This window comes from Typopeltis vanoorti, chromosome 24, assembly GCF_054136105.1.
Source record: "Typopeltis vanoorti isolate ZY-2024b chromosome 24, IOZ_Tvanoo_1.0, whole genome shotgun sequence".
NCBI classification, from domain to species: Eukaryota; Metazoa; Arthropoda; class Arachnida; order Uropygi; family Thelyphonidae; genus Typopeltis; species Typopeltis vanoorti.
Window position 1 is genome coordinate 62504461 of NC_143572.1, and position 72089 is coordinate 62576549.

General features: G+C 36.6%; 1 protein-coding gene, 1 long non-coding RNA gene and 2 pseudogenes across 3 annotated transcripts; 2 read left to right on the top strand and 2 right to left on the bottom strand.

The window, feature by feature from the left end:
- Positions 1 to 19399: 19399 nt before the first annotated feature.
- LOC150093287 (uncharacterized) lies at positions 19400 to 47360 on the bottom strand. Its single transcript, XR_016550453.1, has 4 exons — positions 47247 to 47360; positions 41895 to 42070; positions 41688 to 41805; positions 19400 to 19711 (listed from the first exon to the last, which is right to left on the bottom strand). It is a non-coding gene; the product is annotated as an uncharacterized LOC150093287 (long non-coding RNA).
- LOC150093288 (acetylcholinesterase-like) lies at positions 23000 to 32274 on the top strand. The gene is made up of 4 exons (XM_090413834.1): positions 23000 to 23059; positions 27736 to 29219; positions 31852 to 32021; positions 32127 to 32274. Exons 2-4 carry the CDS (start codon positions 27769 to 27771, stop codon positions 32132 to 32134), a joined length of 1629 nt encoding a protein of 542 aa, XP_090269960.1. The 5' UTR covers positions 23000 to 23059; positions 27736 to 27768; the 3' UTR covers positions 32135 to 32274.
- LOC150093289 (acetylcholinesterase pseudogene) lies at positions 42803 to 44479 on the bottom strand (annotated as a pseudogene).
- Positions 47361 to 67133: 19773 nt separating the features above from the next.
- On the top strand, positions 67134 to 68612 carry LOC150093290 (acetylcholinesterase pseudogene; annotated as a pseudogene). Its single transcript, XR_016550456.1, has 2 exons — positions 67134 to 68062; positions 68212 to 68612. The product of XR_016550456.1 is annotated as an acetylcholinesterase pseudogene (transcript).
- The last annotated feature ends 3477 nt before the right edge of the window (positions 68613 to 72089 follow it).

A 72089-nucleotide genomic window follows, 5' to 3' on the forward strand; every position in this document is an offset into this window, starting at 1 on the left:
AACGGACATATTCAAATATAGAAGACCAAAAGCTATATTAGCATCCCATAGCGATGCATAATCTCCATGCCCATTCAGGGCGAGCAAACTGCTCATAAATTTTACCCTCACTGTAACCACAACAGACAATGGGGAATATGAAAGCATCTTGCTTCACCCCTAAAGATATAAATGTCAATTGCCAAGTATATTGTATTGAAAATTGTATTGAAAACTGGAAGAGGAAGGAAATGGTGAAGAGTAGATGTGTTTGCTATGTGGTTAATGGTTTAGTGAATCAAGTCGGATGAGAGATTTTTTCAGATAGGTCTGGTCATTGCGAGTGTGATCGCGGAATAGCTACCGTTGGAACATGTAAAGACCGTTTCTCATGAGAATTCGCCACAAAGTCTATATTTCGAAATCGCGCTGCTCATTGTCATTCGAGTGTGTTTTGAGTGTTGATTGCGGTCTCGCATTTGTCCTTTAGTGTGATGTATTTTGTGTTTATACGCTATACAGAAGTCACTGAGATCCAGCTCAGGTAAGCATATATTTGAATATTTTAAACATGACCAGTTTAAGTCCCGATGACTTTATCCAATCGTTGGATAAGAAGCTAGCGCTCGACCTCCTCAAAAAACTGTTGAAGAAATTTGAGGTAGAGTGGCCAGGGTTTCTAAACCTATATTCAGCGACAGACGACTCCACAGAAGGGCACCACTCAACACCAGGGGAAGAAGGGAAGAGGAACCTGATAACTCTGCTCCTACTCCAAAACATGATACAGAAACTCATGCTCGAAAAAAAACGTAAAACAGCGGAGACTCGGATAAACGAGGGGATGGAAGAAGATACCCCCAACACTGACCTCCCCACACTCAACAACGAAAACGTTCCTTCAATTGTTCTACTGGAAAATGAACGTTGGACGGCCCTTTGGCCTATTATGCAAAACCACCAAATTGCCTATTCTTGGGCAAAAAACCTTGACGATGGAGTTAAAATCCAGCCTGCCACAGTAAGCGACTACAGACTCCTCACAAAACCATGGATGAGTCAAATATTAAATATCATACTTACTCACTGAAGTCGGAGAAAAACCGAAAAGTTGTACTCAGGGGAGTAACAGAAAACATCTGCACAGATGAAATTACTGAAGACCTCTGCCTCCACGATCTCCCACCTGTCAAAGTTAGCAGAATGCTACGGGATGACAAGAGTCCAATGCCCCTAGTACTCGTTGAGATACCCAAAACACACACGAACATATACAACAGAATAACGATCTGTGGTCTGAAAATCACAACAGAACTACGAAGGAAAAGAGCCTCGTCGGCCAGTGCTACAGATATCAGAAGTACGGACACGCACAGAAACTCTGCAGTGCCTCAAATGTGGGCCAAACCAGCCCACAGCAACCTGCTCAAAACCCAGGACTTCACCAGCCAAATGCGCTAACTACGGGGGCCCCCACCCGGCAAACTACAGAGGCTGCAGTCACTACCCTAAGAATAAAACAGACAACAAAAGGAAATAGATCTCTCAACCCTGCCTACAGGCACCAGAGTTGACGGCTCCCCAGTTGCCTGATACCCAACAAAAGACAACAAAATACCAGCTCTCAAAAATGGAAAATACCAACAGTCTGCAAAGCCACCGTCGAAGCAGGACATACGCCGAAGTAGCCCGCTCATCCAAAGATATCCAGCAGGACCAAATTCTTCCAAACATGACAACAGTCATTACAGCCTCATTGACAAAATTGCTTCAAGACTTCAGTAAGTCAAACCCTTCACCACTCTCCATCAAAAGATTTCTAAAAGAAACTCAAACCATGTTATCAATGCTTGTTAATGAATAAAACTAGATTACTCCCAGACTCTCTACAGATCGCCGCTTGGAACGCCAATGGCATAAAAAACAAGACACTGGAGCTTCAAGAATTCTCTCACAGATACAACCCTGACATCATCCTAATTAATGAAACTCATCTAAGACCTGCAGACAATCCAAAACTGAGAGGCTACACAGTATATAGAAATGACCGACTGGACTACAGAGGTGGTGGTACAGCCATATTTATCAGGAACTGCATCAGGCACAATGGAATACTCACTCCAACCTAGAACTCACCGGTGTCGAAGTCCACACAAATTCAACTGGAAGACTTAAAATCTACGCTGCCTACAACTCCCCCGCTAAGACCCTGCTATTTTCTGACTTGGATGCTGTACTAGGCACAAATGAATCCATCGTCGCTGGGGACGTAAACTCCAAACATCCCTCCTGGAACAGCAGACCCACAAATAAAAATGGCCGTATCCTCTTCAGCTACACAGGATTACACAACGCTGTCGTAACAGGACCCACTGAACCAACCCACCACAGCCCAACTGGCACAGCTGACATCCTACACAACATCAAATACCAGAACAGCATTCAAGCACTGAACGAATTATCATCAGACCACAACCCAATCCTACTTCTCGTCCGGTTCTCCATATAAAAGCCAAGGAAGAAATAGATACGGCAATAAAGAACTTCACCAATGAAATCAATAAAGCCATAACAGCAGCCACAGTATCCACGATTATCCACAAGCAAAATCGTCTCCCGGAAGAAATCATGGACTTAATAAGGGAAAAAACAGACAAAGAAAAAGATATCACAACACTCGTGCTCCCCAGGACAAAACAGCCCTCGACAGATTAAACAAATCTGTCCGAGAAGCTCTCCAGAACCACAGGAACCAACAATGGGACAACAAGCTCACCTCCATCTCCACAGCAGATCATTCCATATGGAAATTCCTAAACAACCTCAGGAACAAGCGCAAATCCCTCCCCCTTCTGCAAGCAGAATAGCAACTTTCATACACAGATGCTGACAAAGCCGAAGCCATAGCAAGAAACCTAGAGAAACAATGCAGTCCTGCATATGAGAAGCTAAACATCAGCCATATATACAAGATCCATCGTAAAGTCAGGTTCACAGTAAATCATCCCGATGTCAATCCAAGCTGTATAATGCCTACCTCACCTACCGAAATAATCAGCATCATCAACCATCTCAAGATCAAAAAATCCCAGGTCCTGACGGTATCACTAACCAAGTCATCAAGGCATGCAAAGCCATAGCACATCTGGCAAACATCATAAACTCCATCCTCAAATGGCAGCACTTCCCCCAGTCATGGAAAATAGCTGACATCATCCCAATTCACAAACCAGGCAAAGACCCACACCGACCTGAAAATTACCGTCCCATCAGCCTGCTATCCAACTCAGGGAAAATAGCTGAAAAAATCATCCTCATCAGACTCAAAGATCATGTCAACCAACTAAATATCATTCCACAAGAACAATTTGGCTTCCGTCAAAATCACAGCACCACCCAACAGATCCATAGACTGATAGAATACATCACCACAGGATTTAATTGGAATCAACACACTGGAGCCGTCTTCCTAGACATCTCAAAGGCCTTTGATAAGATCTGGCATCAAGGACTCCTCTACAAACTTATCATAGCTAACCTTCCACTAAACATGATACACCTGATCAAATCATACTTCACCAACAGGAGGATGCAAGTCAAAATCGATGAAACAGTCTCAACCCAATGGAAAATCCTCGCTAGAGTTCCTCAAAGATCACTGCTAGCCCCGATCCTGTTCAACATCTATATGGCAGACATCGCTCAAAATCCTCTCACATCCACCATCGCCCTTTATGCAGATGACACGGCTATTCTAGCCAGATCTTGCCAACCACATCTCGTTACCAAAAAAACTACAAGACACCATCCTGAATCTAGAAAAATTGTTTAAAGATTAGCGACTACAATTAAACCCCTAGAGAAGCAAAACGATACTCTTCACAAGAAGACATGCATTCCCCAAAGGAGACATCACCCTGTTCAACTCTAAAATTCCCTGAAAAACAGAAGCAAAATACCTCTCGATAAGCGATTATGCTTCAACAGCCACATCAAGAGCACATGCACCAAAGCTTCAAAAGTTATCGCCCAGCTATACCCCTTGATCAACAGACACAGCAAACTAAGCTCAAGAAACAAAATTCTACTGTACAAGACAATGATCCGTCCCACAGTTAAATACGCCTCCGCTGCCTGGAGCCATACCTCCAAGACAAACATCTTCAAGCTACAAAGACTACAGAACAAGTGCCTGCGAATGATACTGGACGCCCCGTGGTTCATCAGTAACGCCCAGATCCACCGGGACATAAATATCCCCTACATCTCTCCACTACTACGCTCCCTAGCAGAAAAACTCTTTATGAAGACATCTACGCATCCAAACCAACTAATAGAACAAGCCGGAAACTATGACGGTAATGACCACTGGAAACATAAAAGACCGAAAGCCATCCTAACACTCAACGACTAATAACCACTTCTCCCCACTCAGGGCGAGCTGAAATAGCTCACAAATCTCTCCCATCACTGCTCCCGAAACAGACAACAGGGAATATAAAAAGCGTCAAGCTTCACCCTCTGCGCCATATATGTCTTGCGTCCTATTATATGATATATGTTCTGGGTCCTTCGCTCTCAATGATTATTAGAAATTTAGTTTCGATTCATTGAACTCTCAGATCTAAAATGGAATTTTTTCTTTCCAAATCTCTGAACCATGTAGGATTCTTGAACTGCTTTTCCATTTATGAAGATGCAGGTGGCGTTTTCTGCGTGTTGTAGAAAACGTGCTGATTAGTAAAAGTGCTGATTGCTTTCCTCTTGAATCTTGAATATTTTCCACTCTCTCTCTCTCTCTCTCTCTCATTTTTTAATTCTTTTATAGAAGTAAGAAATGTTTGTTTTTGTATTACTAATTTTTATCCTTTTCAAAACTAATATCGCTTTTAGAATCTTTCCTTCTCAACTATCATCTAGCCTATAGCATGCAAATATATGTATACACTCAGCCAATTCCAAAACAAGGTGACAAAAGTCAGCCACTAACTACAGTTCAAATGTTTTTTTTTTTTTTTGCTTCAGTTCTCTCAACATGCATGAAGATGGTCATCAATAAGAGATAAAGTCTTTAACACCTGGAGGCCCACAGCTAATTATTGGCAGCAGTACGTATCTATACTGCCCTCTCAAACTACAGGTGATCTTCTAATCATCATCATCACCCCCACCTTGGACACAAACTGGAAAATCCTTGAGAAATTGTTGTGATTGTTTTGACAATACTAGCGAATTTGATCAGATCTGGGCCATAAGGCCGGCCTGGTTGGCCGAGTGGTTAGCGTATCCACTCTCCAGCCAAATGGTAGCAGGTTCGAATCCCGCCGTGGGTATGGATGTTTGTGATTGTCTGTGAAAATACTAGGGATGGTGGTCGGCGGTAGATGGCGTTGGTGTAAATGATGAAAGTAGTTGCGGGTGGAGAATATGGGTCTAGACGGAGAGTTGTACAGTAGGTGCCCTTCCTGAATGAGTGTTTAGACTCCTTAGAAGTGTTACGTAATAATAATAATAATAATAATAAGCCTATTCAGAGAACCACCAACTTAAGTTCAGCCTTCTACCCTTTGCAATTGGTTTACCAGCTTCCTTTGTGGCCGTGCACTGCTTGTCATGGTAAATGTGTCCTCTCATTAGATTTTTCTATCTGTGCAGAAGAATTCCAAGGTCCTGTAATCTCTAAATTTCTCATACCTGTACATAAATTATCTTTTTCTCCCACTAACTTCAATTCTACTTATATCCTCTCTGATGACTTCACAAGTCATTTCTCTTCTTCATTTGCCAAAATTTGCAGAACTCAATCGTTAGAATCAAGATATTCCATAACCATTTCCCTGAAATCTGAGACCTATGTATTCTTCAGTGGAGTGAAGATAACCTTGTGAACGTTAATACTGCCAAAACTCAGTCCTCCATGATTTATAAGAAGAAAGATCTCATCAAGTTTCCTTGTTTTAAATACCAAGATCTCCAAATACAATCAGAGATGCGAAATCTGATTGTATTTGGAGATTACAATCACAGAAGCTGACTTACACTTCCAACCTTTTCTAGCACAAACACATCTCAGCAATACCTTCTTCATTTCCAAAGAAACTTGCTGTGCGTTTGCTCTTCCACTATCACTAACATTCGATCTCTTCCTGCGTTCGTTTTATAGGTACTCTCATAAAAAATGTTCTTCACAACTGACCACCATGATTCCTCCTCATCATACCAAGACCACACCATTCAAGACTGTAATAACAAAAGGAGCCACCAGATAATATCCATTTACTGCCCAGCAGCAAACTTACCGAACCAACTTCTTCACATCTTTATTCATTCATTTTTCTCTTTCGAATAGACTCCATCACTCTATTCTCCAGAAACATGAAGATATTCAAGAAATATTTCAACACCTTCTGTCTATATTTCTCTGCTTGGAATTGTTTCCTAACTAAGAAGTTTTTCATCTTCTTGTTTAGCTTTATTCCTCCCGTGATGGAATCAGTCATCTTATACATAAATATTTAACGGTAACTTGCCTCTTTTTACTCTTCTTTGTCTCGCTAACACGAATAACATAGATATGACACATCTATAACTCCTGTGTTTGGTTCACCTTATCTTTAATGCTATCTGTGTTCCGTTCTGTTGAAGTGGAGGGTTGTTTCCAATAGAAGAGTTCACTACTTATCCCGGTTTTCTGATGGAAACAGTTGTTGCCTTTGATGTTCGTATATTCACGCTACTCCCCATATAAAATATGTAATTAGTTTATACCATCATGATGTGGGAATAGTATTTACAAATGTAAGAATCTTGTCACCAAAGTCTCCAAAGCGAGCCCATCGTCGTTCGTTCTGTGTCCAAATTTCCATATGGAAACGGTGTACACCCACGGTATTTGGCTGTGAGTTACGCCCCTATCGGTTATTTAAATTCCTTACACATTATGTTCTGCGTCTCCACCTGGTTATTTATAATAGATTCAATCACTGAATGAATATGCGGTCGTTTGTAATTACAGCTGAAGAACTAGGCTGAGAAGTTTGTGTTAGAGATTTCCAAAACATTTAGCATTATAACAATTGAAAATAATTCTATATCCGATAAAGTTTTCAATTGTTCTGAATATAACTTATGGTCCATGATGAGCAAACGAATTTTTATCGATTTAACCTGTTTACTAATGGTATATCTTCTTTGATTGTTTAGTAACCCAAACGAATCCACGAATGGAACCAAAAACGATGTTCCATGGCCACTCTATGGAGAAGATCAGGAATACTTAGAACTAGAAATTAATAGCACTCTGGTAGGTCATGGTCCTCGTATTCCTCAATGCGAATTTTGGCTTGAAACACTCCCACCCATTATGCAAGAAGGTAAGTGATTTAATGTAGTAATCATATAACCACTGATCACTCAGTCAATAGTTCGATTTTGTTTGTATGTTTATTTCTTTTCTATCTTTTAACAGATCAGTAAAAATCTGAAGTCGTCATCGAAAAACTCCTTCTCAAGAGAAAGAATATATCAATTTAGAAGCTTCGTTATGTAATAAACTCCAGCTACTTTGGTTTGTTACAGTAAATTTAATAATAAAATCTATTCAATGTGGTTTATTTTAACTTGAGTTTGTTTCAAAAGTGGTTCACAGAGGGCAGATAATTATACATGCGTAAGAGAGAAGTAGTGCAAATCTGAGATAAAAGCTCATATGTTAAACATACCCAAAAAAGAAATAAATACATAAGAAATAAACGTGAAAATGATCAAAATCATGTAAAAGATGAACGCAATTAGTATTATTAAATTGAAAGTATTGCACATAATGCATTCACACCATATCAAATCCCACATACACTTCTAATTTATAATAAACGGGCAGACCATTAGATGCAGCACCGGGGCTTAGTCCACACAGATGCAGATAAGGCAGAAGCCATATTTAAAAATCTTGAGGATCAGTGCAAACCTTCTTATAACAACATTGATTTCAATCATCTGTACAAAATCCACAGACAGGTTAGGTATGCACTAAACCTCCCGGACACCAGTGCCGATCATATTGCACCCGCATCACCTGTTGAATTATATGATATTATTAAAAAACTTAAGAACAATAAAGCTCCTGGACCAGACAGCATCTCAAACAGGGTGATCAAGCTGCTGCCTCGAAAAGCTATAGTGCATCTGACCAGTATAATAAATGCAATCTTAAGACTTCACTATTTTCCTTCCACCTGGAAAATGGCTGATGTGATTCCTTACATAAGCCAGCAAAGACCCACACTTACCGCAGAATTATCGTCCAATCAGTGTCATCTCCAATCTGGGTAAGGTTGCAGAGAAGGTCATACTCTCACGACTCCAAACCTCAGTAAATAACCTAAACATCCTCCCTAAAGAACAGTTTGGATTTCGACAACACCACAGTACTACCCAGCAACTACAACTGGCGCCAGTGCACAGGAGTGGTATTCCTAGACCTATCTAAAGCATTTGACAAAATCTGACATTTGGACTCCTGCACAAACTTATCTCAGCCGGTATCTCACTAAAAATGGTTCATCTAATCCGTTCATATCTTCAGAATAGATCAATGCAAGTTAAAATAAACGGTACTACATCGTCCCAGCGCCATATCTTTGCTGGAGTGCCGCAGGGATCTCTACTGGCTCCATTGCTGTTTTCTGTATACATGTCAGACATCCCACACAATCCGATGACTTCCATTTTAGCACTGTATGCGGACGATACGGCAATACTAACCAGATCTCTCAAACCCCACTTCGTTACCAGAAAGCTTCCAGAAAATCTTCTAAAGCTGGAGGGTTGGTTCTCCAAGTGGAGATTGGAAGTCAACCCCCTGAAAAGCTCAGCGGTTCTCTTCTCAAAAAGGCCAATGTCTCCTGCAGGAGATGTATTACTATTCAATACTAAAATTCCCTGGCAGAAAGAAACAAATTATCTGGGTGTGATTCTCGACAAAAAGCTATCTTTCAACCAACATATCAAGTCTGCATGTGCAAAAGCATCTAAAGCCATAGCTCAGATCTACCCGCTAATTAATAGAAATAGCAAACTCAGCAACAGAATCAAATTGCAGCTATACCAGATGACGATTGGTCCTATAATCACCTATGCCTCTCCAGCCTGGAGCCACACCTCTAATTCTAACATTATTAAGATACAGCGAGTGCAGAACAAGTGCTTGAGAATGATTTTGAACGCCCCGTGGTATGTTAGAAACAGCCAACTCCACAGAGACACAAATATTCCCTATATTCTCTCTTATCTACATTCCTTAGCTTCCAAATTTTTTCTAAAGAAGTCCACACATCCCAACGATTTGGTTCAACAAGCTGCAGCATACGAGCCAACGGACATATTTAAATATAGAAGACCAAAAACTATATTAGCCTCCTATAGCGATACATAATCTCCATGCCCATTCAGGGCGAGCAAACTGCTCGTAAATTTTACCCTCACTGTAACCACGACAGATAGCGGGGAATATGAAAAGCATTTTGCTTCACCCTTAAAGAATAAATGTCAATTGTCAATTAGATGCAGTGAAAAATCAATCGACCGTGAGATGCGGTGATTGATTCATTCAATCCAATACCCTTGGAGGGTAATGGATGGCAATGCTGTAGCTAATGAAGTTCTAACTGAGGCTCGGCTATTGCTGTTACCCTTCTGCCATGATCAGAGCTTTAATAGCTCAATAACACCTTATCCCTACATTGTTATCTACAGATAACGGGGAAGATGAAAAGCATTCTTGCTTCGCCCCTTTAAGCCAGTCCTTATAAGGACTATAAGGATTAGATGCAGTGGGGAAATAAAGTCCTTTGTAGGACTTCCAGGGTAGTGGATAGTGGATAGCAATGCCATAGCCAATGAGGTTTTAACTGAGTCTCGGCTATTGCCGCTACCCAGCCATGACTAGAGCTTTTAGCTCAATAACACGCCATCCACACAGATTTTCTTCATTCAGATAACGGGATAAAGAGTCAAGGACTCAGTCCATCGCCCAGTTCTTTTAAGAACTTTAAGATTAGATGCAGTATTGGTTAGGAGAGAGGGAATCAATCGACCGTGAGATGCGGTGATTGATTCACTCAATCCAGTACCCTTGGAGGGTAATGGATGGCATGCTTGTTGCCAATGAAGTTCTAATTGAGGCTTGGGCTATTGCTCTTACCCTCCTGCCATGATCAGAGCTTTATTATATAGCTCAATAACACCTTATCCCTACACTGTCCTCTACAGATAACGGGGAAGATGAAAAGCATTCTTGCTTCGCCCCTTTAAGCCAGTTCTTATAACGACTATAATTAGATGCAGTGGTAAATGAAAAAGCCAAAAGTCCTTTTTAGGACTTCCAGGGTAACAAATGGCAATGCGGAACCCAATGAAGTTTTAACTGAGGCTCGGCTATTGCCGTTACCCAGACATGACTAGAGCTTTTAGCTCAATAACACTCCATCCACACAGTTTTTCTTCATTCAGATGACGGGATAAAGAGTCAAGGACTCAGTCCATCTCCCAGTTCTTTTAAGAACTTTAAGAATTAAATGCAGTGGATTAAAATTGGAATCAATCGACCGTGAGATGCGGTGATTGATTCATTTAATCCAATACCCTTGGAGGGTAATGGATGGCAATGCTGTAGCCAATGAAGTTCTAACTGAGGCTTGACTCTTGCTGTTGCCCTCCTGCTTCGATCAGAGCTTTAATAGCTCAATAACCTTATCCCTACACTGTCCTCTGCAGATAACGGGGAACATGAAAAGCATTCTTGCTTCGCCCCTTTAAGCAAGTCCTTATAAGGATGATATTCGGTGATTAATACCCTTGGAGGGTAATGGATGGCAATGCTGTAGCCAAGGAAGTTCTAACTGAGGCTCAGCTATTGCTGTTACCCTTCTGTCATGATCAGAGCTTTAATAGCTCAATAACACATTATTCCTACACAGTCCTCTACAGATAACGGGGAAGATGAAAAGCATTCTTGCTTCGCCCCATTAAGCCAGTCTTTATAAGGTCTAACTTAGAAAAGCAGTGCAGTCCATCTTATGATAATCTGAACTTCAATCATATTTATAAAATCCACCGCCACGTCAGACACGTACTAAAACAGCGTGATACTTGTACCAGCCAACTCACACCTACTTCTCCCGCTGAAATCTATGACATCATACAAAATTTAAAAAATAAAAAAGCTCCTGGACCTGACGACATCCCAAATAAAGTTATTAAATTGCTACCCCGAAAGGCCATTGTACATCTTACAACAATAATAAATGCCATGCTTATATTAAAATACTTTCTCTATGCTTGGAAGTTGGCAAATGTGGTCCCTATTTATAAGCCTGTTAAGGACCCACAGCTGCCACAAAGTTATCGCCCCATCAGTCTTATTATCAATTTGGGTAAAATCGCTGAAAGAGTCCTCTCCAAAATTCAAGTTTCTGTTAACAAGCTAAATATCCTACCTATAGAGCAGTTTGGCTTTCGCAAATTGCACAGCACTACTCAACAGATCCATAGGTTGAATACATTACCACCAGCTTCAACTGGCATCAATACACCAGAGTAGTCTTTCTTGACTTAGAAAAGGCCTTCGATAAATTATGGAACTTTGGACTCCTATACAACATGATTTTAGCCGGCATTCCTCTGGATCTGATCCATCTCATTAAGTCCTTTCTTTCTAGAAGACGCATGCAAGTTAAACTAAATGGAGCGGTTTCTACCAAGCGGTGGATCTTGGCTGGAGTGCCTCAAGGATCCCTTCTGGCGCCGATACTTTTTTCGATTTACATGGCGGACATCCCGCGTAACTCGACGTCATCTATTATTGCTCTCTATGCCGACGATACAGCAATACTGGCCAGATCTCTTAAACCGCATCTTGTTTCAAAGAAACTACAAGATAACCTGCTGAAACTGGAACACTGGTTCTCCAATTGGAAAATGCAAGTAAACCCTCAAAAAAGCAGTGCTCTTCTGTTCACAAAAAAATCAACATCTCCCAAAGAAGACATCTTTCTATTTAACATCAGGATTCATTGGAAAATAAAAGTCAAATATCTAGGCGTTCTGCTAGATATAAAACTAACCTTCAGCCGCATACAAAATCCTTATGTGCAAAGGCATCAAACGTCAAAGAAGAGCTTTACCCTCTTATCAATAGGAACAGCAAACTAGATATTAAAATCAAATTGCTCCTCTATCAGTCGATGATTCTTCCTATTATCACTTATGCGTCCCTCGTCTGGAGCCATACTTCAAAGTCAAATATGCTTAAACTGCAAAGACTGCAAAACAAATGCTTACGCATTTATCTTAAATGCACCATGGTACATATTAGAAATGATCAACTTCATCGAGACACAAATATCCCTTATATCTACTCTTTCCTGCAATCTCTCGCAGTAAAGTACTTCTCAAAATCGTCCTCAAATCCAAATGAACTAGTTCAACAAGCAGTAAATTATGATGAATCGGAATTATGCAAATATTGACGACCTAAGGCCATTCTAGTTCCCTTCCAAGATCTATAATTTGCCCAACTCGGGCTGAGCACGTAGCTCATAAATTTTTCCCTACACAGTAACCTATCAGATAGCAGGGATTAAAAGCTTCACCCTTATAGACAGTAACGTTCTACGTTCTGCATGATTCATAAACTTGGCCAAGACCCACAGCTACCTGAAAGTTATCGCTCCATTAGTCTGATTTCTAATTTAGGCAAAAGTGCAGAAAAAGTTATCCTCTTCAGTATTCAAGCCTCTGTAAATATAAATAAATTAATTATCCTCCCAAAAGAACAATTTGGCTTCCGACAGTTACACAGCACTACTCAACAGATCCATAGGCTGATTGAATTTATTACCACCAGCTATAATTAGCATCAGTACACTGGAGCAGTTTTTCTTGACCAGGGGTTCCTCCAGGACTAAAACTGTTCTCGGTTTACATAGCAGACATCCGGCACAATCCAATGTCGTTCATCATGGTCCTCTACGCAGATGATACAGCAGTTCTAGTCAGATCTCTTCAACCTCATCCTGTCACTAAGAAACGTAAAGAAAACCTCCTAAAATTGGAGCACTGGTTTTCTAATTGGAGAATTAGAGAAATAAATCCTCAAAAGAGTACTGCCATGTTTTTCACAGAAAATTCAATATCTTCTAAAGAAGACATCTCCCTATTTAATACCAAAATTCCCTGGAAATCAGAAGTCAAATATCTCCGTGTACTTCTGGACAGAAGTTTATCCTTTGGTCCTCATATCAAAGCCTCGTGTGCAAAGGTATCCAGAGTCATCGCACAGCTCTACCCTCTAATGAACAGGAACAGCAAAATCAAATTGCTTCTCTATCAGTTGATGATCGGCCCATAATTACTTTTGCCTATCCCGCCTGTAGCCACATTTCCTACACCAATATTCTCAAACTGCAGAGAGTACAAAACCAGCGCTTACGTATGATTCCATGCACTATGGTATATCAGAGATGTTCAACTTCATCGGGACAACAAATATCCCTTATATCTACTCTTTCCTGCAATCTTTAGCAGTGAATTTCAATGCAAAATCGTCCACTCACCCAAGTGAATTAGTTCAGCAAGCAGCAAACTACGATGAAACGCATTTCTCCAAATACAAAAGACCAAAGGCCATCTTAGTACCAAACAACGAACTATAACCTTCACCCACTCGTGCCGAGCAATTAGCTCATAAATTATTCATCTTCACAGTATCCTTATCAGATAGCAGGGATGATAAAAGCATTATGCTTTGCCCTTGTACTCGTAAACAGTAATGTTATGCGTTATCTATGCAGGATGCGTTCATGTATGTCATCATGTCGTTCATTATACTTTTTTATACAGTGTCTACTGTACTATTGTACGTATATCATCATGTTTTTCATTATCTCTTTATTATGATTATTATATAATTGATACACAGTCAAAACAAGTTATCATATAAACAACAATTTGACTGGCGATGCAGAACAATTCAGATTCTATCTAAAAATCTAAGAACAGTCCGTTAGGTAGCTTCGTAAAATATGAACTGTTTCAAGTAATGCTGTTTTTTTGTAGGTCCTATAGGGTCACTTGGATGATGATTTAATTGCTGTAAATAGTTGGATAGCTTTTTTGAAATTGCGCCAAGTGCACCGATAACTATTGGGATGACTTTGGTGTGTTTAAGCCACAGTCGACCAACTTCGATTGCCAGATCTCGATATTTATTAATTTTTTCCAGTTCTTTGTTGTTAATGTCGTTATCACTAGGTACTGCATTATCGATAATCCGAACCTGTCGATGGATAATTGATGTCAGGTCTATTGTGTTCTAAATGCCGATCAGTTTGTATTCTAAAGTCCCAGAGAACTTTTGCTGTTTCGTTTTCCAATACAGTCTCTATTTTATGCTGCCACAAAGGCATATGTTTTGCATACATGCCAATGAACTATTTTGGCCACTTGATCATGGCGGTATTTATAGTTAGTTTGAGCCATTTTGCTGCAGGCACTGATTAGATGTTCGACAGGCTCATCTTTCTGATCGCATAATCTGCATTTGCTGTTATTATTGATGTTCAAAATGTTTGCTTTCATTGCATTAGTTTGTAATGCCTGTTCTTGAGCTGCTAGAATCATCCCATCTGTTTCTTTTAATATATCCATATTGTAGCCATTGCTAAGTTTTGTTTACGTCAATTTTGTCCTCAGTATCTCGAAGAAATTGGCCATGAAAGGGTTTATTTTTCCGGCGCACATATCGGTTATTTTGCTGTTCCTTTTCATAATTGCATTTGTTTCCTATTGCTTTTAGAAGGCCCTCGTGTGAAATGGCTTGAAGCATTTACTCAGTGCTATTGTCGATGTAATTTCTGAAATTGATTTCTTCTTCTGCTTCTTCTTCTTCCACAGTCTATCTCACTTGCAGCAGACCCCGTCCACCTGTTCTTTTTGGTAGGTACAGACGGTCAACATCACATTACTATTATTATGTGTGTAATAATAATAATAACCAGAGATAGGCCAAATTCCATCAGAACTCTGGAAAGAAGAAGGAAAGCAACACTTTAAAATTCCTTACCATACTTTTCAACAAAATCATTAAATCAGGTGAAATACTAGAAGATTGGAGAAAGGAATTATCATACCAATTTATAAGAAAGGTGATAAAAAAAATTGTAAAAACTACAGACCAATCATATTACTTAGCCATGCTCACAAAATATTTACAAGAGTCTTACAGAACAGAATAAAGAGCACATAAGAGATCATTCTTAGTGAAGAACAGGCAGGCTTCAGGAAGAATCGCTCCACATTGGATCAGATCTTCATAATACAAAGACTAGCAGAATTATACTGGGAACATAAAAATATCTATTACTGTTTTATAGATTTTAAGCATGCATTCGACTCAATAAACAGAGTAACCTTATTAAGAATATTAAAACAAAAACAAGTCGATGAAGATAACCTAAACTTCTTGGAAAAATATTGTAGTCCCACGGAAGCAATAATTAAATTCAATAATATAACAACAGATAAAATAAACGTCACTAAAGGAGTAGCCCAAGGATGTCCCATCCCCATACCTTTTTAGCACCTACCTAGAAGATATGGATAACCAAGCCTTGGAAGGAAAAAACAAAGGGAGAGGGAGAGGGAAAAAGGACTTCCAGGGTAATGGATGGCAATGCTGTAGCCACTGAAGTTTTAACTGAGGCTTGGATATTGCCGTTACCCAGCCGTGATTAGAGCTTTTAGCTCAATAACACCGCATCCACACAGATTCTCTTCATTCAGATGACGGGATAAAGAGTCAAGGACTCAGTCCATCGCCCAGTTCTTTTAAGAACTTTAAGATTTAAGAAAAAAGGATCAACCTAAATGGTTATAGCCTTAATAACATAAAATACGCAGATGACATTGTAATGATAGCAGACACAAAAGAAAAAAAAAGATTAAACCTAATAACAAAACTAAACAATACGACTAAAGAATACAGCATGACCATAAATACAGACAAACAAAAAATCTGATAATTGGAAAAAAAGAAGAAAAACTAAACTTCTCCTTGAATGGATCAATAATTGAACTGGTAAAACAATTCAACTATTTAGGAACAGTAATAACAGAGCACTTAGACACCATGACCACTACTAAACATAGAATATCGACTGCGTGGTCATCATTTAATAAGCTAGGTAAAATCTGGAAAAATAATAAGATCTTCAAACCTCTAAAAATGAAAGTTTGTAATGCAATTATAGAATTACATAATACTGTGCTATATGCTTCAGAAACTTGGACACTCAAGAAGACAGAGAAGAAAACTGGAGGCTTTCGAGATGAAATGTCTCAGAAAAAGAAATAAAACAAAATGGACAGAAAAGAAAACAAATGAAACTGTAAGACAAGATCTAAAATATACAGATTCATTAAATAGAATAAAAGCAAAAAGGAAAAAAGGAAGATCAAGAACTAAATGGATAACAACAATAAAGATCAACTCTGGATTACAAACATATGGATAGCTCACCAGCCACGCAAGAAACAGAAACTCCTGGAGGTTGTTGTGGAAACATGGAAGACTCAACCCGAACCCGACAAAAGAGAACAGTAAGTAAGTAAGTAAGTAAGTAATAATAATAATAATAATAATTGCCCTTTATGCAGATATACGTAAAAAAACCTTTATGCAGATATACGTAAACGTCACTTTCGCAGTATATATATGCAAAATAGTTTCACGTGCGTCACCACGTATTGTAGGCAACTATTTAAGAATGCTGTTGGTTGTTGATCACATTGTGAAAAACAAGGATCTTTTGAGTTCGTTAAAGGGTTTATTGTGGGTGCCAGTCTTTCTGGAGCCACGAATTTTGAAGGAAAGGAGAAGCTGATTGGTTTCTCAAAAGATGAGAAATATATATATATATATATATATATATATATATATATATATATATATATATATATATATATATATATGGAAAAGACGAAACTAATTGTTGAATAAAATCTGCGTTTAATTTTTAATTCTTGGTATTCTAGTCATTAAATACTAAGTAACATGTACTCAAACCGTGTAAATCAATCTATAAACATACACACAATCATCCCTCGACTTACGGCAGGACGTAAGTCGATACATTAAATCAACAGAGTTATAGGGGTTAGGGACTTAACCGTAATAAGTATACTGTCATTTTAATTTTAAACCTTATTATAAAACTGTACTGTGTGTTACTGACACTACTAAACAGGAGAATAATGACCCAAATCTTCCTCCACAATCACATCTTCATTACCTCCCCTATGTGAAAGAGCAGGCTGTGGCTCTTCTGGTGTAACCTTTGTTTTTTTGATGAAAATGTCCGATGTGCTTTGCTCTTCTTCTTTTCATCATCAATTTGTTTATAGCAAGCAAACGCATCATGTTCTTTACTTTCGACCAATTGTTCGTTGGTCAACTCTTCAGGAGCACTTTCTATGTCGTCATCATTCAGTTCGAGATTCAGACTGTTTGCTCGGCCCACTATTTCTTCACTGAATTTACAGTCTTCATTTTTTTTTCCAAAGCCTCCAAAATGGTGCAAAAACCTTTTTAATGTCTTTTTCCATATACCACTCATACTTTGAGAGATCATTTAGTCCCAAACTACAGCAATATTTTCAATAGCATGATAAATGTTGAATGCATTGCAGAATTGTATGAGAGTCTGGTCATTTCCTTCAGCGCAGAAATGGCTTGTGAAAAAGTTCTCCGTAGATACTAACCCTTAGACAATGCAAGAACTCCCTGATCCACTTCTTATTGTTCCGATAATGAACTGAAAAAGAATGCTTCCTAATGTTTTTGAAGGCTCGTGGATTCTCACTGCGCCATATCACAAATGGTTTCAGTTTACATCCAGCCACATTACCCCTAACAGAATCGTAACACGGTCTTCAAGAGCTTTTAAATTGAGCATAGATTTTAGCTTTTTGTGGATGAATTGTCCACTCGGGCATTTGTTTTTCTTTTTTGTCCCCAAAACAAGGAGATCTCATCCATATTAAATATTTCCTGTGGCAAATAATTTTCCGTAATAATTTTATCTAATTTCTCCACAAACTCCTTCGCATCCTTCTCATCGGAACTTGCGGATTCACCATATATTTTCATATTATGCCACGCAAAACTCTGCTTGAATCTCATGAACCAACCGGAAGAAACGTAGTCCTAATCGGGCCCTGCTTTCTAATTGAACATGTTGAAGAGATTTAGTGTCTTACCAGTTATGGTCATAGTGCTAAGGGGGCATGCGCTTTTAGTTCAGGTCCTCCATGCATGATGCAAGTAGCTTTTCCGTATCACCGATAGGACCTTGTCGTTGCTTCATCACTATCGAAGATTTAATGGAAGCAGATGTTTTTACATCATCTACGATTTCATCCTTATTTTTCAAAATGGCGGTCACTGTAGAATGAGACCATCTGAAGTCATGTGCGATGACATTGACGGGCCTACCAGATTCACGTAGCTTTATAATTTGCATTTTCGATTCAAGATCAATTGTTCGCTCTTTTTCTGTGATTCTTCACTGGGTTTTTTGATTGGGCGTGTAGGGGCCAATATTGCACAAAATTTGGAATATTTAGCGATAAACATACAAATAACCTCTTTCTCAAACACAAAATCAACACAGGAACTGATGAAGACACGTACCGATTGCCGATTGAACTTGCCGCTGAATGCGCTGTGGTCACTGCGCAGGATGCATTGTTACTAAATAGAAACTTTTTTTTTTTTTACCTTACGCTCACTTGCATCTTGTTCGCAAGTATAGCCGAAAATGTCATTTATTCCCTTATGGGATCACGGACGTATCTTCGAGCAGACGTAACTCGAACGGACGTAAGTCGAGGGTTGATATATACAGGTGGCGACCAATTAGTAGGTAATTAAATCGTCAAGGTATGTTCTTCCCGAAACTTGGGATTGTCATTCAGTATACAGGCAGATCGATGAGGAAATTGTTAGTGAGAGTTAAATTAATTAGTTCCATCTGTAGATTATGATGAAAATCTGCGGGTTGTAGATGCGCTGCATTGATGATCTCCATCGATACCAGCCATTCAAGTGATTTCGAAAGCTGTTCTGTTGGGAAGAGATCGGGATTCTATTGAGTCCAGTCAAAAGCTTTTGCACATGATTTCCCTCCAGGTTATGTCACGATATCGCCTGCAGCAGCGCCTTCCAACTGCGGGTGTCGACCAATTTGTAGGTAATGAAATCAATTTAGTTGTTCGCGACCAGAATTTTTTTTATTAACGAGAACAAAAAATAGCAGAGTGAATCTTACAGATTTTAGCTTTAAGACATATTCATTCCATTTTGCACAAGTGTTCAAATTTAATTATAAAAGAAAAACAAATGTGAGGCCACGCTTACGAAAATATTTACAATGCTAACGCGTCATAGAAAATTTGTGATGTTTGCCCTCACTGGGGAGACCTCTTCTGGCATCTGTCTTCATAAGTATTTCATTTTTTTTCCATTTAGCTGATAGACCACTTATATTTCAGTGAAGCTGTGTGGGGGGGGGGGGGGGTGCGTGCATGCGTGCTGGGATGCTGGATTTTTTATGCATAGTAATCTTGCATTCAAACTGAGACTGAGCAACTTCTTAGGTAGTGCTGTTCTACCAACCTAAACACCCACGGAGGAAACATCCAATTATTAATAAAATAAAAGAAAAAATAATAAAAAAAATAATAAAGAAATTACTAAATTAATGAAAATGATTTAACATAACAGTGAATAAAATTAATAAAAACAAATTAAATTAAATTAAATTATTAAATATAATATAATTAAATTAATCATTAAACTTATATCAATACCTTATATTAATGTCTTATATCGAAAACTTATATTAATAAAATAATTAATAAAATTAATATAAATCTACTCTATAATATAAAATAATAAGCTTTTTTTGTAAGGTTTTTGTGTCACGTTTTTTGTCATGTTATTTGAAACGTTTTGAAACTCAGCGAAGCTGGGTGTGTCGAGTTTTGAAAATTCGAGTCATCAGAATTCAAGGAGAACCGGCTTACCAGTCTGCAACTCGGGGGGTTGTACGCCGTAGGCGTCAGGGGGAGGAGCTCCCTAGTATATTAATAAAAACTTAATATAAATATATTAATAAAAACTTAATATTAACAAATTAGTAAAAATTAATATAAACTAAAAATTACTTACTCATTCGACATGCATAACTGTTTTATTTTTTCTATTGGTTGTCTAACGCAGTGCTTCCCAAACTTCTGGATGTCAGGGCTCCCTTTATAAAAATTAAAATATTTCACGGCCCCCCCCTCGAAAAAAATCGTAATTGAGACATATATTATTATAATATTTATTGTATTTATATTCAATACTAATTTATAATTTATATCCAAAAACATATGCAGCGAATATTGCAAAAATCAAATGCAAATATTACATTTTTAGCATCTTACGTACACGTTTGACATGCCATATTATCTCAGATTTTTATATAGATAGATATATTGTTATTGTACATTTGCATATTGTACACAAGCATATGAAACGTAAGACGATTAGTAATAAAGAAAGAATATATAAAAAAAGATGAAGTTTAATAACAATTCAACGTGATGGATGTGTTTCAATACTGCTACACAGATAGTCAATATCAGGTGAAATATTTGAAATGGCTATTCTTAGATTTCTTTCCAATTCTTCCATTCATAAGCAGGACCTATGATTATTTTTAATTATCAATAACGATGAAAATGCTCTTTCACAAAGGTATGTAGATGCAAAAGGAATTAACATATTTAAGGCCGCTTTTGCTAATGAAGGACATTCTTTTTGTCGTCGAATCCAAAATTCGGATAAATCACTGTTAAGAAATTTTGATTCGAGGGTTGAATCCGCTCTCATATCAATTAGTTCTTCTTGGGATGACCATGGAAGATTGCTAAATTGTAGAGGAGGAGCAAATGGTGTTCTTATCCAATCATATTCTTTATCTTCATTCAAATTAGGAAAATATTTTTCAAAAAAAACATAGAATTTGTGAGGTGGTTAGTTATTATCCTTTTATTTGCTTCCCCCCCCACCCCCCCCCCCCCCCACCCCCCCCCCCCCCCACCCCCCCCCCCCCCCACCCCCCCCCCCCCCCACCCCCCCCCCCCCCCACCCCCCCCCCCCCCCACCCCCCCCCCCCCCCACCCCCCCCCCCCCCCACCCCCCCCCCCCCCCACCCCCCCCCCCCCCCACCCCCCCCCCCCCCCACCCCCCCCCCCCCCCACCCCCCCCCCCCCCCACCCCCCCCCCCCCCCACCCCCCCCCCCCCCCACCCCCCCCCCCCCCCACCCCCCCCCCCCCCCACCCCCCCCCCCCCCCACCCCCCCCCCCCCCCACCCCCCCCCCCCCCCACCCCCCCCCCCCCCCACCCCCCCCCCCCCCCACCCCCCCCCCCCCCCACCCCCCCCCCCCCCCACCCCCCCCCCCCCCCACCCCCCCCCCCCCCCACCCCCCCCCCCCCCCACCCCCCCCCCCCCCCACCCCCCCCCCCCCCCACCCCCCCCCCCCCCCACCCCCCCCCCAAATAACAATAATTTTTAGTTGATACTGTGTTTGCTCATGCAACATATGGTTTTGTTTCAGTCTATGCAGCATAGTTTCTGTATGAGGGAACATGTGATTCATTAATTAGTGTGTTTTTATCCCAGTTGTCTCTAATTGCACTATTTGTTGAGAAATATATTACACAGACTGCTCATACCTTATTCACTGGCATAATAAAAGTACTTGTTTTTATTGCCTCTGCAGTATAGTGGCTGTTAGGAAGGACATGTTGTTTACCACTGCAAGCGAGCTACTATCGCCCCACATGAACTTGTTTAAGCTTTTTTTTTTCATGTTTGAAGTATACGCGAAACTTTTATTGGTAACGGAAAACTAGCTTGGATGACAGTGATAATATAAAACGTGTTTTGATATGTATATAAAGTCAATATCAACAGTCCCTGATTAGAAGATTTGGAGCTTCCCTGGAGAGCATTCGAAGTAAATACAGTTACCCACTGCTTTGAAATGAAACATATGAATAAGTAATATTTACTAATATTCATTAAGCGCTGAAATACGCAGGAAGCAGTTTGTGAACCAACACCAATGTGTGAATTTTTCCATTAAAATATAAAAAATAACAAAAAAATAATAATAAAAGTTATATACGTTTCTTTTAAGATAAGAAAAATCTACTTAGTCTTAAAACGTTTTAAATTTGTTTTCATTATTTCGCGAGCTCCCCCTCAGCAAAACCTAAGGCCCCCCCAAGGGGGCCGCGTCCCACAGTTTGGTAAGCGCTGGTCTAACGTATATTTTTAATTTTACTGGCAATCGACTTCAAGTCCACATAGAAGAGTCAATAATAGAAAACGGAAAAAATTATTCTGTATATCTTTTCTTTTAACCACATGACTCGTAACATTTAAGTTTGATTTTTACTACACGCATGCATGTAATCAGAGAGTCTGCAAACCTGCAGCTAGATGATGCTGTGTTAGTGAAAGAAGTACAGGTGGAGACAGTATCGTTTGGGTTATTTGCATTTTGTTCAAGTTGCCAGCTGTGTTGCTTTTGTTATTCGTCAAGGGTGATTGTCTGTTGTTCTCTGTTGCCTCATCATTAAAAAAAATCGCTGATTGCTGAAAACAGATTATGTTCAACTTCAAAATGGAAAGTGTGGACTTAATGTTTCGAGTATGGGGATTGGTCTTTCTTCATCTTGTTGATTTACAAGAGATGCTATTTCATAATCCAACATGATGATGTGACACTTTTATAGCAGAATGTCAGAATTTCGGATATCACTGACGAATCGTATGAAAATATTTGCTATTGGTTATATGGATACTGACGTGCATATTTTGTGGTCATGTGAGAACAAACGTAGTTGTTCCATCTGTGGCTATATGAATACATTCTTCAGAATCTAATCCAGTCGGTTCATTGCAGGTGAGTGTAGAAGTTTTAATATCCTCTCTTAATTTTTTTTTAATGATGATGTTTTTCAGTTTCAACGGTTGTTATAGAACCACATAATAATTGAATACAATTCAATTCTAAAAAAAAGGTATTATTGTGACATTATTTATTCTATATCAGAATAACAGAGTCATTCTTGTGTACTACATAAAGAGAGAGAGAGAGAGAGAGAGGTTATTTGTTTTGTTTCTAAGATATGTTAGAAAGGCTTAGAAAATATTCCTTTAGTAGAAAATGTTTCCCAAGTCTTTCTTCTTGCGGTCAAGGTCGTGGAGTGCAAATTCCACGACGCTTGATCGCACGTATATATTTTGTTAAACCAATAACAAATAAATACATAGTACTAAAATAAATACACAGGCTTCATCATTATTATTATTAGTTATTAGTTATTAATAACTGTAGGTAAACGTATATTTTGTTTATAACGTTTAACGATTGCTTAGTTTAGTCGCGAAAAATGGCATAACTTGTTTCAGCTAGAAAGACGGGGGTCAAATCCATTCTCTCTAGACAGTTTCTTATAGGGAGGTGACAGAGTTATACATCGTGCAAGATAAGAGGCAAATCAGAGCTGGAGTCGGCAGTTTTGAATTTCAGCCGAAGCAGATAAGGCTATGAGGGCAGTGTGGTATTCTGTTAAGTGGTTGTTCTTCTAGACAATTAGAAGAACTAACGCACCTTATAAGTTCCTCTCTCTCTCTCTCTCTCTCTCTCTCTCTCTCGAATATGGAACTTACTACGGTAACGTTACTACTGATCTGAAATATTGCACCATCATCATCATAAAATCTGTAGAAAACTTATCTTGGATGTTGTCGCCTTCCATCAACATCTGGAGGATATTCCAGCTTATCATTAATGAAACAAGTTTCTTTAATTTTGTTTTTAAATCCGGCTTTTAACTAAATTTTTGTGAGGCTCTTCCTTGTTGTAATGAGTCCAAAAGTTTATCTGACTGCTGATGACAGAATTTATCTCGGCTAGCCAAACAAACCTTTGGTGTCTTCTTCAACTGAGGGCAAGCAGTGATAAGAAATAAAAGGGAGAAATATATAATACAAGTAGGATTTATTATCTGTGAGATAAAAGAAGGAAATGGGAACAAACGAAATATTTGCAATTTTATTTAAATATTGAAGAAATTCCCTTTAGGTTCTGTTTGGCAGACAGTTTAGATCTTATGCAGAACTCAAATGTTTAAAAATATAAACCGCACAAGAATCTTAAAGACATTCTGTGTACATAAAGGGGTGAATTCGCGCGCACACTCTCCCCCCCCCCACACACACACAGAGAGAGAGAGAGAGAGAGAGAGAGAGAGATCTATAAACTATAAGCACATCAGTGCTCCGTATGTGTAGTATAGGTGAGGACTGTAACAGCAGTTTATTGACATTTTTCTTCGAGAATTGCAGGTTGTTGTGGAATATTTAAAGCTGGAAGCAGTTCCAGAGGACAAAAGAATAAAAGAGAAAGAGAAAAAGCAGATTCCTTTATGTTTGCAATTGCACTAAAAAGGAATGCTGATCTTGTTTTAACAGGAACAGTTTCGTACCTCATCTGTGGATGAAAAACGTATTGAATATCGAGGATATTCAAACCGAATTCATAAGCATATATGTGTTAAAGTTTAATAAAGCCATATTGAGGTTATATATCTTTAATTTATATACTTGTTTATTGATGCAATGTGCTGTAAACTCAATTATCGAATATTACCTGCTTGGAATTCTTTATGTGTTCATATGTGTATTATATGTGTTCATGAAAATGCTACAAACCTTGAGTGCATTTTCTTATGTAAAAAACGAACATGAAAATTCGGCAGGTTTCTCAACACACCCCATCCACGGTTGGGGTGTGTTGAGAAACCCCATCTAAGGGGTTTCTTGAAGGTTGACTCAGGAGGTTTAGTTAGGATTTCGTTCCAAGAGATAAAATAATTCTATAGTTTAAATGCAGCGTCATCTTATGAATGAGAAACATGTCACTGATGCATGCAAAAGGGTTTGTCCGAAATGACATTTCGTGCTGTACGTGATTGAGCAAATATGCGCATACGAGCTGTGTTACCAAGACAGTCTAAGACCCAAACAGAAAGAAGAAAAATTGTATTTGCAAGTAGTAGAATGAGTGCAAAAGACAGGAATAAAAATTAATCAACGAACGATAATAATTAATACCAAGCATAATCAGTTAATGGGTGAAAACTGGGAACCTTGAAATGGAAAAACTGGAACATTTTAAAAATATTTAGTAGTGATGATCATGGTAGACAACCAAATGAGATGGTAGAAGTTCAGAATTTAATAAAAAATGATAATTAAGCTTTTTTATCCTCTCTCATGTGTACTCAGTTCAAAAGATATTCACTGGAAGACTAAAGTAAAAAATATATAAATAAGTAATCAAGTTCAAAAAGTTCCAGTGGGCAGGACATGTTCTTCATATGGAAAACGACAGCATTCTTATGAAGACAATGAATAGTAAAGTAATTGGCGCAAGTCCAAGAGGAGAAAACCAATAACAAGATGGATAAACAGCGTTAGTCAAGATAGCAACATCATATTACATGTGCAAACTGGAGACGAAATGCATAGACAGGGTTGTAGGCGACAAACCCAGAAGTCCAATCATCACGGGGAAAATTCATTGCAGGAAAATTCATCGCGGAAAAGATTCGCTGAGAGTATTATTCGCTAGAAAATTGAAATGATATTGCTTTGATACCGACATATGAAAAGTAAATGCAGTGCAAGATATATTTCGCAAAGCATAGTTTTTTTTAGGTATTATTTGTTTAGATTTTAATTAGATTTTCATAATATTTTATTCTTATACAATGAAAGTAATATGTTTTATTAATCTGTGAGTTTCCTAATTTCTATTTCGTCTTAAAAAGTTGTAATAAAGTGATCGGTCCTTATTCCACCTTTGCAACGAGTTGCCTCAGACTTGCACATATATATATATATATATATATATATATATATATATATATATATATATATATATATATATATATATATATATATATATATATATATATTATCTGAACTAATTCAGAAGATGAGATGTTTTTCAATTATTGAATACGCGTGTATTTTGAAAATGACTGCACTATTCTTGCATACTAAACATATATATTGTATGCGATTGTCGTTTACAGAGCTAGTTTAAGATCATATATGTACCTTTTTTAGTAATTATGTTAAAGAAAAAAATAATAAAACTGCGTAAATCCTATCATCATTATGAAAATCAGCATAAGCTAAATTGTCATCTCTGCGGCTTCGATACAAGTCATTACCTTTTCCTCCCATACTAGTACTGTATTTTATCACACTAAGAAAAAAATTTTAAATTTCATATTTAGTCGTCTTTACTGGAAAAAAAAAAATATATATATATATATATATTCTCTACCCAGATCGTTTGTGATCTTCTTCTTCTTCTCATTCCCTCAATCTTCCCCAACATAACTGCCTTTTCCAATGATTCATCAGCTCGCATAATGTGACCAAAGAATATCCGCTTCTCTTTAGCGATCATCCCCCTCCAAGGAGCCTTCTGATTGGCCATTCTTGCAGTCCATGTGATTCTTAATAGTTTCCTCCACGCGCATAATTCAAATGAATCAATACGCTTTCTATTTTCCTTCTTAATAATCCAGTTCCCTCTATCTTCTTCTTATTATTATTCTGTTCTCCATACTTGAATGACTGTTAGCGTCACAGTCTTTCAAACCAAATATCTTTCAGATAAAATATTCTTGGGAATATATGTCTTAATTATTTTAACGAGTACATACTAAGAGAATACAAGAAACAGTGGAATATTTAGTGAACGTGTTGGATCGAGAAATCGCTTTTTATGAGCGTGAACCTCTCAAGATAGACACGTTCTCGAAAAATAACTAATGTAAAAATAAAACAAAACTTAAAAGCGATAAATATTATAATTGTTTTCGTTGGTCACATAAAAAACACGTGACTTACTTTTCCTTTACTTTTTTGGGACACGACAGAAACATTGTTTCAAAATATAGCTTACTATGCATGACTGTGCACTTACAGCATAATTATATTGACGTTATGTGCCTTCCTTAAAGATTTTGAGTCTTTCAAATAAAAATCAAGTTTTGCAGCCAAAGAATACAGCAAATCATTGTTTATATTGTCTGAAATGCGAAGTCTAACTGTAGATAATAGTGTTTAAAGAAAGGTAGTATGAAATCGCCTTGCAACAGATACAAAATCCAAACTTTTTTTCCTGACTCTTTAAAGAACGGTTGCAAGGATGACATACTCTTCGATGACGGTTTTACGTCATCGGAAGATAGGCGTTCAGTTGTCTTTGATAGCTGTGACAACTATAGCAAGTAACATACTATGGCTGACATGATAATTGCTGATAATTAGTTATAGACGATTGCATTAGGATGAGAAGAAATACAGTTATCCCAGATGCAAGAAAAAGTTATCTATAACTTAATAATATAATGCTAATTAGAAAATTAAAAAAAATATATATATTTAAAATAAAATGCTTTCATTTCTCTACCAAAAATGCATCCTGCGGCATATTCACAGTTTGTTGTGACTTTTATCAAATGTAGTGCTCAATATTATTTTATTTTTCAGATCTTGCAAGCTTCATCAAATTCTTCTTCGAGGATGGAGCTGTTTATCTTGGTAACGATTGCAGTATTCGGATCTGAACACATGAGTCTTATTCAAGCAGTAGATGACTTAATTATCAACACTAAAAGTGGCCCAGTGAAGGGTTTCAGACAGACCACACCGGCAAACAAATCTGTTGAGGTATTTCTTGGGATTCCATATGCGGAACCACCAGTCCAGGAAAATCGTTTTCGTCATCCTATTCCAGTAAAACCTTGGACTTGTTTGTTCGACGCCAGCCAGAAACCAAAAGCTTGCATCCAGCCCGGTTTAAATACGAGCGATGTTAGTGAAGATTGTTTGAAACTCAACATCTGGGTTCCTTCACCACGGCCGGTGAATGCTTCGGTGTTGCTATGGATACATGGAGGGGGTTTCAGAACTGGATCATCGAATGCACAGAACGGCCAGATTTTGGCTTCAGAAGAGAATGTTATAGTTTTGACTATAAATTATCGGCTGGGATTGTTAGGATTTCTCTTCTTGGACCATCCAGAGGCTCCTGGAAATATGGGTTTGTATGATCAACTGTTGGCTATTAAATGGGTAAGTGAGAATATTGAGGTCTTCGGAGGCAACCCGAACAAGATCACCATATTCGGTGAAAGCGCTGGATCGAGAAGCGTCAGCTATCACTTGCTTTCTCCTTTAAGTAGATCTTATTTCGACCAAGCCATCATGGAAAGTGGGGTTGCTGGCGATTTTCATACAATAAATAAAACTGTGGGTGTTACAAGAGGAATGAGACTTGCTGAGGTTGTTGGATGTCCCCATAATCCTGAAAACCTTAACGAAATGGTCAAATGTCTTCGCCAAAAGGATCCTATGGAACTTGTTGAAAAAGAGCAGTCATTTTTTTTGATATTACATTACCAATTTGGTCCAGCTGTTGATGGCAACTTTCTTTCTGAAAAGCCCTCAGAGATGCTCGATAAAGAAAACTTCAAACATACCAAAATCCTGATTGGTACTAATAAAAATGAAGGATCGTATTTTGTGTTTTTATTGTTCCCGAATGTATTCAAGAGCGTAGAAAATTTTCAACTAAATCGAACAGACTTTGAGCAGTGTGTTGCAATAATTGATCCTTATCAAAGCAACATCTCTACAGAAGCAATTATTGAAAACTATACTAATCCAGAAGATCCGAATAATGGCTCGACGAACAGAGATGCTGTAGCAGACATTATTGGAGATTATAATTATTTATGCGATTCTAATCACTTTGCAGACGTGTATGTTTCTGCTGGCATGGATGTCTATAAATATGAGTACGCTCATCGATCATCGATAAGTGGTTTGCCGATGTGGGCAGGCGTAGAACACACTGCTGAGATCCCGTTTGTGTTTGGTTCACCTCTGGACCCAGAAAAGGGTTATCAATGGAATGAGATTTGGCTTTCTCGTCGCATAATGAAATATTGGGCTAACTTTGCGAGAACTGGGTAGGTATGACTGTTTATTCTCAATAAGTATAAAAATGTTACGATACAGTGGTGAACATGCAAAATGACTTAACAGTGGTATTGAGATATTTCCGGTGGATTCAATTTGTCATTATCCTTAATAGATTTCAATGCAGTTTTGTTTTCCGAAAATAATAAAACTGTCTGTTACTATAATATATCTACTCCTTTCCCAATTTAGTAATTCACAATTACTAAATATCCCTTTCGTTTTGAAATATATTTTTGAATCAGCAAATTCCTGATTGTGATTTCTAGTATTACTTGTAAATCGTGTAATTTATCGCCTACACCACTATTAGATATCACACCACATCGTACTGTCCCACGTCTACTAGAATTGGGTTCCCAATTATTATTTTGTATTCCATACTAACTAGTAATCGCAACTCAATTAAATTAGTAATTTGTTTCAGTTATTTTGAAATGATATACATATCTTCGAGGCTCACGATTTTATATGATAACTTGATCATGTGTAAAGAACATTATTAGCAAATATCAAGTATGCTTGCATAAATCTTATTATTGCCAGTAGGGAAATTCTTCCCTACTGGCTTGTATCCACCTTGGACACAAGCAGGAAAACATTTGGATAAATTCTTGTGATTGTTTATGACAATTCTAGAGCATTCGATCAGGTCTGCACATAAGCCTACTCATTGAATGACCCTCCTATGGTCGGCCTTCTACCCTATGCAAATGGATCACCAGCTTTCTCTGTGGCCGTTCACCCAGTGTCATGGATGATGGGTTAATCTCATCAGATTTTCCTGCCTGTGCAGGAGAACCGTAGGTTCCTGTACTATCGTCAACTTTCTTATACTTGGGCATAAAGTATCTTCTTTCGCTAACTTCAAATTCTATTTATAGCTTATCGGATGAGTGTACACTTCATTTGACAAATCTTGTTATATTCAGCCATTAAGAGCCCACACGATCTTCCATAACCAATGCCTTGAACTCTGAGGCATTTCTATTCTTCAGTGGAACGTAGGTAACACATTGTGAACTTCAATAATGCCAAAGAAAAAAAAACTCAGTCCTGTGTAATTTATCGCAAAAGTCTCAGCACGTTTTTCTTGTTTTGGATAATACTCAGATCTAAACATACAACCAAATCTCGCTTCCTTGGCTGATTTATACCTCCCACCTTTCATAGCACAAACACGTCTCAGCTACACCTTCTTCATTTTCAAAGAAACTTGCTGTATTTTTGCTCTCAAGATACTACTTCTCACTGTACGACGCCTAACTTTGAATAAATCCCAAATACTTTTTATCCTTCTTTTTTTTTCTTTCCCCATATCTTTATTTGAAACGCGATCTTAATGAATGAACCATGTTCTCAGCAATAATCTACCAGAAATTGTTCTGAAACATATCTCCGTTATTCATTGTTTGTTATTCGACTGGTCTCCCATAAAACAGCATCCCATTTTTCTCTTTATATCAGCTATCCTCAGTAATGACTGAAAATGGGTCTCTCTTTCTTTCTTTCCTATTCCCGCATGAAGTGGGTCCAAAGGCACAAATAAATCCGATTGTTCCTTTTCTCATGTTGTAAAGTGCCTATATTTCTTTACTTGAAATTGTTTCATAACTAAGAAGTTTATCTTCGTGTTTAATTTTCTTTCCCTGATCCCGATGATGGGATAAATAACTTTATGCTTAAATATTTAAAAGCAACTGACCTCTTTTTGGTCTTCTTTGTCTCAATAACAATGTTTGTATAAATATGGTACTCCAGTGTTAGGATCAACTGGAATGGTGAATGTGTTCAGTTCTGTTGAGGTACAGGGTTGTTCCAGTAGCTGACTTTTCACTGTTTATCCTTATTCTCTGATGAAACCAGTTGTCGCCCGATATATCCACGTTTCTTTCTCTATAACATGATATCTGATTAGGTTATGGCATCTTGATGTACGAACAGTTTCTAGGAGTCACCTAATCTCAAATGCGAGCACGTCCTCGTTCGTTCTGCATCCAGATCTGCATCTGGTAACACAAATGGAATTGGGCATTATAGTAAAAGTCCCAACTGATTCTATAAATTCATTATAGACTAGGTGCTACGTCTCCTTCCAGTTATTTAGATTCCATCATCCAAAGAAGATTAGCTGAAGTAACAACGGTGATAAGTTGGTGTAAAAATCTAGTTTCCATGGAAAACAAATACTACAATCTCCACGTGAGACTGTCTCACCCACCTAGTTGGAGAAAATCAATAAATGATTTTGAGTTTTAGATTTTAGGCTTCCAAAGATTGGGTACAGCATAGACAGCAAAACCAGTTGTTCAACACAAGTAAAATTCCAACTCAGTCATCTAAGCATAAACGTAATGCATCATAATGAGTGAAAGTCTTGAAAAAATCGGATCCTAAACTGCTTGAAATAAGCTTTTGTGGAGCGTTCAGAAACGGTAACAGGAAATTCTGAGTTTAAACCTTTTATTTCGAATTTTCGAGATATTTTGAATTATTTTTAAATAATTATATCCGATAAAATGTTTTTGATTGTTCTGAATATAATTTATGGTCCATGAATAGCAAACGACATTCGATTGATTTAACCTGTTTGCTGATGGTGTATCGTCTTTGAATGTTTAGTAACCCAAACGAATCCCCCAATGGAACCGAAAACGATATTCCATGGCCACTCTATGGAGAAGACCAGGAATACCTGGAACTAGAAATTAATAGCGCTGTGGTAGGTCATGGCCCTCGGATTTCTCAATGCGAATTTTGGCTCGAAACACTTCCATCTATTATGCAAGAAGGTAAGTGATTTGAATGCAGTAGTCATTTAGTCAAATCTCTTGTGCACTCAATCAATATTTCGATTTTGTTTGTTTGTTTATTTGTTTTTCCTTTCTTTTTAACAGGTCAATGATAAAAATGATAACGTGCATGAACTCCTCATGCACGCACACCTTCAAAAGATAAAGAATATATCAATTTAGATGCTTCGTTATGTAATAAACTCCAGCTACTTTGATTTGTTACAATAAAGTTAATAATTAAACTTTTCAATGTGGTTTATTTTAACCTGAGTTTGGTTTCAAAAGTGGTTCATAGAGGGCAGATTATTGCACATGCTAAAGAGATAAACATTCCAAATCTGAGAGGATAATTTAATACGTTAAGCTTATTAAAATATAATAAATAATAAATGACGATAATTAAAAAATGATTGAAAAAGCTCAGAGAATTTTACAAGATAAATATAAAAGTTTTAATAATTTTCAAAATATTACATATATTACAAATACACAACATCTGATCTCACATATGCTTCTAATGTATAATTGGCATATAACCAGAAAAGAAATCAGGGAATGCGGAATAATCGACCGTGAGATGCGGTGATTAATACCTTTGAAGGGTCATGGATGGCAGTGCTGTGGCCAATGAAGTTCTAACTGAGGCTCGGCTGTTGCTGTTACCATCCTGCCATGATCAAAGCATTAATAGCTCAATCACACCTTATTCCTACACTGTCCTCTACAGATAACGGGGAAAATGAAAAGCATTCTTGCTTCGCCCCTTTAAGCCAGTCCTTATAAGGACTATAAGGATAAGAAAAGAAATCATTAGGGTTTTTGGAGAATTCACCGTGAAATGCGGTGATTAATACCTTTGAAGGGTGATGGATGGCAATGCTGTTGCCAATGAAGTTCTAACTGAGGCTCGGCTATTGCTGTTACTCCTGCCATGATCAGAGCTTTAATAGCTCAATAACACCTTATCCCTACACTGTCTTCTACAGATAACGGGGAAGATGAAAAGCATTCTTGCTTCGCCCCTTTAAGCCAGTCCTTATAAGGAATATATAAGAAAAGAAATTGATCCTGGGTGCCCCGTGGTTCATCCGAACTGTCCAGCTACATCAGGACACAAATGTCCCCTATATTTACACTTTCATGCAGACTATAGCAATCAAATTCTTCTCAAAAGCATCTGTGCACCCTGACAAACTGATCCAACTGGCTGCAGACTATGACGCAATGGATTATTTCAAACATCAAAGACCTAAAGCCATCCTAAAGTTCAACACTGAGGACTAATCTCCTAGCCCACTCTGGGCGAACAATTAGCTCATAAACTTTCTCCACTCACAGTTTCTCTCAAGATAGCCCGGAATATGAAAAGCTTTTGCCCCTTATATCAGTAAAGTTGTTGGTTGATAGAGAAATCATGATATACGTTCACGTATATCATAATTTCTTTACTGTTTGATATTCAAAAGCTAAGGACGAACTACATTTTTACGTGTATATGAAAAAATGTTCACGACCACACCCAAATATGGACATAAATTTATTGGGAGCATACTAATACATTACACAAATAATGTGTTATATGTTTGGTACAAATTAAATTTCAATACGTTTTTGGGGAAAATTACAAATTTCCTAAGGAGTTAAGGAATTAATGTACTGCTTACAGAAAACTATGCGGAGAGACATTTCGGTATGGAATATGCCCATCCAGTGGGTGTCTCGCGCGATGAGCCTTCCGACTCCTTGGAAGCGTCAATAATAATAATAATAATCCGGAACTGCGATTCAGTGCTCACTACGCCGCACCATGCTTAGCACCGAGTGATTCAGGAGATCTTGAAGAAAACACCCCGACTCCTTCAGAGCAAAAGATAAGGCCTTGTTTGTTTTCTGGAAGGAATTTCGAGTAAAAATGCTCTCTAATTAGCACGTCCAAAACGTGTTCTATGGGGTTGAGATCTGGTGAGCGTCATGGGCACTGGATTCGATCATTATCCTCAGTTTCCATTAGTGTCTCCACTGCTCGTGTACGATGTGATGTGGCATTGTCATCCATAAAATGAATTCGCCTACAGCACCACGGAACAAACTACTTTGACGTTGAAGAACTTCGTTGCAATATTGTGCACCAGTCGTAGTTCCTTTTTTCAGCTGTTGTAGCTCGGTGCGTCCATTAAACATAATGCCTCACCATACCATGACCCCAACACTGCTGTATCTATCCCTTTGAAGAATTCTCGCGATGGTAACCAGCACCACTTTCACGCCGGATCAAATGTCGTCTAGAATCGCAGAAAAGACTAAAACCACTCTCATCTGTAAAGCGTACATTAGTTAATTACTGTCTCGTCCAATTTTTCTGGATACAACAGCGCTGAAAGCTTGCTCAACGAGTAGCAGTGGATAAAGGGCACAGACTGTAGTCGTTCTGGTGTTTAGGCCAACTTGTAGCAGATGTTTTGCTATTAGAACCAAAAATCTCTCTTCGTGGCATATGAAGGAAAACGCCTGGACACTTTCCATTGGTTTGAAACACTGCCCAAATTCTTCGGCCTTCTTCAAGCTTTCCAATAATTCTTTCCCAAGTTAAATAATGTAGAAGATGTCTGTGAGACATTACAAGACATTCAAGTTCGCAACTTTATTCCTTCAAGAAAAAAGCTTCCGTCAAACACAAATCGTTTAGCGCAGTCTTTTGCCTTTTATGCTGTTGAATGCTACCACGCGAATCCTTTGTGAACAAATCAAAAAATTGAATGTGTACCCGTTTTCTACTCGAAATCGCCACTTATACAAACTGCCAAAAGTGCGGTGGTAATCTTCAAAAATAGTGTTCGTCCTCCGGTTTTGGAAACCAGTGTATCTCATATCTTTCGTGTCCAGAAATGCAGCCTGTCTTTTTTTTTTTAACTGTATTCAGACGGACACTATCTTCTGGGCAGGAAACAAATGTTTGAAATGCATGTGGGGTTCACCACCTTCTCATTAGGAGAAGATGGTAAAGGTGGTCAATTACTTTTGAAAGAAATTAACCCTAATTGGTCCACAAACTTTAGATCTTCCCTTAAATGGCTGTCGTATTCGCATCCGCCAATGAAGCTTCTTCATTGAGCGTGAAATCACCGCTTACTGGAGACCTGAAAGGCAGTTGTAGAAAAAAGACGAGACAATGCAATTTTTGACTGGAAAAAGTTATCCGATCTTAAACGGATAGCAAGGTATTTTCTCCCGAAAATTTGGGGTTTTCATCCACCATACAGACAAATCGACCAAAGAACACATGCAGTAAACAGAGGAAACTGTTAGTGGGCAGTACATTTATTAGTATGAATGTGTGGAGTATGAATTATATTAGCGGGCTTTCGATGCTGCATGGATGGAGGATTGTCTCTCTCTCTCTCTCTCCGTGTGTGTGTGTGTGTGTGTGTGTGTGTGTGTGTGTGTGTGTGTGTGTGTGTGTGTGTGTGTGTGTGTGTGTGTGTGTGTGTGTGTGTGTGTGTGTGTGTGTGTGTGTGTGTGTGTGTGTGTGTGTGTGTGTGTGTGTTGTAGAATGATGGATTAAGTAGAATAGGAAAGGAAAGAAAAGAAAAGCTACTCAGACTATGAAGAGGTCTTCTCATCCAGGCATCTCAGAATTTTTAACCCGCACGAGATCTAAACAGGCTTCAGACTTACAGTTTACAGAAATTGTAAGCTAATCGCAATGCTGAGCATCTTGAATTGAAACACCCAAAGCAGTGTTTCTGTGGTACGGTACTGATTGTATGGTTTTTGTTGCTAATTAACCAAAGTTCATTCTGGTATTGCTGGTAATTCTGCACCACCCTTTGATACTTACATTCCATTGCATAAGACATCAGAAGTATCATTGCGGAAATTACCCATAAATCGTGATGCTTGAATGTGTTTCGTGTTTAAGAATGGCGAGTTTCTTCTGAAAGAAATTAACCCTAAATGACTTCATACATATTTTGAATGAAGTTTCGTTTTACCACATAATTCACAAATCAGATTCAATGACTGAAATTTAGGAATTACTGACATTTAATTTACGAAGTTCACTGAAGGAATATGCAAGAAAAAAGTGTTTATTAAAAAAAAAAATAGAAATTATTAGTAATTTCAAGAACAGGCATTAAATATTGAGGAGTAAAATTATCAAAACTCCATACTTTTACATGGCGTGAAATATTTTTAACTACATAGTCTTAGTACCGCTGTTAGTTTGTAATAAAAAAAGTAATAGATGAGTTCGATGACGCATCAACCTTCGAAGCTGAGGATACTCAGAGAATGTGCAATCCCAGACACAACTTTCTTCTCTCAATTCCAGACATGATTCGGGAGATGCACTTCACAAAGCCAAACTCCTCAAAATGCAAGTGTTCATCTGAGATCCTGCTGTTTCTCACTTGAACAGCTATTTGGGGGTAGTAAAAATCTTCACATTTGTACTCCGGAGGGAAACTATAAATGTCGTTTATAAAGAGGACAGATTTTGATATAAGCGAGACATAACATTTGAGCTATAATGTGAATGAAATACTTTTATTATTGATTGACCCGATTGGTGTAAACTCACACCGTTTAAAGAACCACTATTTCGACTAGTTAAGATACTACTAACACTAAAGTACTTTACAAAATTTTATTCCGGTGATTATCTACTCTTTTATTAAATTATATATCCTTAAGTTTAACCCACGGCGATCCTTCTATTAAATTATTTATAATTGTGTCCTAAAATGTTTAATTTTTTTATGTAGCTCCCACACAAGAAACATTATTATTAACCTATGTTACATGCATACCGCGGGCGTCATAAGTATTTTTCTCTCTTATTAAATAACACGGTACGGCACAAACAAACAACCAAAAAAAAAAAAAAACAGTACTGAACTTCGAGACCCCATCAATACACGCGGTATAATATACTGTAGCTGTAGCAATGCTGTTGGCGTTGGAAGAAAAGACCTTTCATTGTTGAGCATTATTTTCGTTCTTACGGAGTTGGTTCATCTTTTTCGTAAGCGTATCCCAAGCAATAGTGTCATCATTGCCTTAGTCGAGAGGTTCCGACGTACCGGGAGTGTTCTGCCGCAATGTAAAGGAAATTCGGGGACATCACAAACTGTTAACCCAAATGAGAATTACGGGCGTGTGCTGGAGCAAGTGTTACAGTCTCCGAAACGCAGTCAACGCCGAACAGCGGTGAAACTTGAGATACCGAGGGGGTCATAGCAGAGAATACTTAAGGAGCTGTGTGCCTTTTCGTACGTCATTCAGGTGAGTAAGTATTTATTTAAACAATGGATTACGCTGCACGGCGTGAATACTGCGCACGCGTGCTGGCCAACATCTATGGTGATTGGTCCTTCCTATATAATATCTAGTTCTCGGACGGAGCGCATTTCCGTCTACGAGGTCATGTAAACAGACGAACGTACAGGTTTCTTGAGACCTCGATTTGTCCAAGAAAAAGCTCTTTGGATATTATTATTATTAGAGAAACGAAAAAAAAAAAGTTGATTTAAGTAACTTTCCTATCGACAGTTTTCCTCCAAATTAATCTGTTATCTGTCAAGACTCTAATATTGTCGAAACCCATATTTTATAAGATCTAGGGCACTTCTGACTACATCAATCCACATAGAGCTTTGTCTTCCTGTAGGTCAAATGCCTGTTTGGCTAACCTTTTTTCTGCCATTCTGTTCATGGGACCATACCATCTGAAATAAGTTCTGCTCATATATTCCTGAATGTGCAATGTCAATTTTCTTCCTAATATCCCCTCCCCACAAGCAAGCGAATGAATATATAGCAGTCAGATATCGAAATGAGTTCATTTATTTTCCACGTAATCCATTTAGCGTGTATTTGTAAGCACTGATATATAAAGTTTCAAATTAACACCCCCAAACTAATTACGGTGTAAATATTGACAATTTCAAAATCAACAACAACAACAACAATAATAATAAAAAAAAAAATAAAAATAATAATAATAATAATAATAATAAATACATAAAATAAATAAATAAATTTGGAAGGAGGAAATAAAATTTCCCTTTAATTTAGAAACTTCATTTCAAATTTTTTCAATACAAATATTGAATGTAAAAGTTGAAGCTATATGACAATCGTTAACGTCCATCGATATCACAGGATATACCAATTTAAAAATTGTAACTTAATGTAAGGTTGCGTGAGGAATTATAATTTTGCTTAATTTTTATGAATTACTAATATATTTCTCTTAGAAACTACAGCGTAACTTATATGATACATAAAATTTTCTAAATAATGTTTAAAATATGATGAATTATTTTTAATATTACAAATATACATTTTACGCCTTTCATTTTTGAATATCATATTATTATAATTAAATTACATGGTTCTATTTCTAAGTAAATTCCCTGATAATGGTACATTTATGATAACAATTTTATTTAAATAAAAATTCATTCGAAATTATCAAAACTGAACTAATTAGCAATGATGCCGATCTATTTCGATTATCATTTACTAGGTTACTTCCACGTAACAATATATCAGTTATTGTTGGGAAATACTTGTATGTTGTTAGCTGTTGTATCACACTACTGGGAAAGGGCCTCTTCCTAATTTCTCTGAAGGTAGTCCTCGTCTTGTTCTTTCCTACGATCTCATGTTATTTCTGGACCTCACCTTCTGTCTTTCTCTAGACTCCAAACTATAGTAAGGTCTGTTCATCTTTCATCATTGGCACCCCCCAGTTCTATTTTAACCAAAGGCCAGAACAATATTTTCACATCTGTGGAGAGAGATGAAACTGCGTATGCAAGGAAAGGTCGCAGAGTCCGACGACGGGTTCAATAGATCGCAGTATGGTGTCTGCTCTTCTAAGCACGACGCCCAGACCGACACCATCTGGACGATTTGGTGGCCACATGTCACGCTTGAATGGTGCGGTGCAGGAAGAAGCAGCCACATAGTCTAAAAGGCTACCTTGACGCTCGTTCTAGTGGTGTCAACGCCAGAGCTCCAACCGTAAATGTACGAAAGCAACTCTAGCGCTGTCTTCCAACGCGCGATGCAAGAACAGTATCGTTCCAGTGGCTAAACGGGATTCTGACTTAGAGGGATTCAGTTCATGCTTTAACCACAGTATGCCTATTACCCATAATCGCCACTACATATCATTTATAATTTTGCAGACCTGTATTGCTAGGATTATTGCTAGATTATTCGTCACCTCGCTAACGCCAGGTCGGATGCAGCTTCGGATTAGGCCAGTCGAACATTGCACCTTCCTACGATTGTAAAATTCGTCAAACCAGTTCCGTTATTTCTCTCTTAACCTACCTTATATACTCACTTAACTATCTTACTACCAGCCCTTAAGTCTAGTAGCGTTTGTCCAAGAAGAGATACCTGATCTTGCGTGGAAATGTGGGTATGCTCAAAGGTCAGGGGAGATAATGTATGGTCCGTCTTGAGGGAAATAAGATAGGTGCTTCTTTTGGTAGCAATAAAGATGAATAAATTCTTCACCCTAGTCACATATAGTAAGGATATCAGTTGTATGGCATCAACTATTGAAGTTTGACTTTGAGCACTGCAAATTTTGTCATATGAAGTGTGGACATCAGCAATACTCTGAATTGGATATCAGGGTACTGAGAGAAAGCTATTTATGACGGAGAAATAATACTGACCAAGTAATGAATTCGGAGAGTACTCCAGCATTGGTAGGGAAGACAAACAGTCATCATCATGACTGCTTGTGCAGAGGACAACCAGAGAGGAAATTGCCAATCTATCTGTCAAGCATGGAGTTATCAGACCATAAAATTGTAATAATGTAAGTTGGATCTCTAGTGCCAGGACCCATCAAATTCTCTGGAAATGTCTGGAGCTGCTAATTGTGTTTCTTTGAACATTTCGTTAGCTTTAATCTCCTTGGATTGGCGTTGTTGCCAAGAAGGTTCATGCCGGAATCCATACTGGTAGTCACTAATTAAATGATAGATTTTTAGGTGATGTTAATGAGCTTTCTCACAAAATTACAGACGTTCGGTGCATTCAATGGAAATGATAGTATAGCGGATTGTCTTTTACCTCCTTTTTTTGAAAGCGTTAAATATAAGCTTCTATCCATGCTGTAGGGTAGATGTTTGATGAGTATGAAAGATTATAAAGAAGATATAGGATTTGGAGCAAACGTTTTTGAGGATAGCCGTTGTGAACGGCTATCCTCAAAACGTAGTCAGGACAAGTACACTTGCGGATATCGATCTATTCAGTATTATTCAAATTTATTTCTATAAAAGACTACAGAAAGCATGCAGTGAACTGTTGTTGAGAATGTGGTCTATTTTGCGTTTTCATTATTAATGCATGAGTTAGAAGAGAATGATTGTGCCAGTAGATCAAACATATCTTTGGATGTTAGAGCAGCAAATTCAGAATATGAGAGGTGGAAACTTGAAGAGACAAGTTGCGTCCAATGGCCTTGGCAAAGGACCTAGGATTGATTGGCCTTTGAGCAGAAAGACTCGTTCTGTCTGCTTTTGGTGTATATACGTTGAGTTCAAAGGTTTGTGTGTGGTTAAATGGGATATGAGGAATTTATCTTGTCTTTGCTTGATGACAAAACAAATTTAGTTCTTGTGTTTTGGTAAACAGACTGGCTTTCTTTTCTGAAGCCAAAAAAAATTAATCTTATATTCAGGGTTTCTTCTCACTAAAGTTAAAAATGTTTTAGAAATTTGAAATTGATGGAACTGGAATGATACACCTCAGCATGCCTGCCAAACTTAACGATAATAAACAGACCATTCCTCTTTGTAAGTCACTATATATAAAATGATATAAATATAGTAGCAAGGCTTATACGTTGGTTAGACATAACTGGTAATTAGTTTACGGAATTAACAACGCAAATGAAGTATATTAATTAAAGGTAACTTTAATGAATCACTTCTATATTTCGGCAACGTCACATTGCCATCTTCAGGAACATAAAGATACGGTATGTGCACTCAGGAACTAACACAAAGCAAATGAGGAAGAAAGCAAGAAACTAATATTGTTCCAAAAGTCCTAATGGTGCCCTCTTGCAGGCTAATTTGGTAGTCTTGGCAGTTGGGCTGAAGTTCTCATAATGAATATTCAAAGAATCTTCAGCAGCTCTAAAAAACGTTCCTAACCTCAACAAATTTGGGTGCATGAAACTGCCCCAAATTTGGGAGACTTTCATTATGAGAACTTCAGCCCAACTGCCAAATTAGCCCGCAAGAGGGCACCATTAGGACTTTAGGAACAATATTAGTTTCTTGCTTTCTTCCTCATTTGCTTTGTGTTAGTTCCTGAGTGCACCATACCGTATCTTTATGTTCCTGAAGATGGCAATGTGACGTTGCCGAAATATAGAAGTGATTCATTAAAGTTACCTTTAATTAATATACTTCATATGCATTGTTAATTCCGTAAACTAATTACCAGTTAGATATAAATATAATTAAGGTGTATGAAATTTTGTTTTATTTTTTTTTATCAAAATAATGTAAAATTTGTATTATTGTACATAAAATACAAAAAAAATTAAATTTTCATTAAAATTATTATTAAATTATATAAATATTTACATAATTTTAAAAAACAAATAACGTTACTCACGATATACATTTTTAGTACAGTCATATAATGGAATACCCGCAATTGGATGTTTTAATTAAAAGAAATCAACATAACTTCTGATTTGTTCATAGCAGATTCGGATTATACATTTATTTCCCTGCAAAAGAAAATAGCATATACTAGAATCCCTTAATTATTAAAGTAAAAAAAAAAAGTACGATTGGGCAATTCATGCTTTTAACATACCTGTGTCATTCATGAGAACAGGAAGGTATTCTGTCCAGAATTTACACTGATGAATACGAATCCCTTCACCAATTTTCTTCGTATTTAACACAAGCTCTAAGTATTCTTCCCCTTTTGTAGTGTACATGGGCCAGAAAATATCCTCGTTTTCACCTTCTGGTGATTCATTTGGATTCCTGAAGATAATATTTGTTACAATAATGATAACTTCAAGTAGACTTACATGCAGTAACAATATGCTTACAAGAGGGAAAAAAAAAAAGCATTTGTTTATAAAATTTAATTCAGTGTGCTTCGGCCAAATTTCAAACCAAATATTCGGTGCTTCAGCACATACCTATAACCAAGTAAAACATTTGTAACAGACAATTGAACGAATATTAAAGAGAATCGAGATAAATAACAGAAAAACGATTACAAAATCGATTTTAGGAACTGTTCTCATAGATGCCGCTAGCATCGCCTATTAACAATTGGCTCACGTGATCATAACATGAAGGATCGGAGAGATGCCACTTATCCAGAATTGCATCAGAAGAGAGTTAAACTTGACTAGGATTGCACACCTACATATACTTCGCGGAATGTTTTCGACTTCAAAATTACAAAAGAAATTGAACCCTGGGCATAAGGAAAAGCGCTGATTTTTTTAAAAAATAATCTATTAAATTAAAATGAAGATTCTAAAGTAGGTTAACGTGAAAATAAATATTTAATTAAAATATTTTAAACAATATTTAAGTAAAAGATTTAAAGAAATAAATATTTAAATAAAAAAATTAATTCCATATTCGTGAAAATCGGCATTATATTATTGTGTTTAATTTATAAATTAACCCTTCAACGCTCTAAGATATCATTCATTTAGTTTTTTTTTTTTTTTTTTTTTTTTTTTTTAATTCAGAATATTATGTGGCCATAATGAACGCAAAATGATACATAAAGTCTTCCTGGCGAAACATATACTTCATTACGATGCCACACTGTTGTAATGGATACATTACAATCACATAATTCTCTTTGCTGTTTGTAATGATATATGTAATAAATTTTATTAGAAGCTTCGGTTTTTCAGCCGAAGTTTCTAATACATACAAAAATCTAAAAAGAAAAAAAAAAAAAAGATCGTGTGTATATTAAAATAACATTGATACCTTCCCAGTTTTGGCAAAGTTTGACCACAACCTCATCATACGACGTGAGAGGACAATTTCGTCGTTGTGGTATTTCAGTTTTCCATTGACAAGCGAGCCCATTACAAAAGCGATTTCATCAGTGTGCAATACTCCAGCCCATTTGGGATACGAACTAACGGATGGTCGGTGAGTGAACAAGTATTTGTATACGTTATTACCAGCAGTTGCATAGGCTTGAGCAAAACTATTAAGATTACAAGTAATATAAAAGTCTCCAAATATATCTCCAATAAGATCTCTGTTTCTAAATCCGTTGTTTAGATCGCATCCTTCGGTGTAGTATCGGATTATTGCCTGCTTGGAAACTGGATTGTGGTAGGGATCCATCATACCAACGATCTCTTGAAACTCTTCACGGCTTATCTCTTGATTTTCAACAAACTTGAACGTATTAGGGAGGTCAGAAAACAGAAAAAAGGGTCCCTCATTCAAATTGGTTCCCAAAAGAACGTTTGTATGTTTGATGTTTCCCTTTTTGATCATCTCAATAGGATGTTCAGGAAGGAAGTTTCAGTCGACGACTGGTGCAAATGGATACTCCATCATGCCCTGAAATAAGGTGGCTTTGTCGATTATTTCTATTGGATCCTTGCTACGTAGGCAAGTGATTACTTCTTTAATTTGAGTAGATTCGTCTGGACATCCAACAGCTCTGGCAAGTGCTAGTGATCTGCGAAAAGTTTCCTGAGAATCAAAAAGAGCCCAAGAATCAGTGGCTGACCCACTTTGCATGATTTCTTGACTGAAATAATTTCTACTCCATGGAGACAGAAGATGAAAGTGGACGCTTGCAGATCCTGCACTATTTCCAAACAACGTAATATTTCCAGGGTTTCCACCAAAGAATTTTATGTTATTTTTAATCCACTTAATAGCTATCAATTGGTCAAACAGGCCCATGTTTCCAGTAGCATCTGGATGGTTTAAATATAAAAATCCTAAAGCAGATAGCCGATAATTAATTGCCACAAAAATAACTCTTTCTTCTGAGGATAGAATGTGACTATCATAAAAGTTCATTGATCCAAAGATGAATCCCCCTTCGTGTATCCATAGCAACACTGCCGCGTCCTTTGGACGAGGTACGGGTACCCAAATACTCAACTTCAGACAGTCTTCGCCAAGAGCAATTTTTTCGGTTGCCATGTTATCGAATCCTTGAACACAAGCGGATGGTTTACTTGTTGCATTGAAGATATTAGTCCATGGCTTCATTGGTAACGGGGGTCTAAAACGATTTTCCCCAAGTGGTGGTCGCGCATAGGGAATTCCAAGGAATGCATCAACTGGTTTACGTGTGTTTATCCTGAATCCCCTCACTGGTCCCGTGTTTGTATAAATTGTTAAATCATCCAGAGTATTATAAGCTGGTTGTCCCAATTCACACATTAAGAACAATACAGAAAGGGTGAACCACATATTCACATTCAATAGATTTGGTGTATCTGCAATCAAAACAGTAATAAATAAATAAATAAATAAATAAATAAATAAATAATATATTAACATGTTTAATATTAAAGATTAATATAACAAAGAATATCATATAAAAATTCATTAAAGCTCATTATTAATATTTCTAACTATTTATTCTTTGTAAATAATACTTTAAAATCTACCTTCAAGCCAATTAGTTAAAAAAACCTAGAAAATATTAATAATTAAAAATAGTTAATTATTAGTTGTCATATTGACTGGAGAAACCTCCGCGGAATAGTCGGAAGAAAGCATGTACCCTTTTAATTGTAAGCAAATGGATTCCAGTCCCGTATAGTCTGAGTCTTAGACTATACGGGACTCGAACCCGTTTTGTTATGCACTGCGGAACTGCAGCACCCCTAATTTTTCTCGATATATAAATATATTTATTAATTTATTTATATTTGCTTGTAATATTTACTTTTATCATCAACAATCCTATGCAATTCTCTTATTTTATATAAAAAAATAATAAAAATCCATCTTGTAGCACTTGGGAGGGCGAAGGACGCTAGCAGCACTGCGTTTACCATAGTGTCATATTGTTACGTGCGCAAGCATATGCACGTCATAGTGAGATGCGAGCTATTAGCGTAATGCGGCACTGTCCGTCGCGCAGTTCCACTGTTGTGTATATGCAGTTTGCGCCAGTAGTGGAGAGTTCGTAGTGCTTATCGTGTTTACTCCGTCTCTTTAAATATTTGAACATTACTATTAAAGACATAGCATTTGTTATAGTTTTTCTTTTAGAACATTATTGGAGTTATGATCATGAATTTTATTTTTAAGTAATTTTGAATTATACCAAACTGTATAATTTTATCGATAACAAACAATATTGTTTCATGTTTAATTTTTTTTTTAATTTTTTACTATAATTTTGATATTTTATTCAAACAAGTACACACTGTACTTACAGTGTGTGTGTATATTTCGAAAGTCGCAGCATTACCACGATTTCCACCCATGAGCCACTACCATCTAAGACATAAGGAACACATTTTAATTGCTTTTCATCAGCACTCCAGTCCAGCCGATGTTCTGTGAAGTGGCATGATTTTCCCTCATAGAAGGATATTTTTTTAATCCCCTATAGATAAAAATACCCAAAACACATACAATTGAGATTTAGTAAATTAGATGGAGATATAGAAAGAATATTCATCGTGTGCCATTAAAAGTTAAGCCATGATATCCAAGCTGAGTGTCAGTAACAGAGCTAAGACTAACGACTAACAACAATGTTCATAGAAGAAGAAACAAGCATATATGTGTTTAGGGCTGGACTAGGCATACCTGTTGTTTCATCTCATATAGTCAGCTTAGATTGTTTTGAACTGAAACACACATCCTTTAGTAACACAGATCATACAATTTGCACCACTAAGGAATTTTTAGTCTGAAAACAATTAAAATGTGTCCTTAAAGTGTGATACCACACCATGAGAGGACATTAGCCATTTTGTCACTTTTATTTTATTGATTCCACATCTGAAAGGTTACAGTGTCTATAACACAACATGGATAAAGTTTCCGGACACAGTAAACTAAGATTATAAAGCCATTGTAACTATGTCTGTTAGTTATGTTTATAACGTAGATGGTTTTTGTTTTGCTTTACCATCCTGCAACGTCATGAGGCCGCTAGGTCATCATCATCAGACGAAAAATCGTTTTTAACTTCCACGATGGAATTACAATCAAATGGCCAGTCGATTTCTATAAAGGCTAGGATGCAGGAGGACCTTAAAGTTTTTGGCAGCATTTGTTTCAATAGCCGACAAAGTCGGCTAATGAAAGCAGTCTGGGAATATTGTAAAAGTGCTCTCATAAAACTATCAGAGACGCCACTAAAAATGTGTTATGCTAAAAAAAGTCTACTTACATTACTGAGCAATACACACCAGCCAAAACAGAACTCAATACAATAACACGTCATTCTTTTAAACAACTACAATAAATCAAAATAAAGCAGTTCTTCAAAAATTATAAATTTTGAAAATTTCAAAATTGATATGAGGTATTTTTAAGCACTTGATAGCCTTCAATAAAGAAACGATGTAGAACTGCATGCAGAACACAGAACATGAATACCAGTGGGTTACACTTTAATGGGGTACATCAAAAATAGCATCATTTGGTGGGGTTAAATGGCTTTCCTGATGAAACCTAGTTGCCTGTCAACAGTTTAAAAGGTGTATGTACATAAAACAAATTGAAATTTAGGCAAGTTTGTTGTTTATTGCACAGCAAAATGATTACTGATAAATTTAAAAAAATAGGCTTGAATTAAATTGAAATGTCAAAATATCAATTTATAATTGATATTGACATTTCATTTATAAATATATAAATACCCATTGGGAGCCTTCTTTAATAATAACGACAACAAAACAATAACAACAAAATGCATTTATTTCTATGAATGCAATTACATAAATCACAAAGCATCTGTGTGTGTGTGTGTGTGTGTGTGTGTGTGTGTGTGTGTGTGTGTGTGTGTGTGTGTGTGTGTGTGTGTGTGTGTGTGTGTGTGTGTGTGTGTGTGTGTGTGTGTGTGTGTGTGTGTGTGTGTGTGTGTGCGCGCGCGCCGAACTATTAAATGTGATGAACCTATAAAGAAGAGACTAATCATGGCTTCCACTAAATAAATCTAGAGAAGCAAATCTTATCTTACCTTCAAGTGTGCCAAGGTCAAATCATGCTACCAACTTACATAATCAATTTTAATTCACCACATAATACGAAAGTAAGTACCTCATTACTTCACTGATAAGCTCAAAAATTATTTTAAACATTAAACTATTTAAAAAAAGGCATTAAGAATAAAAACAATAATGAAAACATGCGACATCATGATTCAGAAAATCAGCACGTACTTAGACGTAAGCTATAAGTAGCGCCCTCTAACAGATTTTCCGCACAACAGTGCGGAAAATCTGTACTAATCTATTTACGTGATAATACTAATGTTTCAGTAACTCTGGAAATATGTAAATGATAATTGCTTTTGTATATATAAATGTACGTAAATATAAATATAAATAAATATACGTCAATATAAATATAAATATAAATATTTCCAAGTGAACGAAAAATATTGCTTCCTTATCCAGAATGGGCTAAAAAGGATGTTAGCTCGCAAAGTCCTATCGCGCCATGTAGTGTTGCTGGTTTGCTTTAATTATTTTAAAATATAATAAATCCGAACCGTTTTGCTAGATAATTTTGTGATCTGTCTGACTTGCGAATACATGAAACTGAAAGACATAACAAGGCAACAAGTATTGCCATAGTCTAAACTGAAGATAGTAGCTTGATCGTGCTAATAAAACTTATCTGTCAAAGAATTTTCACCAACAACAATTATTAGTACGTATTTAATATGCTTTTAAGTATATTACTCGTGAACAATAATGTGGTAAACTAATCGAATACTTAAGGCTAATCCATTACTAATGAGTGGTCTTGGGTAGACCATTGGTGGTTGTTCTATTGGTTTTACATTCTTTGATGTGTGGATGTGATTTAAAATAACGAACTAATAAGGTTATCAAGCATATAATCTTTATATGGACTTTTTTAATTGAAGGTGAGTTAGCCGATCTCATACGGAGGTAGCAGGGTCTTTTGTCCGGGAAACTCGGGTTTTTCATCCCGCATACAGACAAATCGGCCCTTCAGAATACACGCAATTTGCAGACAAACAATACTAGCTGTGGTGGTGGTTGTTGTGGGCAGTAGATGGCGTTGATGTAGGTGATTGGTAGTAGAGGTTCTGTGTAGTGGAGGCGAGAGTTTACAGTAGGTGTCCTCCCGCGATGAGTCTTCGTACTCTTTGGAGGTGTCACGAATAATAATAATAATAATAATAATAATAATAATAATAATAATAATAATAATAATTGTTACACTTTATAAGTACACTTTAACAGTATAACAGGTGTAATACGTGTAACGTGTTACACGTTAACAGTAATAAGTGTTACTACTGTTAACGACAGTAATAATTAACAGCATGAATACACATCATCCCTCCACTGTTAACAAACGATGGTTGTTGAAACATTGTTTGTCAGCAAATCGTTTCTACGTTTTTGAAAAAATTAAATGAAAAAGCACATTTTTATGTGATTGCACTTAAGAAAAGTTTACAACCTTTCTTAAGTGCAATCTTATTTTTGTATGGTTGTCATACCTGACAACCATAGGTAGATGGGCCAAGGGCAATGCATTATGTCTGCCTGTGGTCCAACCGCAAAGTACTTCCTGAGGCAATGTCCCAATGTATCAAGGCTGCTCTGAAAATTTATATTATATTATATTATATTATATTATATTATATTATATTATATTATATTATATTATATTATATTATATTATATTATATTATATTATTATTGTATATATGTAGCACTTAGTGCTGAACCTTGTAAAATAATACGAATGTTACTCAAGATGATAATTGTATATATGTAAATATTTGAGAGATTATTATTATTATTATTATTATTATTATTATTATTATTATTATTATTATTATTATTATTATTATTATTATCTGCTACCATGTTAAAAGGTAAAATGGCGTCTAGTCAAAGATATGCAACTGCGCAGCTCACCAGGAAACACTTGTGCTCTTAAGAGAGACTAAATAGGTTTATGGTGCAATATCAATAACCATAGCATGATCATTTATCAGCAAAATGGTGCAACTTCAAGTGTGTCATTAAATGATTTCATCCACTGGTGAAAGGGGCTCCACCTACTGGCTGTCGAAAAATGTTTGTTCAGAGAGATTATTCTGATAGCAGTTAGATTTCAAACACAGTTTCCACCAGAGTTGGAGGGATTAATTGAAAGGCAATCTTTTCAGCAAACTGTCAACACTTTAAATGCAATTTATACTGATGCAGAAAAGTTTAGAAGCAGAACTTGTTGTGAAGGTTGCTTGGCATGTCTGACTGCATACACTGTCTATCTTTGTATGGAAACCTATTATTAAAAGTCACTGAAAAGGATAGCATCTTTTATAGATGAGCAAAATGAGACAGTTTGGCTTCCCCGTGGGCCTTCTCCTAACAGATCCAGTTGAGAGGGGATTAGGAGTTATTGATATTGCAGTTTTAAATGATCCCATCTCCAGATCTTGATGCTTTTAGCTAAGTTCTATATTGTATGGACCAACAATGGAATCTCTCTCATAATTATGAATATTATAAGAGACTGTAATTTCATCAGAAAGCTACATATATATACTTAAGTGCAACACAGCACACAAGAAAATCTAAAAGGATCAATTCTTAATGGGATTAGGCTTTGCTTGCAAGAACAACATATGAGTGGCCCAGTAGAAATGAAAAGTGAACCGCATATTTTAACCATATAAATATGAAGTACATCTTGCTTGTTGATATCCACTGATTTGTGCTGAATTGCTATGTATTGTACTCTCTTTATCAAAGTATTTTGCAACCATATGATCTGTTAAGAACACTGTTATGCATATATTACAAGAGCCTTGAATTTTAATTATAAAGGAATTTTATGCAGTTAAGCAAGAAAGGCATCTGTTTTCCTAATTTATATGTAAATTTTTAGTGAACTTATTTGAAAACTATGGCTAACCAAATACAGTTCTTTTTTAATATTTAAAATATTGGTGAAGTAACTTTTGTGGATTAAATTATTACAAATCAGAGAAGAGTAATTTCACTGAATTCATACTATAAATATTATCTAGTTTATTCTTTTATGCCATTTATATTTAATTTACATTTGCCACTTCTTTTTTACTTCACTGTTTGCAGGCAACAAATGGTGTATTTCTGAAGCATACCAGTAATGTATTATTTGACTGGTAATAATGGTTATGATAAATATGCTCACCTAAAAATTTAAAGTATCATTGACTTTGCCGCTTAATCCTTAACAGCTGGATCTGGCACAGTCTTGCATTATTTGCAAATATAATGCAAGAAAGATAAACAATTAATAAATTAAGTCTTTGCTCATTATGTTTATAATTTCTAAATAAAATATGGTCATTAAAAACATTCTTGCACACATTCGCCAGAAATTGCTTATCAATTGAATTAAGATGTTTTAAAAGTAAAATATCTTTTTAGTCATTGGCCTACTTTTTTTTCATATTCATATTTCATTTTCATGGTTCCTTAATTACAGCTGATATATGTTGGTTATTAGTTAAAATATTATCAAAGATCAACTTCCTTTATAACAAATTAATCTTGGCCGAAATGCATTCTTTTTTTATTATTATTACTCCGATATTTACTTGCCTCATGTTTAATTTGTGTACATCTAAAGAAATAAATAGAATATATGTGTACTTTTAAAGACAATTAAATGGAAATTATATAAATACTAACTTGTTAGTTCATAATTCTTATCAAAATAGTTTATTTTACATGAACTCTTGAATACATTTTTCTTGGTGTACTGTGGTCAAAATCCGTGAATTAGATAATTATATATTTTAGTAGGAATGTGAAAGAAATTAGACTTTTATCCATAATTTTTTTTAAAAAAGAGCTGTTTTTATGAAGACTAAATATGTTTACAGGAACACTGATTAAGAGATTGTAAAATCCCTTTCCTCACAGAGCTACTAGCTCATGGTATTTGAAAATGGCAATAAAAATGCAATAAAAAAATAAAAAATATATATAAAATTATTTCATTTATTATTATTATTATTATTATTATTATTATTATTGTTATTGTTATTATTAGGCGAACATATCCAGTCAGACAACATAAACTTCAAGGTCTTTGACTCTTTGAAGAAATGGTCAGACAACATTTCCACCAACACCAACTTCACTATCATGCACACAAACATAAGAAGCATACAAAAACACTGGCTTGCATTGATAACACAGCTCAATTATACCATGATAAACATAGATGCGCTAATACTGACCGAAGTTGCAATAAACGACACAGAAATTTACGCATACAACATAAATAATTATCAAACCTACAACTTGTGCAGACCAAACAAAAGAGGAGGTGAATTGTGGCATTTATCAAGGAAAAATACAATGTGACAGAAAAACAAACTCACTTCGAACATGCGGAAACACTAATTTTGGAACTCACAAATAGCCACAATAGTATCAAATACACAACAAACACAATATACAGACCCCCAGATAATAATCCACTCAGTTTTCTTCACGAGTTACAAACATGGCTAAGCGGCATCGAACCGCGTACAACACACAGGCTCATCCTAATAGGAGACATTAACATAAATACTCTTGACCACGCTTCCTCAACCACTAACACATATCTTGATATACTAAGTCAGTACAACATAAACCCTACCATTAACTCCCCAACAAGAGAAGAAATACTCTTGTTGGGGAGTTAATGTTAATAACTCACTAACACAATCATGCATTGATCATATCAATATACGGGCTCCCATCATACATATATATCATCAGTAATTAATGTAAAAATTGCCAATCACTACTTTGTCTCAACTTCGTTTAATCACGTTTCCTACCATCCCCCCTCCCACCACCACAAAAGTCGACAAAACTCGATCATACTAAAGAACATTGTCGATAACCAAGTAAAAAATACAGACTGGAATTCCCTACTTAAAATAAACGATCCTGTAACATTTTACGAGAATTTTCAACTAAAGTTCACAGAAATATACAAAAAAGCAACAAAACCTACACAAACGAGGCAACAAACAGACAACAATCCATGGATAAAAGATGACATACTAAATACTATTACTGAAAAATAAAATCTATGGAAAAAACTTAAAAAGTCACCCAGTAACACACATTTACAAACCTTATACAAAAACACAAGAAATAAACTAACAAAAATTCGGAGGGCAAAAAGACGCTACTTCTTCCAAAAATTCATGGAATATAACGACAACATTAAGCAAACATGGGCTACACTCAACGAATTAGTAACCCGAAAAAAGAAAACTTCAGCACAAGATTTTATTGCAAAAAGCTTCGGTCAGGACACAAACCAAGAGGAACTAGCAGACTCATTCAACCATGCTTTCACAAACAACATCACACAACTCAAAAAAGACAAATTACCAACGATCAACAAAAAACTACCAACACAAAGCGAAGAAGAAACGATGTATTTTCCACCCATAACAAAACAGGAACTGAAAGAAGCACTCCTAAAACTGAAACCAAAGACCACTCCAGGAATAGACAAAATAAGACTCTAAAAACTGCAGTAATTACGCCAATATACAAACACGGCAAAAGAAACGATACTCAGAACTACAGACCAATAGCTACACAACCAGTCATCTCAAAAATTCTAGAAAAATTAACACACACCAGACTACAGAACTATTTACAGAAGTACAACATCATCTCACAAAACCAATACGGCTTTCAGAAAACAAAAAGCACCATTACCTTATTAGAAGACATCGCCGATACAATAAACAAAGCTCTCGACAAAAACAAGTACGCCATCCTCATACTGCTGGACCTAACCAAAGCATTTGACACACTTGAACATGCCATACTACTCAGTAAACTATACTCAATAGGTATAAGAGGAACACTGCATACATGGTTCAAGAACTACCTCTCAAACAGAACCCAAGTAACAAAAATAGGTACATGTCACAGTCGGAGTATACAAGTAAAACACGGTGTACCTCAAGGTGCCATATTATCACCCACTCTATTCAACATATACATTAACGATGTTCATAACATATCCATAAGAAGTCAAATATTTCAATACGCAGATGACACTGCACTACTAGCAATCCACACAGACATTAGCACAGCTCTCTGCAAAGCACAACAAGACCTAAACGAAATCACAACATACTTCCACCAAAACGCAATTCTAATCAACGGCACCAAAACACAGATGCTGATAATACACAACCCAAGAATCATACGCCCCGCATCACTATCGATTCATTATCACACATACCGCTGCATTAACAACAAAAATACCTGCCAATCTTCCGAAATAAAACCTGTAACACACGCAAAATACCTCGGTCTCTATATAGATTCCCACCTTAAATGGACAAAACACATAGAATACCTACACACCAAACTCCGGATCATCGCAGCAAAACTCTTCCAAGTTAAAGACATTATTCCACCCAACATAAAAAAACTCCTATATCACGGTATCTGCAAATCCCTACTCAGATACGGAATAACAGTCTATGCAAATACATCAAACAGCCACCTAACAAAATTAGAAACACTACACAGGAAAATCGTGTCAACAGTGATCTGGACACCCTACATCCAACAATCAATATCCGACAAGCACAAGGCGAGACACAGAATTCTGAGCATTAAAAACCTGAAACACTACATGACATTAACAAGGAATTACTTCAACATCACCTATCGAAACAACAGAGACACATATCGTACAACACGACCTACGACAACTCTCTACATTCCCACACCCTTCAACAACTCATACGGTTCTTTTGTGAGATCACATCAGATACCCACGCAACTCAACAACCTACCAAGAAAGTTAAAACACGTAGATAACTACAGAACATTAAAAAACGAACTCTGGAAAATATACCAACAAAGTTAAGAAACCATTAACACTAATATACACATCACAAATCACTAGCATCCAATGCCTACATCCCATACATAAACAGTAACAACAACAACACAAGGAGTGAAGGCTAAATCCCACTCTCTTCATAAAAGCTAACCTCAAGCTTCGAAGTAGGTGGGATTAACTTGGCTAACTCATCTACAAGTAATCCTTATAAGCAAATGCAGAAATTTGTATGTATAATCATTCTTTCTCAAACTTAAAAAATAAAAATAAATAAACCAAAATAAAATATAATAAAATAAAATAAAAAAATAAAAAAATTATACAAAAAATTCTGTATAATCTTCATTGTTAATATTAGAAGAACACGTGTTGTAAATACATAATATAAAGGCAAAAAAGTATTATTAAAATTTTTAATTGAAATCCAATGTAGGAATTGCAGCACTTAGTGCTGAACTCTGCAAAATTACAAGATGCAATGTCACACAAGATGTTTATTGTATGTAAATTTTTTTAGCAATCAATAAATATATTTAAAAAAAAATGTCAAGAACATTATACTGTATTTCGCTTTGATAACACAGTCTGTTATACAGTACGGTAATTTAAGCTTGGATAGAACCAATCACATCACAGTGATACTGTAATTTCTTCACAAAATAAATTAATACACATGATAACCATCCCTAAATATAGAGACACTACAATGAACCACAAACACATCTTACTAAATTTCATACAATTTAATTATATATTTACATAATACTAACTCATTTATACACAGTATTATAATCAACACGCAAATATCAGATAAGATACTTGTTTCCTAAGAAAAGTAAGTTAAAATATGGAAAATCTAAAACACCAAAACAAATAATGCATAAAACTATACTTATTTGATCCCAAAAACGCTGAATGAATAGCTGACTCTTCATAATATCGGCCTTTGGAGAGTAATGCTGTAGCCAATGAAGTTCTAACTGAGACTCGGCCATTGCTGCTACCCTCCTGCCATGATCAGAGCTTTAATAGCTGAATAACACCTACACTGTCCTCTACAGATAACGGGGAAGATAAAAAAAGGATTCCTGCTTCGCCGATTTAAGCCAGTCCTTATAAGGACTTAATATGTTTTTACACCTTAATAGGAAATAGTGAACATGAACAAGTACAGCAAGTATGAAAAATATTGATCCTATTTTTAAAGTGTTTTAGAATAAGTGTATGTTAGAATATATATCCTTATAAGGACTGGCTTAAAGGGGCGAAATAAGAATGCTTTTCATCTTCCCCGTTATCTGTAGAGGGCAGTGTAGGGATAAGGTGTTATTGAGCTATTAAAGCTCTGATCATGGCAGGAGGGTAACAGCAATAGCCGAGCCTCAGTTAGAACTTCATTGGCTACAGCATTGTCATCCATTAACCTCCAAGGGTAAAGTATACATTTATGAATTAACTAGCAACATTTGTTGGTGTGTAGGCTCATATTTTGTGTGTATATTGTTATGCTGTCTATATATTATAACACCAGATCTGATGCTCTTCGGTTATATATTTTTGTATCATTTTGAAAAAATATGTAATCTGTTTTATTAATATTATTACATGCATGTATGTTCGTAGGTGGATAATATAATTAGTATGTATGAATAATAATCATAATAAAGAAAGCTGCCATAATTACAGCATATTAACTCAGAAACTGTTTTACTAAATACAGACATCTTATCCGCACAAGCAACTTGTTATTATCTATTAAAATATTTCTTTTATGTAATCGGTTGGATCTCTAAACGTTAGCTAGAACCAGTTTGTTCTAAATCGTAATTGACCATAATGCAACATCGTAGATTTTTTTTAAATATTTATTATGATTTTTTCTATATTAGTCCAATCTTAATGGAGTCAGATTGTCATTACAATTAAAATGGTTACAACTGTTTATCCACTTAAAATCAAATAACCCTTGGTCTGTATATTTTTTTTTACCGAAACATTCTACGTTTCAATACATTCGCTATGAAATAAAGGATCAATAATATCTCTTATTTGTATTGAAAAGCATAGCATAATACTATTATTTATGACAGTTTCGTTGATAATATTATATGTTAATACAGATTTTTGCATACATTTTTTAATTTATTGATTCTATTTATTAATAATAAAATTGTATCTTTTATTCTAAAATAAAATTTTTAACTTATTAAATTATTTTTTTTTAATTTCTTAAAATTTTTGAGAAACTTTAAGACAACTTAAAATATTAATATCATATTATTTATTATAAATAATACACGAATGAAAAAGATACGAGGCGATGTACAATCGACCGTGAGATGCGGTAATTGATTCATTCAATCCAATACCCTTGGAGGGTAATGGATGGCAATATTGTAGCCAATGAAGTTCTAACTGAGGCTCGGCTATTGCTGTTACCCTCCTGCCATGATCAGAGCTTTAATTGCTCAATAACACCTTATCCCTACACTGTCCTCTACAGATAACGGGGAATATGAAAAGCATTCTTGCTTCGCCCCTTTAAGCCAGTCCTTATAAGGATAAGGAAAAAGATACGAGGTTTGGTAATGAGAGCGGACTGAAAAAGTCTTTTTAGGACTTCCAGGGTAACAAATGGCAATGCTGTAGCCAATGAAGTTTTAACTGAGGCTCGGCTATTGCCGTTACCCAGCCATGACTAGAGCTTTTTAGCTCAATAACACCCCATCTACACAGATTAATCTTCATTCAGATGACGGGATAAAGAGTCAAGGACTCAGTCCATCGCCCAGTTCTATTAATAACTTTTAAGAAAAAGATACGAGAAATCGGAGATTCGATGAGATGATTAATACCCTTGGAGGGTAACGGATGGCAATGCTATAGCCAATGAAGTTCTAACTGAGGCTCGGCTATTGCTGTTTCCCTCCTGCCATGATCAGAGCATTACTTTAATAGCTCAAAAAGATACGAAAGTTCTTTCTAGGACTTCCAGGGTAACAAATGGCAATGCTGTAGCTAATGAAGTTTTAACCGAGGTTCGGTATTGCCGTTACCCAGCCATGACTCAAGCTTTTAGCTCAATAACACCCCATCTGAAGTAGTCATATACATTGGAAACATGAATAGATTTTATGATCCTAGGGAAATTAGGAGAAATATAGGAACTGGTTCGAGATATGGAGACAAGCAGAAGAGAATAAAATGCAAAGAAGGCATTCCCAACGTCTGTATTCAATGCCACTAACCCTTAAAAATCAAACAGCTATTGTTGAATTGACCTACATACAACTCCGTATACATACAGTGATTGCATATGGGGGTTGTATATTTTGGAAAATCCCACTTTACCACCTTTTATTGTCGACAGCTGTGTTTTAATAAACCATTCATTACCCTATTCAAAGTGCATTCCTATTGTTATTGTAATTTCTGACATCCGGCTTGCATAGTTTAAGAACATCCAGGAAGTTCGATTTCTATGTGAAGGTGTGTTCGTTGGCAAAACGCCAATTGCATATCTGAATCATGAATGTAAACATTGTCACCTTGACTGAGGTTTGAAGGTGTGGAAAAATTGACATCTCCAGCACATGCGTGATTTACATCAATTAATCTTAGTCATCCAGCTGCATTTCACAAGAAGTTTCAGGAATTAATTTCTGCTGGATATCTGTTAATTATACAAATTATTATAATTATACATTACGTTGCTGATGTAATAAGAAGCACAGTGATCTCACACCGGGCGGTGAAAATCATCTCGCACCTAACGAATTGTTAGCAAACACCCACGAGAGTGTGCTTTTAACTCATAGTCTGTTGGTTGGACAATCCACTTTATCCACTGATAAAATGCATTGTCCTTATTTAATAAAATCTGCTTGAAATAGAACCATTCAAACATTTGAAATTTATGTTAAAAATTTTATTAAAATGATATCCATGTTTTGTAAATTATAATACATTACATAATTCATATATATTTTTCGATTTTCTTTTAATAAATCAAGAATTTAATTCAAATATATCAATTAAAATATACACCATTTTGATTTTTTTATAAGACAAAAAGGGCTACTAGTATTCCTCCTTCTTCTGCGCGTTTTTCCCGCTTCCATTGCAGGGTTCGAGTGTTACGTAGATACGAAGGTTGTTATTACAACCCCCAGCCGGCCTGCCGCTGAGTGGGAAATGTTTTTTTTTTTTTTTTTTTTTTTTACTGTAGAAGCGTGTATTTACGGGGCTGGTTTGCCTATTTACGGGATGAAAAACTCCAGATAAACTAGGGAATCGAACAAAGGACACTCCTTCCCAAAGCATATGGTTGCGAAGCGCATAGCCACTAGGGTAACCGCGTGAAGTAGGATTACTTTTCAGAAATAATTGTTTTTAGCTGCTGTACCTGAAGTACAATCCTGAAACAAAACAATAAATGAGCAAAAGATGACGTCAAGGTAGACCTATAGTCCCAATTCAGTACTGTCCGAAGGACACCTCTGTCCAAAAAGAAACCGATCTTTTCGAAAATAGAAGAACCTAGTGGCGCCATCTGTTGTATCTTTTTGTTGTCGAAAGCGGCAACCTTCATTAGTGTTCTTTCAACTGTTTATGACATTTGTTTCATTAGAAGACAAGAGTGACAGTGTGTTTTGACGAAACGGTCGGAAAATGAGTTTCTAACAGGGCGGTGCGATTGACTTTTGTGTTAGTTAAACGTGGTACAAGTTTTACCGAAACGCAACAATTCATCACTGTGTACTTCAAGAACATCTGGTGATGAATGCTTATCCCGTACTCAAGTTTATGAGTGGTTTAAGCGATTTCGAAGTGGTCGTGAGACGCTTAAGGACGACGAAAAGCCGGATCTTCCATACACTGAACTGAGCGAAGTTAACATCTAAAAAGTGTGTGATTTCATCAAAGAAAACCCGAAATCGCCCGTGAGATTGATTGAAGATGAATAGGGGATTCCAAAACCAACTGGGTACAACATTTCGACCGAGAGTTTGGACCTTCGTAAATTGAATTCCGGATTTGTTCCCCACAAGTTGACTTACGACCAAAGAATGTATCGAATTGAACACTGCAAGAACCTCATTAAAACCGCTCGTAAGGACTCAAACTTCCTTGAAACGATCGTTACTGGTGACGAAACGTGGTGTTTTGAGTACGAGCCCGAAACAATGCGCCAGAGTGCTGAGTGGAGACCACCAGAAGAGGGACATTCGACAAAACGTCTCTTGGAGAATCAAAAGTAAAGACAATGCTGATTTGTTTCTACGATTCTATGACTATCGTGACGACCGATCGTTCGTCAAAACACACTATCACTCGGCTTCTAATGAAACAAATGTCATAAACAGTTGACACAACACTAATGAACGTTGCGGCTTTCGACAACAAAAAGATAAAACAGGTGGCGCCACTAGGTTCTTCTATTTTCGAAAAGTTCGGTTTCTTTTTGGACAGCGCGTGTACATTATTAAGAAGACAGAGTAGCTTGAAGGAACAATTTTTCACTAGCAAAATTATGGTTGCCTAGGACGAGAAATTTCTCCGCATATCGGAAAAATCGGAAGATGATCTCTGTCTGTTTTTTTTTTTTTTTCTTTGAAAAATTATTTAGAATCTGACAATTCTTTGGAAATGTGTTTTGCGTGCAGCACTGCCAATACATGCGTAGTTTGATAAACCAGGATTTCTGTAAGGAAATGCTGATACTTCAAAAAATAGAAATATTACATCGAAATTACTTTGCCACATTGCATTCAGATTCTATCATAATTACATGTTTCGTTACGTATGATTAATGGGACCACCATATGGAATTAAGACTAAGGAACAGATAAGACGATTGATAGATTGAAAAAAAAAACATATAATTTGAAAGAAAGAAACAGACAGAGGTAACAAGAGGAGAGAGACATGCCTCCATTGGCGGTTTTAGCTGTTGATCCACCGGATATATTTCGAAAACAGTTTTTTAACTTTTCCTTTTTATGTGGGAAACTTGCAAAACAAGGAAAGAAAAATACACTAAAACTCTTAAATAAATACTATAGAAGTTTAGCCATACTCCGCCGAAATGAACATAAAGTTCCACTTGTATAACGTGGATTATAATCTGCTCCATTGAGAAACTTGTTGCATGTGAGAGATTCCACAAATATTTCGACACACAGTCACAAACAGTATAATAAATTAGCTCCTGATGTAAAGGCTGAGAGAGCGTATTATGAAATGAATAAATTTGTATATATTTCAGCATATAAAATAAAATTGTTATCAGATGAAAAAATAATTACTGACGTTCTATAGGTTCACCAAAAGAACCTTCAGTACATATGCTCAACATAAAAATTAAAATAAATTAATAAAATAAAAAAAATCCCGAAACAGGATAGGAAGTATTTAATTAAAATATATGCTGTATAATGGTGAGGACAGTGTTTTCCATATGGTTCCAATTGTGTTAGTAAATTTGGAATATTTTAATACTGGAAGTGCAACCCCACCCACGTGAGTGGAAGAAAGCATTGATGAAACCGGGGCCCCACCCTCCTAAGGGTTCGACAACATCGTCAGCACACGCGAAAGTGTCGCTCTGCTTGGCGTCTATTGGCAGCAGCACTCCTTGATATTGTGGATTTTTAATTATATCTCCAAAGAACCACGTGGACTTTTTATCGTATATAGTGTAGGTTGTGAACTATAGTACAATATTTACAATATATTTACAATATAATACCTTTTCGAGGTGCACTACTTACAGAAGGGCCAGTTGAAGTTATTTGTTCTTCAAGACGCAAATACGATCTGCGAGCAGAAATAAATTCATTCCCATCGACTATGCCAGTTAGTATACTGAAGTACGGGTTAGATACATTTACAATATGCCTGTTTGCATTTCATTTCGCGCGCGCGTGTGTGTGTGTGTGTGTTTGTTTGCCTCCTAAAAGTAACCCTACCAAGAGGTCATTTATTCCTACATGCTCCATTGCATACAATGCATATATATCACACGTAGCTTTCAAGTACGAATTAACATTAATATTCCAATTTTTATCAATATTCATATTTACATTTACATTTTTACATCTATATGTACATATTCCGAACTTTATATTCATATTTATATTTTATATATACAGATATTTCCACTATATAATCCACACAATATTAGAAATTTATGTTAGCATTCCAACGACTAGAAGTTGATTTTATTGGCAAATTTAATAAATTCTGAGTAATATTATTCTCTTAAATATTCTTCATTTATGAACTCAAAACCTACAAATCCAACCAAAATGAAAAATCCTTTAAATAATATTCGCCCATTTTATATATATATATATATACAGATATATATATATATATATATATATATATATATATATATATATATATATATATATATATATATATATATATATATATATATATATATTAAAATTTAATATTTTAAAATGTTAACGTTTTAAAATATTTATCTTAACTGAATTTTAAATAGTGGCAAGTTCAAATCATTTAGGTAAGGAACAAAAAAGAACCACGAGTTAAATAGTAAAATAGTGTGATGTATGAGGGATAAGGAAAGAGAATCGATACCTAAATCATATATATCACTATTTAATTTTGATATTTTAGTAAAGTATGAATAAAGCATAGCTTGAAGTTTTGCGCCCCTTCATGGCTTAAGCACTAGGCGGTTGCGTAGTTGCCTAAATTGTAGCGCCAGCCCTCCATATAATACAGAGAAAAGAATATTTTCCAGGAGACATCAAATTCGCTTGGATCTTAAACACCTTTTTAAATTCCATATAACTTAATTATACCTTTCTATGACTTAAAAGGACACGAATTGAGGATGGAAGAATTAGATTGATTCATTCAATCCAATACCCTTGGTGGGTAATGGATGGCAATGCTGTAGCCAATGAAGTTCTAACTGAGGCTCGGCTATTGCTGTTACCGTCCTGCCATGATCAGAGCTTTAATTCCTCAATAACACCTTATTCTAACACTGTCTTCTAGAGATACCGGGGAAGATGAAAAGCATTCTTGCTTCGCCCTTTTAAGCCAGTCCTTTAAGGACAAGGACTTGAAACCCTTATTACCTGTACAGTGAGTGTACTGTTTGATTTATCGCTACTGTTGTATTGCCTTGCAGTACAACATAATCAATTATCAGTCGCTTTACAAGCGCTTGCCTTTCCAATTATCCTTGGATTTCGTAATTCATGGATAAGGTGGTTAATTAATCCTATACCTATGATATTCTTTTATCTATAAATTACGTGTGTTTCTACTGGTCGGTATCGGTATGCATGGTTGCGGGACGAAAAGAACTCATGGAAAACCAGAAGACTAAAATAGGTAAAAAAAAAATATGAAATTTGATATTTTTCTTACAGACGTGCAATTATATATTTTTAAAATAGGTATCATTACATATATATTTAATTAAGTATACTACCTTATTTCAAAAGAATCGGTTCCTTAGCGACAGGTTTGCTATAAATATTGCCGAACTTGGCAAACATCGATCAACTTGAATTGAACATCAGCTTAAGATATTAAACTGTTGACTTGAATACATTAAAAGACGCGATCAGCATACATAAATTAGTGTGTATCAGCAAACATATTCAGGTTTGGTTTTGCACATAAAATAATAATCCTTATGAATAAGCGATTAATTCACGAGACAGTGGAAGTGCATAATATTATTCTCTTAAATCTTCTTCATTTATGAACTCAAAACCTACAAATCCAACCAAAATGAAAAATCCTTTAAATAATATTCGCCCATTATCTATGAACATCCCACTAACTGAAAACGTTAGGAATTGGGTCCATCTGGATGGAAATTCAATCCGGATTGCATTGTGGCTATCTTTCATTCTTCATCATTATTAGCAGCAATACGTGTCACTATGTATGAGGTTATGAGTATCGGGGTGAATAGAAAGACCTACGAGGGTGGTCTGAAAAGTTCTCGGCCTAACAATGAAAACACGAATTTATAATTTCAAAATAATTTTTATTTTTCAACATAATCTCCCTTAAGACTAATACGTTTATTCAAGCGCCATTCTCCCGTCCCTGTAGCAGTTCTCAGTAAGATATGCAAAATACCCCTCTACAGCTGGAATCAACTCTTGATTCGAAGAAAAACGCTGACCAGCGAGGAAGAGTTTTAGTTTTGGGAAGAGACAGAAGTCAGAGGGAGCCAAATCTAGGGAACAGGCTGGATGTTCCAATAATTCATTGTGCAGAACCCTTAATTTTCCCATTGCGAAAGCACCTTGATAAAAGATCGGAAGAATATTCCCAGTTATTGTTTTACCCTTTTCAAGATAATTAATAAAAAAAATGCCTTTGGCATCCCAAAACACCGATGTCATGGCCCTTCTTGCTGATGGAACCGACTTTGTCTTCTTTGGCGCTGAACAACCGGCTTCTGTCCACTGTTTTCACTACTGTTTGGATTCTGGTGTGTATTTGGTGAATCCAAGTCTCATCCATAGTAATAAATCGACGCACAAAATCAGTTTTATTCTTGTTAAAAACGGTCCTAGCACTGTTCAGAGATTGCCATGCGAGTGCGTTTTGGATCTGCTGTGAGCAAGCGCGGCACCCATGTTGCGCAAAGCTTTTTCATTTGCAATTCTTCATGCAAAATATATCCTACACGTTCTTTAGAAATGCCTATGGTCTCAGCAATTTCACGCACTTTGACATTGATTTAACATTGATTCCTAGTGTTCTTTCTTGAGCAAAGAAAAACTAAAGATAATTTAAAAAGTGTATGGTTCTTAAATATAGACAAAATATCTCCGGGAAGTCACTATACACCCCTCACACAAATGTGATTTTTGTTATTAGCAATCCTATCTAGTACCCCACCATTAATCACTAGCATCAGTAAAATCTGTGCAGAACACAAATATTGTATGCATCCTAACGAATAAACAAAGGAGACAAAACGAATATATCGGATGTGTATGCATTTTGTAAAACACTCCTAATAACAGTGCCAAAATACAAAAATTCGTGTTGTTTCAAATACTCGCTTTAGTGAGAAGGTCTCGTAGATGTGATGTGATACAAACAGACGTGTACATGCTAATAAAATTCAAACAGTAGAATACGTATTTCCCAGATTTCAGTCCACGTATGGACTGGTCCATTGTAAATGAATAGAGAGAAAAGCGGTGGGTGGATGACGAGAGGGTGGGGGAATAAATACTGATCCGATCCACCAATTAGCTTCTTGTTTCAGTAGATGTAAAAAGGGAGTATTTTTACTATAAATTGTTATCATCCACGCTAGAATGATTTCATATTGAGTGATACCGAAATAAACAGTCGACATCCTCTGTCTGGAACTTCGTCAACCACATCTTCTACAAGGTGAGTTTGATTTCTGTACATTTTGTTGTCCTTGTTGTACCGCATAAAGTACTCAGAAGGTATAGAAAATGAAACAGTCGAGAAAAGCTAATTGCTTCTATGCTGTCATTTAATGCATCGATGGAGACTGTCGGTTGCCCAAACTTTTTAATGCCCTGCTTCCAAAAACAAGCTTTAATTACGTAAGTGTTATGATTTTTAAGATCATTTCGATATGCTAATGATATATGATTCAAGATACCCAGCACCAGTTTGTTGTAGATGCGTCCAGATGAGGTGAAGTATTTTCGCGGGGATTGCTCAGGTATTTTCTCCCTTAATTTAACTCGCTGCATTCATCTGCAGAGCCAGTTCCATTTTCTTTTTTTTCGTATTCATGCCTACAATGCGGGTTTTACCAGAATTTGATTTCATATCAAAGGCTTGTTGTGTGATTTGGTTTGGAGAGAATGACATATTCTAGATAGATATAGAATGAATGAGAAACACTGTGGCAGCTGTTGTTTAACGTAATCTTGTCTTACATGTACAGTAAATGCAAAGATCACTGCACATTACTATGTCCTGTCCAGCATTTCATTTTCATATGTCTTTATTACATATTTCTTAATTTATATTTCTTTTTTTTCCTTATTATTATTATTATTATTAGCAGTAATAATACTAATAGCAGAAGTTCCCCCAGATGATACAAAAAGATTTGGATACGGCTATCCCCCCCCCCAAAAAAAAACTTTTAAACAACCCCTGGATTTGATACAAATACGACCAAGGGATGTGCATAGGATACTGGTTCCTTTATTTTTACGAAATCCCCATTGAGTGTTGGAGATTATATTGATCACTTTTCTTTGCATGATTTTTTTCTATTACTAACAGCAAGAATACAGGCCTGTAATTGTTGATCCATCGTTTTTTTTTTTTTTTTTTTTTTTTTATGTAATGGGGTTATCACTGCTGGTTTTAGGTGTGCTGGTATTTTACATTTCTAAAAAATTAAGTTTAACTATTTTAGCATAACTGGCGATACGGCAGAATAGTGTAACATACCTCCAGTCATAAAACCAGCAGTGATAACCCAATTACATTAAAAAATAAATAAAAAAAAATCCGACGGAATCAGCAATTACAGGCCTGTATCCTCGCTGTTAGTAATAGAAAAATCCATGGAAAGAATAGTGATCAATATAATCTCTAACACCATGCCTTTTCACTATTTTTGTAAATGATGTGTCCAACCTACATCTACATAATCACATCTGCTAGTACTCTGATGACGCACTATCATATCCATCACAAATACCAATAAATAGGCTTACAACATATACGAACAGACTTCATCACTGTTTGGATCATGCGTAATTCTGTTGTAACAAATAGCAATAAATCTCAACTCATCATATTTAGAAACCCCTCGGACGTCTACAGGTCTCTCATGCATATCACCGAAATGCCATGCCCCACATTGTCCTAAGAAAACTAAAACCTATCCCTACCCTACAACCCAGGAAGTTACAAACTTTAAATACTTAGGCCTGCACTTTGACTACAATGTGCAATGGAACACACATATTCATCATATACATAAAATACTGAGCATATTATTATATTAAATGCGCTATGTACAAGACAAAATTCCTTCCAAATACTAGGAAAATTATTTACAAATCCTTTGGTGAGTCAACAGTGAGATATGCAATATCTTGCTATGGCTCGGCACTGCAATACTCGATGAGAGACCAAAACGCATTAGAACACAAGCTGATGGCAACAACAGCTCTTGGTATGCTCTTAAACTCGCACATCGCGTGGGTTTCTGGGCATAACACTCAGTAGATTTGTATTTAGACCACCAGTTAGACTCTCTGGGTATGAGATGACAGATGTCTGTCGTACTCTCTTCCCTAATATCCCTTGAAATCAACGATAATCTTGGACTCAGCTATCAGTGACAATGAAGAGTGAATAAAAAAACGTCAGCTTAATCCTTCAGGAATAAATGGAATTTTTATTTATTTTATTCATTAATATAATACTAACATGTTTCAATTTCGATTAAAAAATTAGTATTTCGTGGTTCTAATAGCTGAGATATTTAATAGATGAAATGATTGAACTGCTTTTTTTTCTTTTTTACTGTAGGGTATTTGTGATAAGTTCATGATGTTATTCTTTATTGTTTTGAAGTTGTTTGCATTGTGGAATTTCGTTCATTGTACGCCTGTTCCAGAAGACGACGTGATCATCCAAACCAATAGTGGACCCGTGAAAGGTTTTACAGAAAAAACACCAACAGGTAAAGAAGTTGACGTTTTCTTAGGGATTCCTTATGCAAAACCACCTATTGGTGAAGATCGCTTTCTTAAACCTTCACCAGTCGAACCCTGGACTGATGTTTTGGATGCCACCAAACAACCGTTCGCTTGCATTCAAATATTTCTAAATAATGAAACCAATGAAACATTCCCTCTAAGCGAGGACTGCTTGACGCTCTCTATATGGGTGCCGAACCCACGGCCAACTGGAGCAGCGGGGTTACAGTTCAGAAGCCGCTGGAAACATGGGACTGTTTGATCAGTTTCTGGCAATTAAATGGACTCGGGAAAACATAGAATATTTTGGCGGAAATCCAGCGAAAATTACTCTGTTTGGTGAAGGTGCTGGAGCTGCAAGTGTAAACTTCCATCTATCTTCTCCAGTGAGTATGGACCAGTTCCATCAAGGAATCATGCAGAGTTGGCGATTTACAGAATCGTGGCCACTTTTAGACAATGCAGTAGCGATAAATAAAGGTTTGCAGCTAGCACAATCTGTCGGTTGTGATTCTTGCGATATAAACGGAATTATTTCATGTCTACGTGAGTCCGATCCGATGGACTTAGTCTATAACGGTGAACTATTTCCGTCCGATATTGGTCCTGGATATGCTCCAATAATCGACAGCGATTTCATTGTGGAGAATGCATCTGCTAAAGAATCCATCGATTTTAAGAAAGCAAATCTTATGCTAGGCACAAACATGCGTCCAGGAGTACTTTTTCTTTTCATTTACTTGAATAATACTTTTCGTCCAGTAGAAAATCTTCAAGTAAGCAGACAAGACTTTGAAGCCACCGTCAAAGTCCTGGATCCATACAATAATCCATGGTCAATGCAAGCTATTATCAAGTATTACACTCGCTGTATAGATCGCGATAATGGAATCAGAAACAGAGAGCTTGCCAGAGACATCATTGGGGATGCATTCACAACGTGCAAAAATATCGCATTTGCTCAGAAATATACGGGAGATGGCGACTCCGTTTATAAATATGTTTTCGATCATAGACCTCCAGTTAGTAAGTATCCCGAATGGGTGGGAGTGGCAGAGAAAGAAGAAATTCCTTATGTGTTTGGATTTCCCCTGAAGCCAGAATATAACTATCTAGACGAGGATAAAACCCTTTCTCTTCGAATGATGACTTATTGGTCAAACTTTGCTAAGACAGGGTAAGTAAATGACGTTTTGCTTTTCATTTCCTTGAAATTGTGTTTATTTTGCTATTGTTGTTTTTAAACTATTGCTTCAAAGGGTACGTTCATGAAAATCATTCTACTTCACCAATAATTATTATAATGACTTATCGCTTCCATTTCAGGGATCCCAACAAGTATCCCAATGGCACTAAGGTGCCAATCACGTTGCCACTATGCACCAAAGAGAACCAAGAATATTTGGTGCTTGCTCCCGGAGATCATAGAGTGGGTTCTGGTCCTCGTATGCATGAATGTGAATTTTGGAACAAATATCTTCCTGCCCTCATGAAATCCATCCAGAAGTCGTCTGCTTTATCATCAAAAATAAAGGAGTTCCTGTCTAAAGTCCAAGAGGTTGAATGTGATATACAATCCAAGCTTACTTCCTGGTTTCCGCTTCTGTTAATTGATATATAAATCCCATTGATTATCATGTACCGATTCGGATTACTTAGTGTGATTATTTTTATTCAGTACTTATCAGAGAGAATTACTTTGAATAAATTCTTCATTATTATTCTGAGACGGTTTCTATGGCTTATATTTCTACACAATAAACATCTGTGACAATAATAATATCGACAAAGAAGCCTTTTGTAACCTATGAGACAGAAAAATAAAATTTAATGTATAATATAAATACCGAGTGATTATAAAATAACGTCAAGTGTTCAGAGCCCTCTAGCGAGTAATGTATTGGACGAAACACACAAATGTTCGGTAGACGTACACAGTGGAACATGGGGATTCGATTAACCAAAAAACAAATAGTACCAAAAGTCTCCAATAGGGTTAATTTTGGTGCTGTTTACCTAGTAAAATGCATTAATTTGCATTATCGTGTTTCTTGTGAGCGATCATGTAATAAAAGGAAAGCCTATGAGATTTCTTATCATTCGTAGACGAACTGCTTTTCGATGCCTCTTACCTTACGTGAGCATGCTTTGTTAGTCAAACTGTATTATCAGCGGAACAATAATGCCAGTGCTTGTCTTCATGATTTTCGGCGTATGAAAAATTTACGAAAAGGACCGATTAGCGTAAAAAACTTATGAAAACTGATTCGGCGATTTTAAACTATTGGAACTCTAGCAATGCGGGTAGGCAGGGGGCGCAAACCAATCAATCACCAACAAGTTGAACAAGTTGCAACTGCTATTGTGGAACAGGAGATGACGAATGTGCAGGGTACCAGCAGTGCACGAGCAATATCCTGGCAAACGGATATCGCATACACAACGGTGTGGAAAATCCCACATCAGATGTTGAAGTTTTACCCCTATGAAATCAGTCATGTTCAAGAATTGCGCCCTGGTGTTGCGACCACACGAATCGACTTATCTTTGAGATTCTTAGCGCTCATGGAAGTGGATGATGCATGGCCGTGGCACATTTTATGGAGTGACAAAGCGCACTTTTATTTGAACGGCGGTATTAACACACCCAACTGTCGCATTTGGGTTGCAACTAATCCGCACGTGTGTCTGCAGATGCCTATCCACTCGGCCAAAGTGGTGTGGATTTACGGCATCTTTTATCATCGGTCCATACTTTTATGAGGAAAATCGCCAAAATGGACCAGTGACGTGTTCCGTCAATTCTAACGTGTATGCCAATATGCTACAGAACTTTGTGGTTCAACAACTGCAGGAAAGAGGATGTCACGATTCGACCATCTTCATTTAGGATGGTGGAATCCTGCAAGAAGATGGTCGCACCACCCCACATCGAACTTCAGGTACAGCGTGTTTTGCGACAACATTTCTCTGACAGAAGAATCATTAGTCGTGCATTTCCCACGCCATGGCCACCGAGATCGCCTGATCTCAATTTTTGTGATTTTTGGCTGTGGGGATTTCTTAAAAGCATTGTGTATCAAGGACATGTACCCGATATTCCGTCAATTCCGATATGTTGCGAGCCACTGTGGAAAATGTCGTGCACGTATGCAGTTCCTGGAACATCAGAATGGTGGTCATATTGAACCTCATTTGTAATTAACAATAAACGTCATGAAATTAATGTGTGCTGTCTCTCATTTGCCATTTAGTCATTCATTAGTCACACCTACTAAAATTAATTTGGCAGCGCCAAAATTTCCCCTGTTGGCGACTTTTGGTACTTTTTTTTCGTTAAATCGAATCCCCATGTTTCACTGTGTACGCCTACCGAATATTGGTGTGTTTCGTCCAATACATTACTCGCTAGAGGGCTCTGAACACTTGACGTTATTTTATAATCACCCAGTATATTAATATATTTATATTAATATATAACTAAATCAGAGTCCTGCTGTTTCTGGAGATCCACTGGAAAGCTAAATAGAGGATATTAAAGAAAAAAATCACCTTTATTTCTCGAGTTTGCTGTCATATATTTTGGGCTTCTAAGTGTGGTGGATGCAAACTCCATTTCTAGAACGCTATTACCCTAAAGTGAATTATTTGTTTTAAATTATTTAAAATAAATATTTGGTAGATTTTCCGAATATGTTGCATCTGATATTATATACAGAAGTTTTACTTTATCAAGATTCCAAATACATCCTTTAGCGTATAACAGTGTTATTACAAATGCATTTAAATCTCAAAAACTTCAATACACAATCCATGATTCAAATAAGAGATTTATGGGACGAGTGAAAACGTGCAAGCAACATTTTCTATTTGTACAGTGTCACATGGTCTTCTCAAAATTGTTATATTTTAATATAAAAAAAAATCTGAATTCGCGTGGTAGCCTAGTGGGTGTGCGCCTCGCTACCATACGCCTGGGGAAGGAGCGTCCCATGTTCGATTCCCGTCGGAACGTGAGGAGCTCAAGGATCTTCCTCAGCCATAGCCAAATTAACCAGTCTTGTGTGTGGACAGCAGGGTTTTCCCCCAGTTTATCCTGAGGTTTTTCATCCCGCAAAGCAGGCAAACCGGCCTTGAGAACTCAACACCACTGTGGACATAGGATACACCGGGGCGTAGGGCTGACTACCTTATCCTGTGAACGACTTGAGGTCCGATGATTAACAAACCCTCGACACCACAAGGTAAAAGAGGGTAAAAGGAAGATGAGATGGAAAAAATCTGAAAAATAGTATGTTTCGTAACAGAAGGGATCTGCAGAAGACAGACCTTTATACGATCGATTACATCGGCCACTATAAAGATCATTTGTCAGCCGTACCACAAACTACTTGCACAAAACAGTGACTAAATCTGCTCCATAATTCCAGATATGGCTCGGAATAAGAAACGGCAGTTGTGTTTGTGCCTTACTGTTGTCATCCATAAGTCCACAAATCATCTGTTGAACCGGACTCAACTGGTGGCGATGACCAAGGATTTTCTGGGTTCCGATTGAGGTTGAAACTGAAAGGGTTCTTTTGACTTCCCTGGAAATGAAAAGGCCCCAGACGATTAATTTGATTTTAAAGATAAAAAATAAATCATCTAACTCTAAATATAAATAGAACTAAATAACTAAACCACCTAAAACGCTACTTACTCCCACAAAGAGCAGGCAGAATTTGAACCGAAACTTTTGGAAGTCAGGAGGCAACCTGCCTACACCCTTAGTCGCAATTGATAATTGAGTGAGTGAAGACCGAAATCAGATTCAAGCAAAAGATCAACGATTCAACTGAATAGTTGAATTGAACAGTATATTACGGAGAAAATGGAGGCACTTGCTTTGAAGTGGCATGGATACATCCACAAAGAGAGAGAGAGGGACAGAACTGCTGCACAACACGAATGGTCGTATTTACGTTTTTTGCACCATTTGTTCTGAATTGTCGCTGTTTTCTGATTTACTATTACTGATATTAGAAATAGTAACCTATAGTAATCTATATTTCCTGCACAGGAAAGCACCCACAAAAATACTAATCTATAAAGCATTATGTAAAAATATTTTAAGATACGCAATCACATCATACGCATTCTGCACAGATTACAAACTTAGCAGATTATTATAATCGTTCTCTGGGAACAAAGAGAAGAGTCCA

Coding starts and splice junctions, on each gene's coding strand:
- LOC150093288 (XM_090413834.1), top strand. CDS start 27,769: ATGGAGCTGTTTATCTTGGTAACGATTGCAGTATTCGGATCTGAACAC. Junction 29,220..31,851: donor GCTAACTTTGCGAGAACTGG/GTAGGTATGACT, acceptor TTGAATGTTTAG/TAACCCAAACGAATCCCCCA.